Source organism: Balaenoptera ricei, chromosome 21 (genome assembly GCF_028023285.1).
Source record: "Balaenoptera ricei isolate mBalRic1 chromosome 21, mBalRic1.hap2, whole genome shotgun sequence".
Taxonomy (NCBI): domain Eukaryota; kingdom Metazoa; phylum Chordata; class Mammalia; order Artiodactyla; family Balaenopteridae; genus Balaenoptera; species Balaenoptera ricei.
In genome coordinates, this window is record NC_082659.1 from 30,002,251 (window position 1) to 30,072,556 (window position 70,306).

Consider the following 70,306-nt stretch of genomic DNA (forward strand, 5'->3'; position numbering starts at 1 on the left):
ATTTCTATGCAACCTTGAATAAGTCACTTTATCTCTCTGAGTCTCTTTTTTTCCCATTTCTGAAATGAAGTTGTGGCACTTTGTAATTTTTAAGCCCCTTTTTTTTTCACATGAAGCATTTTATTTTATTTTTTTTAATTGAAGTATAGTTGATTTACAATATTATATTAGTTTCTGGTATACAACATAGCAACTCAATATTTTTATAGATTATACTCCATTTAAAGTTATTACAAAATATTGGCTATATTTCCCCATATTGTACAATATATCCTTGTACCTTATCTATTTTATACATAGCAGTTTGTATTTCTTAATCCCCTACCGCTATCTTGGCCCCCTTCCCTCTCCCCACTGGTAATCACTAGTTTGTTCTCTATGTCTATGAGTCTGTTTCTGTTTTGTTATATACATTCATTTTATTTTTTTAGACTCCACATGTAAGTGATAACACAGAGTATTTGTCTTTCTCTGACTTATTTCACTAAGCGTAATACCATCCAGGTCCATCCACATTGTTGCAAGTGACAGAATTTTGTTCTTTTTATGGCTGAGTAGTATTCCATTTTATATATATATATATACCACATCTTCTTTATCCATTTGTCTGTTGATGGACACTTAGGTTGTTTCCATATCTTGACTGTTATAAATAATGCTGCTGCAAACATTGGGATGCATGTATCTTTTTGAATTAGTGTTTTCATTTTCTTTGGATATATGCCCAGGAGTGGAATTGCTGGGTCATATGGTAGTTCTATTTTTAGTTTTATGAGGCTCCTCCATACTGTGTTCCATAGTGGCTGCACCAATTTAATTCCCACTAAAAGTGTACAAGTGTTCCCTTTTCTTCACATCTAAGCCCTTTCTAACTGGAATATTCTATGAGTTTATAAAATGTTTAAAGGGTGAAGCATGGTGGTCAGAGTTGGGCAGGATGCTGTGACACTGGTTCCCAGTCTAATGCAATACTAAAGTTCCCATCAGGACAGTAAAAGTGGAAGACCGAGAAAAAGGAACCTCGTGACTTTACCTCAGTGATGGAGGGTGGGTGGAGGGTCCACAAGAAGAATGTTGTAATGTGGACTTTCCATCCAGGGAACTGGGCCCAAAAGAATGAAGCATTAAAATATTTTTTCATTTGATGAAATGCTGAGAATAGGGTGATGCCGGTATTTCAGCGGCTGCTTGGTAATTAAGTGGGTCAGACATTATTATTTTAAATAATATGAGGTTAAACCAAGGTCTACAAAAAGAATCCATTTTTCACAGCCTCCATCCAATTGCTTTTGGAAAATGGGACTGGCGAGGGAAGAAATGAAAGGCAGATAAAAATCAAACCACAGTGGGGGGACCTTTGCTCTGAGTGGGCAGTGGCGATCTCCATAGCTCTTTGGAACATAAAATAAAATGATCCTCCTGGAGTTTAAATCAGAGCCAGATTTTAGAATGGAAACAGTCATTTGGAAAATGTCACTGCACGTTCCCCACGTCCTATTTGTTTTCCTGGGTATGTGGATGTGTGAATTCTTGTGGAGGGGTGGGGGGCTGGGCGGGGGGTGAGTTATATACAGGTTTGTACCCAGTCCATAAAGGAACTAGCATGACTACGCCGTCATGCTTATCCTTCTTACTTACAGCTTTCAACTTCAAATACTGGCAGCACCAAACGAGTATACAATAAGCCAGGCATACCCTAGAGCATCTCCAGGAGCACAATTTTGTGTGCGCCATGGCACAGTTAAATATAATAATATGTGCTGGGCATTTAATATTTACAACAAACCTCCAGTTCACGCTGATGAGAAAACTGGAATTCGGAGAGGTTAGGGAAATTGCTCACGATTTCACAGTTAAAGAGCTGCGGAACCAGGATTCCAACACAGTCCTGACTATAAAATTCTTTGCACTGAGCCAGTAGCTTTCGACTCTGTATCCAGGTGGGTTTAGATGCTGCAGATGGATAGAATCAGGGGAACTGTCCCATCAGAATGTCTTGGCCGGTGTGCCTACATGTGTTGGGACCTCGCTGGACACCATGCAGTTGAAGGTAACTGGGTCCTTCCTTCCAAGAGCTGAGATGCCACTGAGTGCTGTGGGTTTGACTCATTTGTTAAACATTACAGAATGTCCCCTGCATACCGGGTACAATTGTCTCCTCTGGGCACTAAAAAGGTGAGAGAGACCCTGGCCCTTGCCTCAAGGAGCTTCAGTCTACTAGGAGATAGGTGTATAAGCTAATTAAGATATGATGGACTAAGGGCTTACTAATGCTGTTGCAATGGTCAGTATAGGTTAGATTATGCTACAGTAACAAATTAACCCTGAAATCTCAGAAGCTTAACACAGCAAAAGCTTGTTTTTCACTTACATTACATCTCCATCATGGGTTGACAGGGATCTCTGTATCAATCTGGATTTGACCAGAGAAGCAGAACCAATAATATAGTAAGGCATGTATTGTAAGGTGTTGGCTTACACAATCGTGGTGGCTAGCTAAGCAAGTTGGAAGTCCGTAAGGCAGGCAGGCAAGAAGGGAAGACCACAAGCAGGCTGAAACTCTACTGGCATGAGCCCTTTGGAGTCTCTGAGCTCAGGGAAGCCTCTTTGAAAGGGCTCACCTGATTAGGTCAGGCCCACCCTGGATAATCTCCCTTTTGAGCCACTTAAAGCCAACTGATTAAGGACTTCAATCACAGCCACAAAATTCCTTCCCAGAAGCAGAGTTTGATTAAATAACCTGGACTCTAGTTCAGTCTAACCAAGGTGACACCTCAGAAAGCATCACTGTGTTGCACATAATTAATCAGGACTCCTGACATCCTCAGTGGTCACAGCAGGGGAAGAGCTGGAGGTCTTGCGTGAACAGTCACACAGCTCAGGCCAAAAATGATACATGTCACCTATGCTCATAATCCTCTGGCTGGAACTGGTCACACGGCCCCTCCTAATTGCAAGATGTTGACCCTCTCTTGTGCACACAAGGAGAGGGGAGCTGGAGGGTGGTCCCCCACAGGCATTGTCTGGGAGCTCTGACCGGCTTCCATCTTGCCCTCCCCATGCTCAGGGTGAAACTGAGTTTGTAGCAAGATGAAGGCACGTGGTGACTGCCAAGGGCCACACGGTAGGTCAGAGAGAAGCCAGGACAGAACTCAGCTCTCCTTCACTCCAGCCCACCTCCATCCTGCTTCCTCGGACTTTCCCAAACAGAAGCCCTTCCAAACCCACAGAGCCCTGTTCACCTGGAGGAAGTTTACATTTGAAATCATAGGAAACAGGCGCAGGGATGGAATGCTTTAGCCAGACACGGCTGATCTCACTCCTGTTGGGACAGACATCCCAGGGCTCTGAGACCCTGAAGTTCAAAGAGGTTCATGACCTTCCGCATAGCTTGTAGTCCTGAGGCAGCATATTAACACCTCCTCCTTATAGGAAGGGGAGGGACCTTCTGTGCACTGGACTCTAGCAAAGCTTCCATCTGTGAAACTTACAAAAAGCTATGGATTGATTCAACGTGATAATGATCAATGGTCACCAACAAATAAGTGCCATCAACAGGATGTCCTCTTAAGTTCAAAGGAAAAGGTCTCGGCAACAGGACCAGATATGGCCTTTTTCCTTCTCTAACATTTATTAAGTGCTTGCTGTATTGTAGGCACTGCGCTAAGTACTTCCATACAAGGTTTTATTTAATCCTGGCATCCATTCCCTGCAGTAAGTCTACTCTTGAACACATTTTGCCCGAAGTCACAAAGTCAGTAAGCATTAGAGGCAAGATCCCTACCAAGTCTATCCGATTCCAAAAACCTATATTCCTGCCACCAGAGCCATCCGGCCAAGGGAGCGTGAGGGAGCTCCATGGCCACCCATGACACCTGGCCTGGGCTGCATTAGCTGGGAAGGGGGCGTTTGTCTAAGTCCTCCAAAGGCCCCAGGTGGGTGGGAGCAGGATAGGCAGAGCCTTGCTGATCTCTGACCCTCTCCTCTAAAGACCACGGGTCAGAAAGGGACATTAAATCCCCTGATCCCAGGCTCACTTCCTGAAGTCACAACTGAGCCTTGTGGAATCTCCTGTGGAGATATTTCTGGAGAACCTGCTAAGTTCTCTAAATGCTATCAGAGGACAGAAGATGCGTTAAGACATGAGCCCGCACATCAAACTGTTTGCAATCTAGTAGGAGAACCAGGACAAACGCATGTTAATAACATGAAATAACGTATGACATTAACAAATGAAGGCGAGCTGTGCAGAGTGCCAGACGTTCGGAGCAGCCCAGGGGCCGGGAGGACTCACCTGTCCACTCAGCCCCCGGAGGAAGAAGGAGGCGCCTTCCAGGCCAGTGGGGCGGCCTGAGCAAAGCCAAAGCTGGACTGTGCAAGGTGTATTGAGGACATCGTCCAGCCCACGCCAACCAGCTGCCATCTGCTGGGAACAGGAAGGCACTTACAAATGTAATTTAAGGGAGTCACTGCTTGGGGCCACCAGCGTTAAGTGTGGCCACCCAGCAGCTTACTCCAAGGGGCGATGGCCTCAGTACAGACACAGCCCAGTGAAGGGGCTGCAGCAGAAGGAAAGGAAGGCTCTTTGCAAACTTCAGCTCAGGGCTCAGAGCTGAGACATGCCTCCCACTTGCTGGCCCGGGTCACCTTTGTGACAGCCACCCCCCCCCCCAGGCTCTCCTGCTCCAGGCCCACCTTCCTGGCTCCACTTACAGCCTCGGGGCCCAGAGCACAGAGGGGGGCTGGGGAGCCTCTTGACGATGACCCTGACCGGTGGGGTCACCCGCGCCATCCCCATCCTGAGCCTCACCTGTCTCCCCTGACCCCGCACCCTTCTCTGGGGGCACTGGAGGAGAAACTGTTCTTGGAAGCATCCTTCTTGGCACCCCTTGCCCCCAACCATCACCCTCCCCCCCGTCCCTCCCCCGATGCCATTCCTCCCCCACCACAGACACACACACACACACACACACACACACACACACACACACACGTGCGTGCGCCCCTCCCCCTCCCCTCTCATCCCTCCCCACCCCTCCCCCTCCATTTGTGTCAATGAACAGCCCCTTTTATCTCTTCTGTAGGTACAAATGAAGCTGTCAGATCTGATGAGACGCTTGATATGACAGGCTCTAGGAGTCAGGACCCCTGGAACAGAGCGCGCCTTGTCCGTCACGGCCCGCCCGCCACTTTCCATAATGCCCAGACTGATGAGATTCTGAGTAGAGCCCAGCACATTTTCAACTCTATTTTGGGTGAAAACCCTTCTTGAAAGATCTTGAAAGGAGCTGGCAGTTCAGCCGCCCAGATGATTAATGAGGGTTGGCTCCGCTGGATGGATTTCTCCCGGTGCCAACAGCCGTCCTCCCGACAGGCCAGAGCCTGTGGCCGTCGACTTCCCCCAGCACTGCTCCCTCCCAGCAACACCCCCCAAAAAGCCTTTCCCCGAACCCTCAGACGTCCCCCCACACCACGCCTCACCTCCGCCCACACCCACCTCCGGCCCCACATCTCTCTGGCCGATGCGGAAGCGGCCAGACAGATGGAAAAAAGTTAGACGTCACAGCTCGGTGAGGCCTGGCTGGGCGCGCAGGGCCTGCTGGCGAGCTTTGCAGGCCTGTGGGGCGCAGAGGGGGCACCGAGAGGGGGTGAAGAGGCAGTGACCCAAGTTCTCCTTGAGCGCCGTGTCACACGCCCCCACGGTCAAGTGTGGGCCTGTCTCCTTTTTTCCCATGGATCTCAGGAGCTCTGGGGACAGAAACCATGGGGCATCTTACACCCCAAAGAGTCGAGCATCAAAGGCCTTATTTTTCTCTCATTTCAGTGTTTCGCCGAGGGGACATTTGGAACAAGACAATTCTTTACTGGGCAGGACTCTCCCAACCGGGGCAGAAGGTTTAGCGTCCTTGGTCTCAAGGCACTACTTGCTGGTAGCTCCTCCCCAGTCGTGGAGACGACCCAAAAATATCCTCTACAATCGCAGCGCCCCTGGGGGTGGTACCAGCCCTGGTTGAGGACCACCATTGAGGTCAGGAGCCTCCCCTCCATCCCTCGTGCCTCGAGGGCCTCGTCCACTCCACTGTCTCCTCCAGCTCTCACATCCTCAAGCCCACTCAGCGAGGAGACCCCTTGAAAGTCAGGAAAGAGGAGGTGGGGTGTGCTCTCACTCCCCCATAACACTAATGCCCCCCCTTGGCCGCTCGCCTCAGGCCAGCCCCGCTCTAAACTCTATTTTCTTCCCTCTTCTTCTGCTCTCCTGTCTCCCCAGCAGACTGTGGTTCATCCATGCGTCAGGGAAGAGAAGGGTCCCCGAAACTTCTTTGGGATTTCCAAGCTCAGAATCCTTCAAGAACAGGCTGGTGGTGGGTGGTTGGGATCGGGAATGGGCTGTTTGGTTCTTTCTGGAACATCCATTTATTTCTTTTTCAAACAGGCTCCTAGGTCTGGGGACTCCATCAGAGGAGAAGCTGGTCCCTGGAACCCAGGATCTCTTGTGGGGCAGGCTAAGCACCTTCCACGAGGCCAGAGCATGAGGGAGAGCTCCCAAGAATGCCAGGCCATGCCCACGCTCCTCACTCCCCATTGTTTTAATTGAAATATCGTTGATTTACAATGTTGTGTTAGCTTCAGGTGTACAGCAAAGTGATTCAGAATATACATATTCTTTTTCAGATTCTTTTTCATTACAGGTCATTACAAGATACTGAATATAGTTCCCGGTGCTATACAGTAGGTCCTTGTAGTTTATCTGTTTTATATATAGTAGTTTGTATCTGTTAATCCTGAACTCCTAATTTATCCTTCCCCTCCTTCCCCTTTGGTAACCATAAGTGTGTTTTCTAGGTCTGTGAGTCTGTTTCTGTTTTGTAAATAAGTTGACTTGTATTATTTTTTTATAAATTTATTTATTTATTTTTGGCTGTGTTGGGTCTTCGTTTCTGTGCGAAGGCTTTCTCCAGTTGCGGCGAGCGGGGACCACTCTTCATCGCGGTGCGCGGGCCTCTCACTGTCGCGGCCTCTCCCGTTGTGGAGCCCAGGCTCCAGACGCGCAGGCTCGGTAGTTGTGGCTCACGGGCCCAGTTGCTCCGCGGCATGTGGGATCTTCCCAGACCAGGGCTCGAACCCATGTCCCCTGCATTGGCAGGCAGATTCCCAACCACTGCACCACCAGAAAAGCCCTGTATTATTTTTTTTAGATTCCTCAGATATTTGTCTTTCTCTGTCTGACTTATTTCACTCAGTATGATCATCTCTAGGTCCATCCATGTTGCTGCAAATGGCATTATTTCATTCTTTTTCATGGCTCCTCACTCCCCATTTTCTGCCTTCCCTTTCCTTCTGAAAAAGAGAGAGCGATCCCATAGTTTACCTATCCCCAGGCCACTGGGTAAATGCCCAACCGGCTCTGAGATCATCCAGCCACCAGATGGACACAACTCATTCATTCCATACCATCTCCTGAGCATCTGCTGCACACCAGGCATGGGGCTAGACTCCAGGCATACGATCGTGGGCAAAAAGACACTCAGCGCCTGCCTTCATAAAGCTTACAGACTAATACGGAGGGAAAAACTAAACAAATCAATATATAATTAAAAACTGCGGTAGCAGCAATGACAGAAATTGTTTCACAGTGCGTACAGAGCGGGTAACAAGGAACCATCGTTTAGAACTAAGGTCAGGGAGAGTCTCTGGTTACATGACCTTGCAGCCAAGCCTGAAGGATGAGTGGGATCAGGCAGGTGAGGAGGGGAGAGCGTCTCAGGCTGGGAAATCCATACCCGAACGGCAGCCGGATTCTCCTGTCATGAAGGAACTTTCCCTTGTAGCTGTGCCTCCAGAGAAGGACAAAAATTCAGCCTGAGCCCTGGAAGAACCCGGAGTGGGATGAGTTGGGAGGAGAAGGGATGCCGAGGGTGTGGAGAGAGAGCACCACCATCCAGGGACCACCAGCCGCAGAAGCAAGGCAGGGCTGCAAACCAGCACAAGCCAGAGGGAGATGAAGGCAGATCCGGTGCCGCCGGGACCTCTCCAGGGAGTCACAGGGACACCGTGGGACAGAGCTTGGAGGTTTCTCTAGCTCCCGGAGCTGTGGCATGGACAGCTGCTGATGGAGACAAAAATTAAACTGGTGATCACTCAAATCAACCTATAATTACAGGGTTCTTGCCGGGAGTGTGAAGCTTGAGGGGAACCTCAGCCTTCTCTCTTCCTGAAAGATACATTTTTAATGAAATATGCAAGGGTGTGTTTCTAACTCTTAGAAACTCATAGGCCTTATCTACCCAAGGTCAAACCTGTAACCCCACGTTCAAGTCCATCACTAAGTGGTCCGCACAGACCAGTCCATCACGTTCTTCCTTCTTACCCCTCCTCACAAGTTCACTGGTCTTTTTACCATGACCACTTGTGGTTTTCCCTCGCTCTGAATCCCTTGAGCCCCTTATTTTATCTTCTTTCTAGTCCTTCTCTATGTGAGGACCCCTCGTTGCCCTTCACCGGCCCATAAATTCCTTAAAGGCGAGAAGGATCTTTTGTTCATCTTCGTGTCCCCTGCGTGCCTGGGACAGCGCCAGGTACGTGGTGGACAATCCGTGGAAGTTTGCTGAATTCTACTTAATTGGAAAACAGCGAAAGGGCTAAAATATTTGTCAACATCTTTGAACTGAAGTCCTTAGTTGGGTGAGAGAAGAGACCCGGGGGTGAAACTCAGAGGAGGGACAAAAGACAGAGCCACCAGGGAAGAGAGAAAGAAGGCACGCCCTCCAGCGATGCCCAGTGACCAGCTGTTCCAGAATCCTTTCCTTCTCATCAGCGCAGAGCAGGAGGGGTGGTCCTGGGGGCAAGGCGGTCACCCTAGGGACTCTGGCTGGAGTGGCAAACTCTCGAGGCAGGCAGAGGAGATGCGCTTGGGGACGGAGCTGTCAGTGGCCTGCGTCCTCTACCAACTCACAGGGGTGGCTGAAATCCCCCCACTCAACTCATTCCTTGGAGTTAAAGAACGAAGTCCCGTAAAAACATTATAAAATGTGCGCGTGAAAGGGATGGAGGGAGAAGTCAACCCTCTGGAGACATCAGTGCTCACCTGTTCGGGGACAGCCTCCATCCGGGTAGGCAGAGGGCAGGGTCTGCAGGGCATGAGACATCAGAGGGGTGAAGGAGCCAGGTCAGGAAAGCTTCTGGAAATGACCGTTTTCCCAGATGTTCACGCCCCTTGGAGGAGCTGGCAGCTGGGCACACGTACCAAGGATGCAGAGGAAGAGGACTCCCCTTCAGAGAGCAAGCCTGGGGCCACACAGCTTCTCTCTCTGACCCTCGTCCCACCCACTCAAAGCCACCACCACGAGGGAGGGACCTGGGCCTGTGTCCATCGCTGCAGCCCCAGTGTCCAGTCCGTGCCTGGCACATAACGGGCCCTCAGGAGATATTTCTGGAATAAACGAATGAATTAATACGGCTATAGAGAGGTGCTGAGATTGGACCCCAAGGAGAAACAGTCCTCCCTCTCAGTTTGGCAAAGGGACCCAGAAGACCTGTGGCAGTTCAGACCCACATTCCTGGAAGCGATCCCTGAAATTAGTCAAGTCCCCCAGCTAGCAGACGCAGGTCCACACCTGAGGACGCACTTGACAAACTTACCCCACCAGCTTTTGAAACAGAACCGAGCTCCCTGCTGTCTTTCAGAATTTCTTCAGGGAGAAAAAGAATTTTCCTGGCCATTGGGCCAGAATAGAAAAACAAGGCTACATGAAACGGCCCTAGGAGGGAAAGGGCAGGCCAAAAAAATACGCTCCTCTCTCCCCTATTTTTTTAGACCTGGGCTTCTTTCCGCAGCGCAGGGGGGAGGGACTAAGCACCTAAGGACCCCCGCCCCCTCACCAGGACAGAGGCCCTCACAGGCAGGGAGTCGAAGAAAAGTTTTCCGGGACTGATTACCGAGAGGGTAACTGGACACACGGAGCACATGTGAACAAGTGCCTCGTTTCCAATTCAGGACTGTCAGATGGTGATTAATGGCTAACAGCCGCAGAGCGGTCTTGATTGCCAAGTGCCGTATTGTTAATGCTGACATTTAATGATGCCGGACACGACTCCAGCACAATTCCGCACCATCATCCGCAAATAGCACTCGACGGACTTAATTGGTTAAGTGTTTGTGTGTGTGTGTGTGTGTGTGTGTGTGTGTGTGTGTGTGTGTGAAAGAGAGAGGGAGGTATAAAGGGCAGAAGAAAGAGGTGAGACGTCGATGTGTGAATTCGCCCTACACACACGTCTATATTTTAACATGTGTCACCGTGTTGTCCCAAGAGTTGGGGAGAGAGTCCACGTAACTGTATCTGCAGACCTGCAATATCAGCCCCAACAGAAAGGTCTCGGATACAGTGAAACCCCCCAGCCTGCCCTCCGCACTGGCCGCACCATCTGACCCCTGCTGTGGTCACCACCACCACCGCTGTCTCTCAGGGACAGCTGGGAAACCGGCATGTTTGTGAAGTTAAAGCACATGAGAGCGCGTTGAAAGAAGAAGTTGTCTAGAAGTGGGCCTGGATCCAGGGCTCCTGAGAAGCCACTTTTTCACTGAACTCAGATCAATGGTCCCTTGACCGCCTGACTGGGCCAGCCCTCCGCTGCTGCCAAGAGAGAACTCTTCCCCCCATTCCGGAACTCAACCCTCTCTTAGGAGACGAACAGAATCCAGCCTATTGTTCTAGAAACAGAGTCCTGGGCAACAGGGACAGAAAGACGGTGCCCAGCAAGGATTCTCGGGGCCCACTGAGCAAGGTGTCAGAGGGCACAGGAGAGGAGATCAATTCAAGGAATCCGTATTCACGGAATCCTGGCCTTACCAGGACAGAGGGAGGGAGGCAAAACCCAGGTAGCTGGCAGTCAAGTGGGGAAACAACAAGTGAATAGAGAAGAAAAGCCCGGACAGCAATGCTGAGGCCAGATGAGCAGCACGGATGCTCGGTGCCACCGGCGTTCAGAGCAGAGGTGGGTTCAGAGGAGGGGCTGGAAATGTCTAGAAAAGGCAGGGAATATGCAAAGCGGTCTGAAAGATGGCAGCCCTCAGGTGGAAAGAGCTGGGAAGGCCGTTCTCCAGGTGAGGGCTTTGAAAAGGTGAATTCCCCTTTAAAGCCTCGTTCCTCCAAGCGTGGGTGTAAGACCAGCGGCATCTCCATGGGCTGCAAGCCTGTTAGAAATGCAGAATCTCAGGCCCCAGCCCAGACCTGTGGCTCTAAATCCTCATTTGAACTAGATCCCTAGGGCTCTGCTGCACAGACAAGTTTGAGAAGCACTGCTCTAAATGCCCTGCTCAGGAAGCCACAGGCAGAAGCAGGCTTGACCCAAGGACCTGGTGTCTGCGAATCCCCTGACATTTGCCCAGAGGGCTGCTCACCACAAAGGAGACACGGGTTCCCCACGTAGTCCCCGTCTCACTCCCTGGGGCCCTGTGACCCACGGCCAGAACACTGCAGAGAATCATCAGTGTGGGTCCTGTTGCTTTCTTCCATTTGGAGCACGGACCCAGCTGGACGGCCGGCCCGACTCGGTTTTTAGGCTTTGCTACAACGGGAAGGCCCCGGCCAGGTGGCTTTGCAGGGCTCACTTCCGGCTGATCCCCCCTGGGGACTGAAGGGAGTGGGTCACAGGAGCAGGTGACTCTCTCCTGTGAGTGTCCTGGGTCTGGGGTCTTTGCTCCAGCCCAGGGGTTGGGACAGAAATGCCCCATGCTGAGGAATTCCGTTCATCACTGAGGCCACCCGGCCGGCCTTCACTCCGTCAGGCATTCCTAACCTCCCCCATCGCCCTGCTCCAGCCGCCCTAGCTGTGGGAGGGTCAGCCTCAGAAAATAATAATCAAAAGCTAATGTTTTTTTTTCTTGTGACTCTGGGCCTAGGGGTCCCTCTGCTGTGACCCCACCTTCCAAACCCCTTAGATGAACCAGCACATCTGCCCTGCCTGGGTCCCTCCTCTTTGAAACGACAAAGGGGTATGGACTTTTGCCCCTAGCCGACTTGTTCTTTCTCCTCCTGCCAAATCAAGCTTTCCCCCCAGCTTCACTAAATGCTCCTGTGACCTTGATCCTGGAGGCTGACCCCACCCTGAACTTGTAGGAAAGAACTGGGAGCCCAGAGACCTAGTTCTAGCTCCCCAGCTCCCTGAGTGACCCGGGGTGAAGCACTTCAGATACCTGTGCCTCAATTTCCTGCCCACAGAGGCAGGGGGCTGGATAAAATGGATAATCTCTAGGGTTCTTTTCAGCTGTAACACTGATTTTATTTCGGAGGATTATTACCAATGTTACACTACATTGAGGAGTTTACAATGATACACACGCATTTGGCAACATGGAATCTCCCTTCCTGGAATCGCCCACCAGCCTGTGTCTTTGTAAAATGTCCCATTGTCTTCATGGTTCGTGGTTTCCTGGACAGATTGGGAGCAACATGAGGGCAAAGTTGATGCTTTTTATTTCTTTTGTATCCTTTCTCGGTGACTAACACTCAGAGAAGCCACTCAACGATGTTGCTTACTGGGTGACAGACTGATTACCCTCCTAGCTGCGTGTTCATTTAAATGGACTTGTAAGAAACTGAACAAAAAGTGGTCACCTTTGCTTCTCAGCGGGGGAAGGTAAAGAACCTCTTTTAAATATGCATGTCTCACTTCTCTTAAGGGAAAAAAAATAGTTTGCCCCCTTAAAATTAGCTGGATTTGGAAATTCAAATGGAATTTTTAATACTGCCTTGCAAACGAGCACATACCAGCATGCCCAAGGCTTAACTCCACTCCCCAAGTACTTACTGAGCGTACTGTGTGCTGAGTGCCAAGCCTCTGCTCAGGAGAAGGGGGAAGACGGAAGAAATACTATAAAGTAACAGAATTTTTTAACAGACATAGGACTTAGACATCAAAATAAATACTGTCCCACTCAAAATGGTTACTTTGGAATGACATACATTTATTCTATTCTCTTACCTTGCCCGAAACTCTTTGGAACTCTTTAAAAACCGTCGTCAAAGCCCATCACATACTTTATTGGCAATGACAAAGCTGTGTGTGCTGATTAGGGGACAGAAATGTCTCCTGAAGCCAAGCTGGATGGTCAGGCTTATTCAGTCAGGTCAAGAATCTAAATAATGGGCATCTTATAATGACGCTCTTAATCGCACATAGGAATAATGTGCCCCCTTCCCATGTGAACGCTTTGAAGGTCCTCTTTCACTGACTTGCATGAGCTCAGCTGTGTCTGTAAAACCTGATCTCATGATGGACTTCCTGGCTTCTACCCCCAACCCCCATCGGCTGTTCTCAATCCAGCAGCCCAAGAGGTCTTTTAAAAACGTCACTCAGATCATGTCACTCATCTGCTTGAAACTCTGCGAGGGCTCCCGTCTTACTAAGAGTAGAGGCCAAAGTCCATAGGGTGGCTCTGAGACCCGACGTCGTCCAGCTCCCTGCTCCCTCTCTGGCCTCCTCTTGCACCGCTGTATCCTCCGCCACTGGGCTCCATCCACGTGGCCTCCTTGCCACTCCTCAAAATGCCAGGCATGCTGCAACGTAGCAGCTTTGTTCTAGAAATCTTTTCTCTGTCTAAAGATCTTTTCTCCCAGAGATCCACTTGGGCAAATGCCTCATTTCCTTCAAGTCTTTTTTCAGTTCTCACCTTCTCAATGAGACCTCATCTCGTCTTGTATTTAATACCTCTATTAATAATGCCTTGGGGATTTCCCTGGTGGCACAGTGGTTAAGAATCCGCCTGCCAATTCAGGGGACACGGGTTCGAGCCCTGGTCCTGGAAGATCCCACATGCCGCAGAGCAACTAAGCCTGTGTGCCACAAATACTGAGCCTGCGCTCTAGAGCCCGTGAGCCACAACTACTGAGCCCGTGTGCCACAACTACTGAAGCCTGCGTGCCTAGAGCCCATGCTGCACAACAAGAGAAGCCACCTCAATGACAAGCCCGCGCACCTCAATGAAGAGTAGCCCGCGCTCGCCACAACTAGAGAAAGCCCACGCGCAGCAATGAAGACCCAACACCACCAAAAATAAATAAATAAATAAAATTATTTTTTTTTAAATAATAATAATGCCTTGTATTTAATATCTTCCATTCAATAACTCTATATGCACACACAGACACACATGCACACTCACCTACACACACTCACTCCTGATACCCCTTACCCCGTTCTCCTTTTTCTTTTATCCATGGTACTTCTACTTTTACTAGACTATGTAATTTATCTATATATTATTTATAGTGTTTATTTTTGTCTGTATCCCCTGGCTAGAATCCAGGCTCAGAAGGGCCAGTGTCTTTGTCTGTTTGATTGAATCCCAAAAGCCTAGAACTGACACAGAGCTGGCACTCGGTAAATATATGTTGAATTGAACTGAATGGAATTGAATGATAGGTCCCAACTTATATAAAGTAGAGTCCCTGTTTCCAGTTGCTTACAAATCTGATGGTGAGACCTAGAGACACACACATGAAAGTGACCGAACAGTACAAAACCACTCACAACGATGTGGAATCCACAGTGATGCTGTAGGAAGTGTGGCAGGGACGCGTGCAAGGCTGAAGGAGGGGGAAGGGCTGAGCTTTCTATCTAGTCGAGCAAATCTTCTCCTCGTCCACAGCACATGCCCCAATAATTTCAGCCTCTACTCATATGCTCATGCCATCCCTCTGCCTGAAGTCCTCTATCCTCCCTGCCCCCCTCCCCAAACCCCACCACCCATCAACGCTCAGCCCAGCCCCTTCCTCCACACAGCTTTCCATGATTGCTCCAGCCCTCCCTGACTTCTCGATCCTCTGAGCTCCGATAGCACCTACGTCAGGTATCAGACCATTTAGTCTCTAAATAGAAACACTATGTTCTAAAAATGTCCCCAGCTCAGGACCACATCTTTTGCTTCTTCCCTCTTTTTAATAAGACTGCACTGTGCAGTAGAAGCAATTGATATGAGTGGCACAGCTGGTCCGTCAACAGGCAGACAGAAAAGGGGCGGGGGAGGGGGGGCATTCCAGGCAGAGAAAACTCAAAAGCAAAGATACTGTGGTGGGAATTGACGTGATGAGTGTAAAGATATTACACCCATAGTTCTCAGCCCACCTGAGATTTGAACCACCTGAAGGTATCTCCATGTGGGGACCCCTACCTGAGATCAATGTTATCAATAAGAGTATCAGGGAATGCGGCTTAGGCATCACTATTTTTTTTTAATTTTATTTATTTATTTATTTATTTATGGCTGCATTGGGTCTTTGTTTCTGTGCGAGGGCTTTCTCTAGTTGCGGCAAGTGGGGGCCACTCTTCATCGCGGTGCGCGGGCCTCTCACTATCGGGCATCACTATTTTTTAAAAGTTCCCCAAGTGTTTCTAATGTGTAGGTAGAGGTAAGAACAACCATAGTGTTAGAAAAAAAAACAGAAGGAAGTAAAAGAAAAAGGAATGTAAAGAAAATTACAAAACAGACCTGAAAAGCTGTCCTTTCCCATTTTGTTCCTATGAGTTGGTCATGGGAGTTCATCTTTGTCAGAGTAGTCTGGATGGATCAGCTGGAGACAGACGCTCCTATTCTCTGCCATGCGGAGAACAGACAGCACCAGCTAACGTGGGCCAGGCTACAGTCAATCTGTACCCGCGGGATTCAGAAAAGTTCGGGGAAACTAGAGGATCCGTTTAGACCCCTCGAAATTTTATGTTACAATTTCGCCCCGTGCTAGGTTTTAGCATTCGGTTGACTCTCTCTTATGCCTGCCCATCCAAAGAGCCAAAAGAAGTATGCAAATTACAGTCAGGCTACCATTTCCGAAATTCCTGGCTAATTCTAAGCGCCCCTCTTCCCTCCACATCCTCTGAAATGGAGCAGAAGTTGCACCTTCTCGCTCTAAAAGATCACATGGTTCAAGTGCATTGAAGAGCAGGCCAGGAACTTGAAGAGCCAGGGAGATCTCGCCTGGCCTGGGGCGTCACCTTTCTCCGCTGGTCCCTCCTTGCCTCTCTGCAGACCAGGCGACCCAGCTGCACTTCCCGCGAGCTGCCTTCAGGGGGCGCCGGTGCAGACCGGCCCGTCCTCCCACCCTACCCACTGCCTGCACCTCCCACACGCAAACTATCACTGTCACCCAAAGTCGCCTGCCACCAAATGCTACGGTTAGGGATGAGGCTGACAATACAAGTGCCTGTGGGAAAGGATACGGGGCTTACATTCAGAGCAGGGAGTAAAGGATTGAGATGAAAGCTTTTCCCGAGCTGAGATCTGCTTAGGAGAGACGGGGTTGGGGGGGGGGGGGGGGGCCGGTAGGGGATGGGAAGAGTAGGAGAGGAACAGAGAGGGAAATATGTTGGCACTTGGTGGCTGAAGGAGGGAGAGATGGGTTGCAGGGAGTGAGGGGGAGGGTGTAGAAAGACGAGGCTGGGGCGCTGACAAGTCTCCCCAACCCCACGCTCGCGCTGGCCAAGTCCCAGCCTGGATCCCAGGGGGCCGACCTCGGGGGCGCCTCCCGGCACCTCCTTGCCCCCTGGTCCCTGTGCTGGAATTTGCTCTGGCCAACCTGTGGCCTGTCCACGCTGAACGCGGCCTCTTGAAAAGTGGAGGGGGAAGAGACTAGCCCCCAGCAGCGAACCCCATATATACCAAGAGGTAACTCGAAACCCCAGAGCTGGGCCAGGGGAGGAGGGGGAGGGGAGAGGGGGGGAGAGGTTTTTCCACTTCCATTCGCAACTGTCAGGCGGGTGATTAATGACCAACAGGTTTGGAATCGCCTTTATTGCCAGATCAGTATTGTTGCCCGTGACAGCTAATGAGGTTGGACAGGCTTCTCCTCGCTGAGCTTTATGGGGCCGGCTCCCTCCCCTGCAGAGCTCACAAGCCCTGCCAGCTTTTGTGCGCTGGAATGTTCCAGCCCCACCAGCCCCACTTCATTCTTCCAATACCACCTCCCCCCAAGGCCCTGAAGCACCATCTCACCCAGAACCTGCCCCATCCACAAAGGAAGCTGGTACCAGGGGTTTCCCATCCCCAGCCTGCTCAGAGAGACCCATCTGTGACATCCACGCCCCTAAGAGCCCTCTCCCCACCCCTGCAGGAGCTGGAGCGGTGGGATTGGGGGCACTCGTGGAAAAAAAGGAAGGGAAAGGAACAAAAGCAAACCTTAGGGAGTTTAGGCTGAAGACAAGGGGAAGAGGCTTCTGATGCCTGCTCTAGATAATCTGACCAGCGACCTTCACAAGCCATTCCCCAGACAGCTGTAAAACCCAAGAAGTGTGTTTGTTACACACTTACCACCTGAGTCCAGCAAATGTGTTGAGGGGGTGAGGGTGGAGGAGTGAGGGAATTTAGGAAAGGAGGTTTAATAACAGTTACTAATGATTTTTAACCAACCACCTTAAGCCTAGTTACACAAAGCCAGGTTTCAGTGCAAAAACCAACTTGGTCCAAGGTCTCTGGGTCAGGAAATACCGGCTTTGTTTCCTGCTCTCTTCCAAATAATCTTTACCTTTGTGCTGGTTCATATCTTGATACAGTTTAGCACGTGTTTGCCTGGGGTTTAATATTTGAAGGAGTCGGAGCAATGTAATAAGCAAACAGCTTAAAAGGCCCAGCAAGACCCCCCCTCAGCTTAAAAATCTATTATTTTTCGATGTGATATAAATGTATTTTGCTTCTGCTCAGAGCAATTTGCCAGTTTACTCTTATTAAACCAGGAGATGGCTTAGCAGAGTTCTTGATTTATGAAACACATACTAGATTCATTAAAACCTTAAAAGATTTAATACATTTTATCAGGACATTAAATCTGGGCAGGCTTTTTAAATCAAATACCTGCCATATTTCATCCCCCACACCCTGCACACTTACTCAAGAACACTAAAATGTGAACTGACAAACATTATGGGTGTTTCAGGCCTGATTTCTAAGTGGCATTAAAGTCCTCCCCTCCAGGATTTACAGCCCGGCCTCTCCCCATGTCTGATCTTCTGAAGAACAAGTCATTGGAGGTCATTTCAGGAGGATGAGCTGAGATCTACATTCCAAACATATACACAAATGTTTCTGCCTCTCCTGTCCCACGGCCAGTGGTTTTTATCCGCACAGCTTCTCCAGGACCCACCAGCAATAACCTCCCCCCCATCTTCCATCTTCCTCCAGAACCCCTCCTGGGTTCTGCTTTCATTCATCCACACTCACAGCATCTACCCCATTCTCTACTCCCCTGGTTCTCTCAGCCCGAACAGCACGTCCTGGATACAACATCCATCACACTTTGGGATGCCTGGAAAACTTGCCGTCTCGTTCTCAATCCCCCCCCTTTTTTAAGTCTTGCTATACAACAGTGGTTCTCAGCTGGGGGCAACTTTGTCACCACACACACACACACACACACACACACACACACACCAGGGGACATTTGGCAATGTCTGGAGATATATTTAGTTCTGACAACTGGCAGGGGAGGGGAAAGGATTGCCACTGGCATCGAGGGATAAAGGCCAGAGACGCTGCTAAACATCCTACAAAATGCACAGGACAGCCCGCCCGCAACAGCAGAGCAACAAACAAACGAAAACAAAGAATTATCCAGCCTAAACTGTCATAGTGGAAAGGTTAAGAAACCCAGCTGTGGAACCTTAACAGGTGCAAGTGGTCTCCCCTTTCTTCTTCTGTGCTTTCATCACTTAGGATTGTGATGTACAGCTAGTGGATGGTCAATAAAATGTTTGTTGAATTGAACTAAATTTCTCTCCTGATACACTGACATTTTCCAAATTCACAAATAGAGGGAGGAAGTACGTTGCATTGACCACCAGAGGGATCTGCCCATGACCTTGAGGAAGTGACTTAACCCTCTAACCTGCGTGCCTTCATCTGTAAAATGGGCTGATAGTGAAACTATCCTCATGGATTATTATGAGGCTCAAATGAGCTAATGTAATTTATTATGTTATTCAACAAACACTTATGGAGTGCTGATTATGTGCTAGGAATAATTTAGCACCCCTGGGGGGGGGGGGGCGACACAAAGGTAAATAAAATGAAACCCCTGCCCTCCAGGAGCATACATTCTTAGGAGAAGTACTCACATATAACCAGTTTATTTCAGTATGTTAGAGTGAGTGCCACCCAGGAAGAAGGCTCAGGATACTATGGAAACAGAGAGGAGCAGCACTTAGAAGGGTTTTGAAGGATGAGTAAGAGTTGGTCTATTAAAACCCAAAAAGCAGAATGAAATGTGAAGGGGTAGGTAGGGGATCACATCATTAAGAGATTTGAATTTTTTTTCTCTAGGAAACCTATGACTGGGTTTTTAAGAACACATGGGGCACAGTGTGGAAGGTGCACTGATTTAAGCCACAAGGTGGAGTAAGAAGGTCACGAACATTAGATTCTTACAACAACCCAAGTGAGAAGTGATGAAGCCGGAACGAGGACAATGCACAGAGAAGAGAGTACAGGGTCAAGGAATAACCAGAACTTCATAACTAAATGGATGGGGCAGATTAAGATAGAGGCAGAGCGTCTGGCTTGGATGGTTGAGTGCATGGTGATGCCTTTAATGAAGGAGCGTGTTGGCGGGAAACCTCGAGTTCAGGCTGAGACACAATTGATTTCCCTCCGTCCAACATCTAATGAGATGGTGTGCTAGTCTGTAACTCACGGCTATCAATATGCATTTGGGGGAGTCATTAACAACCCCATAATTAGAAGACTGAGAACACAAGAGACCTTCCAGAAGGAGCAGGGAAGAGCAGGGGTTCAAGGAGAGAGTTCTGGGGAATCGGTGAGGACGCACTCATGATGGAGAGACTACAGAAGGAACATTCTGACATGGAAGAGAAAAACCAGGCGGGTGTGGCAGAAAGGAGTCTATCAATGATACAGAGAGATGTACGGATAAATACACACAGACAAAATGCCATACAATCTTTTTTATAATTCCTAATATTGTTATGGATTCAAGTGAAGGGGCATCCCAGGCAAACCAAACCAAGCCATATCTCACACCACCAGGCCCCCTGGCATAGCTTCCCAGGGTAGCTGGCTGCTTCCTTATCACTCCCCAAATGCACTGTGGACCTTGACCAAGCCCCCTCTCTGAAGACTTCCTCCCCTTTGCCCTCTGTTTTTCCATGAGTGAAATAAAAGGGTTGGATTAAAATCACAGCCAACAGTGTATATGTCCATCAACAGCTGAGTAGGTGAAACAAATTGTTGTACAGCTGTACAATGGAATATGACACAGCAATGAAAAGGCATGAACTCTATTCAACAACATAGATGACTCTCCAAATAATCATTCTGGGTAAAAAAATAAAAGCCAGACAACCCCCTCCCCCAAAAGAGTACATACTGCGTGATTCCATTTATATAAAATTCTACAAATGCAAAGTAAGCTAGAATGACAAGCAGACAAGTTGTTGCTTGGGAATTAGGGAGTGGGGGTCACAGAGAGGACTGGGAGGGAAAGATTACACAGGGGCATGAGGAAGTTTGGGGGCATGACGCATGTGTTCGTTATCTCGACTGTGGTCATGGTTTCACAGATATATATGGATGGCAAAACTTATCAAATTGTGCACTTTATGTGCTTTTTATTGTATGTCAATTATTCCTCAACAAAGCTGTACAAACATATAATCACAAAATGATCTCTAGGGGACTTCCAACTGATTTCCAACTCAATTTTGTTTTCATGATCCCTCTTTGATCCCTTTACAGAACTCTCTTCAAGAAACATCATTAGCCCCAAGTAAATATCCTTGTGTTGTTACAAGGCACCAGTCCTAGGTTTGCCAGCTGGAAAAATTCTGAGTAACCTTCAATAATTAAGGAGACAGTTCTTCACTTCTCTTCCCCCCAAGCTCACCAAAATCTTACTGGGATCAAATGTCCTAAAAGATGACCTCTATTCTCTGTGTAGGGCATTAAGTAAAGAAGAAAAATCAAAATCAAACAAAAACTTTTTCCACCAACTTCCACTCTTGTGATATAAATGAACTGAAGCCAAAGATTTTAAGAGTTGCCTGATTCCTTTGGGGCTAACCTGGTTATTGATGAAAAGGGCTCTAAATGTGAAAGAAGGGGTCTCTTCCAGCGTTGGAGTGACACCCTCGCCAACAATTAGTTTGTTGGAGGACTAAACAGCAATCCAGAGATTGGGAGATGTGGATGGCTGTGGCGGGAATATTTTTTTTAAATCCTGTTTCAACTTCCAACTGCAAAATGAACCAGCCCAATTTAAAGTTTCGCAACTTCTGACCACTGATCTACATTCCTGAAAGGTTACATATGAAATAAATGTGGTAAGTGCGTGTGTATGTGTTTTAAGTTGCATCATTATTCTCTAATTCATTTACTATAATGAAGAAAGAGACTTGGGGTCATTTGAATTCTGCCTTGGCAACTTACAAGCTTTGTGATCTTGGACAATCCCTTGACTTCTGTAAGCTTCAACTTCCTCCCTAAAATAGAGTTGAACTCAAAGAGCTGAGCTGAAAATTCTACAAAACGAGAAAGGCACAGGGCCTGGTACATGGAAAACATTCAGTAATGCTTTATGAAATCTGTATTGTAAATATCTATGGGGGTGTCATTTTGGAGTCCCTCTTCTCTTCCTCTGATAAGCCTTCATCTGGTTACGACTCAAAACCACATAACTTACAGCTCATCGTTCTCTCACCTTCCGTCACATTAATAATTGGAATCCACAAAAGGGCAAGAACACATTAATGGAATTCCCTATTTAAAGCAGCAACAGCTAAAGCTTATTGAACACTTAAAATGTGCCAGACATTGTTGTACATGATTTTCTTGGTTTGTCATTTAATCCTCGCAACAGTCCTATAAAGTTCATACCATGACCCCCATTTTACAGATGAAGAAACTGAGGCACAGATAAAGTCTTTTTCCCAAGGTCACACAGCTAATAAGAGGCTGGGGGAGAGGTGATGGCCCAGGATTTAAATCAATGCAATCTGACCGTGGGGTATCTGCACTTATCCACTACTCTCTACTGCAAGCTTTTTATAAATTTATTTATTTTATTTGTTTTATTTTTGGCTGTGTTGGGTCTTCGTTGCTGCGTGCGGGCTTTCTCTAGTTGCGGTGAGTGGGGGCTACTCTTCATTGCGGTGCACGGGCTTCTCATTGTGGTGACTTCTCTTGTTGCAGAGCACGGGCTCTATGTGCACAGGCTTCAGTAGTTGTGGCGCACGGGCTTAGCTGCTCCGCAGCATGTGGGATCTTCCCAGACCAGGGCTCGAACCCGTGTCGCCTGCATTGGCAGGCGGATTCTTAACCACTGCGCCACCAGGGAAGCCCTGCAAGTTTTTTTAAAAATGGATTTTGAAACACATTTGTTTGACTTTTGTTACACAAATCATCACAGACTTACCTCCTGGGTAATTTTGGATATTGAGTCATAAAAATCACAGGTCTCTTAAGGAAAGAGTTTTCGGAAATGTTAGATTATCATTTAGTTATGGCTGTAGGAAGGGCCATAACTAAACAACAGACACCTGGTTAAAAGCCTCCTGAGAACGAAATCCCACCACTTCCGTTCATAGTTCATTTCAAAGTTTAATAGTGAGGAAATTCTTAAATGACAACTAATTTAATTCCTTTATCTGCACGCTAAGCCCCATTCCTTGGGCTGATAAACCCCAATATTTCCATTTCTCTTATTCATTCACTCAACTATTGAGTAAACATTTACTAAGTGTGAACTATTAAAGAAACCTTTATTAAGTGTGTGGGGCCCAGTTCTATCACTGAACATGCGGAGAAAAAGCTCTCAAGGTCTGATAGGATCAATCAGGAAGTTGGCCAAGTTTGTGTGCACAATGCGTGTGTTGGGGGAGGGGGAGATTTGCAGTGACGGGGCGGGGAGAGGAGAAACCCTCTTTTATGGAGGTGGGCACAGAGCTCCCCGGCAGCGCCCACTTGTGGGCTTAACATATAATGAAACATCTCAACACAAGCTCACGCAGAGCAAACCCCCAGGAGATGGGGAGGGGGTTGGAAATGGGCCAGTTCCATGCCTGGAAAACCTACACTTTCCTTTTCCAGTGTCCTCAGTCTGTCCAGCACCACCAGCTTGCCATCTTCCCTGTGTAAACGCTTTGCAAGTACCGAAGGCTGTAATTAAGTGGACTCTCTTCTGCGAACACAGTAACTTCAGTGGCTGAATTAGAAATGCCCTAGTGTGATGCTGCGGACCAGTGAAGGCTGCGGACTGGGAGACACAAGGTCTGGATGCTGGTTCTCGGCCACCGTGCTGCGGTCTATTTTTATTGGGCACCTAAGGGCCCGGGATGCTGAGGAAGACGCAGTCCCCGCCCTCAGGGAACTTACAGTCTAGCGGGGAGACACTGACAAGCACAAGCCCCTGTGTGGAGCGGCACCAGTTACAAGGCAGCTAAACTCCTGACGTTAAGGAAGAGCAAAGCAGGCTTTCATCCACTGCTACCCTCGCACCTCACTGAACCTAGATTTTGTTCACTAAAATTGAGATAATTCCTTCTTAATCTACTTTACGGTGCTGTAGGGACCTCAAAGGCCAAAGTTCCTAGAAAAGCATAAAGGGCAATTCAAAGTAGAGACTGTTGATTAGCTACGTAACGGTGCTAATCTGCACATTTAAAGGATGTTTCATTCAGCGGTGCTACAGGAGAGCGGAACAGAGGGCTAGAAGGCTTGCAAGTCGCTGGTACCTGCTCCGAAAAAAAGCAAAACAAAACAAATAAACAAAAACACAGGCTTGACCTAACGTGGAGGGGAATCCGGAGCAAACTCCAAAGTCAAATCCTCGGAAAGTGACACGTCGGTCTGAGCACCCGCCGCCACTCGCCTCGTCCCCGGGGTCACTCTCCAGGCGCCCGCACCACCCTCACCCCGGAAATCCCAGACCGCGGTCCTGACCTCCCGGACCGAGTCGCGGGCGCCTCCTGGCGGCCACCCGCGGCCACCGCCCGCTCGGGGCGCGGGAGCGGCACTGGCGAACTAGGGAGAGAGGGGGCGTGGTCTTCTCGCGTGAACTAATGGCGTCATCGAAGCGACGGGCCCGGAAGGAAGTGGCGTGCGGAGAGGTGTGGCGGTTTCTGCGGTTGCACAGGGATTCGGACGAGTACGGAGCGCCTGGAGGGACAGCCTGGTACGCGCCCCCCCCCCCCACCTTAGTGCGCGCGCTTGGGCCTCGGTGAGGCTCCCGGCAGGAGCTGATCGGCGGTTCCCCCCGGCCCCCAGCACAGCATCCTTTCTCCCTCGGGAGCGGGAAAGCAACCCCTTTCTGTCCCGTCCCTTCCCCGCGAGCCTATAGGCGGGATGGAGCGGAGGCTCTTGGAGCCTCCAGCCCCGACCCAGGGCTCCTGGGACTCGCGACCCTCTCTCAGAAGAGGGCAGGGAAGGAGCGCGAGGTGGGGCGGGGGTGACTTCGGGGAGCAAAGGGCTTTTGCAGATAGGACGCAGCTGCAGATCGGTAGCTGGAGGCCGCACGGTAAAATAAGCGCCTCTCAGACGTCTGCGCCCGAGTTAAGTTAGACCCGGGAGGCAGAAATCCACGCGCTGGACGCGTGGGCCCAGGCGCGCCGGATTGGGAACCTCGCTGACAGTTACCGCAGTTTTTCCAGATCATTCAGTGTTCAGGAAATGAGTCTCTGGATGCCAACTCTTTCGCGTCCTGGTGCCTGAATACAGTTGAACCCAGGAGCCCCAGAGTCTACCCAGCCTGGGGAACCGCCTTTCCCCTCTAACCATGGGCTTGGGGAACCTGTCAGGTGCAAAGTGCCGGTCAAGCATATGGGAGGGAGTGTGGCTTCAGTACTGCTCAGAGCCCTGTATTGTTTAGGGCCAAAGGAATAACTGGGAAGGTGGATGAAGGGCCAGAGAATCCCGCCATGGAACTCGGCTCGCATGCTGTCTCTGTCGCTCCAGCCTCTGAAAGGAGTAAATAATGGTTTCCTTTGAAGTGGCAGGCAATTAGGGCTGGGAGGCTCTGACCAGAATTACACGGCCACAACTGCCTGTCATCTGACATCCTCTGTAATTTGGGCCAACGTACTGCAGCTGCCTCGCTTCCCTTTTCCTAATATGAGTGGCTCCGGTGACAGCCCATTCGTGTTCACAGGAAGGGAAGGCTGTGTCCTGAAGCTGCCCAGTTGGCACTGGTTCTCCCTTGGACCACGGCTGTATCTGGAGCCACTGCCTCTTCGGGGAGGTGGAGAGTATAATTCCATAGTTAAGGAATGGTGGTGCCAAGTGAGAGCAAGGAGGAAGAGAGCTGTAGATCCAGCCTTGTGTTCGTACTACTACAGGCTGGACGTGAGCCACTTTCCAGAGCTCAGCTTGGGGAGGTGCTCTTGCTGTGAGAGCTTTTCTCCCGCAAGTCAGAGCGCACACGTCTTGCTGTATCTTTTCCCCCAGGGTGAACGCTCACTGATGGCTCAGTTGGGAGCAGTTTTGGCTGTGGCTGCCAGTTTCTTGTGTGCATCTCTCTTCTCAGCTGTGCACAAGATAGAAGAGGGACATATTGGGGTGTATTACAGGTAAGGCAGCGACAGGGAGTTGCTTGCAACTTCCTGTTCAATGACTGGCTTTCCTAGTCAATGTTTAACAGATTCTGCTGGCCAATTGTGTTTCTATTTTGTTGATTAGGGGAGTCTTTTAGATTGAACTTTTGTGTCAGTGACCATTGAGAGGGGAATACACACACACGCGTAAATACATATATAAATGTAAATATAAAACCTAGTAGTCTGATGCCATGGATGATAATCGATAAACGTGTAGAGAGATTTAGAGAGAAAACCTAAAGGCAACCATGCTCCTTGAAGATCATCTCTGAAACATTGTTTTCTCCTACTTCCCTCTGGGCGTCTTGGTGCCACAAGTTTACCTCTGACGAGTACCGGTTCTTGATGGCAACCTGAGGAGATGTAATGGGGACCTACTCTTTAAAATTAACATTTCAGGAAAAATGAAAGAGCCTGCAGGTTGATTTGTATCCATCAAGGCAAGCTCTAGGATAGTGGTTCTTGCAATAACCCATTATGTCACTTTATTTTTATTGCTCTTTTTTTAAAAAGTGTATCTGTGACTTAAATAATATAAAGCAAAAAAGCATTTAATATAAATCTTGGGTTGCTTTCCTTTGAGTAACCTCCGTAACCAAGTTATTTGCTTTAAGTCTTTATGAACGCCTTCTTATATGTACCCCATAATGCTTTTTCTCTGGATGCCAATAGCGAGTTCTAGAAATCTGATTGGGTTCCCCTCTCCCTTTAATTATTTCTTCCCACCATCTGTTTCTATGTCCCCCAAAATGGCTTTTAATTTTATTACCATTTACATATAACTTGATTCGAAAAGTAACTGTACTGCCAAAAAAATATTTAGATGGTTTATCAAGTGTACTTAAAATTATTCTTTTGGTTCTTTGTGTCACTGGACTCCCAACACTAGTACCATTAATTGGTCACTGTATTACCGGGTTTAACTGCCCTTGTGGATCGCCACAAGCCCAACAGATACGACAAAACAGCTCTCCTCTCTTACCTCAAGTATAGCCAGGGCTTCTGCTGTCTTTATTCCACTTTGTCTGTGTGCCCATTTTTCTCACTGCAAAAGCATGAATAGCGGTTTTAGGTTTTAGCATCAGGCTTCCTAGAATATTAGGGTCAAGCTGAGAGGAAGAAAGGGATCTGTGGGCATGGCTCTGGCACACGTCACTCTATATTAAATGTTTATGGGGCTGCAGAGAAAGTGGGCCCAAACAGTATTGATGTAACAGACACCCCTTTGCTAAACCAAGCCTGCCTCTCTCTCCCTCCTCTGCAGAGGCGGTGCCCTGCTGACTTCCACCAGCGGCCCTGGCTTCCATCTCATGCTCCCATTCATCACATCCTATAAGTCTGTGCAGGTATACTCGGCTTGTGGGGCAGGGTTGGACGACTGCAGACTTGGGTGGTGATTAGTGCATGATTTGGAATGATTTAGCCATTGGATGAGTGGATGAGTATAATGCCTTTTCAAGGAATCACTTAAGAATAAGTCATATAAGTCATATATATAATATAAAGTATGAGGCTCCGTGAGCCATTCACTTCTGGGGTTTTACTTGATCGTTGAAATAGCTGAACGGGGTCATTGCCTTGGCCCGTCATTCCCAGCTGGGAACTATGGCTTCACTTCAAGACAAAACCAGAGAAGAATCTGTTCTGAATACGCAGAAGGAAAAATAGGATGTTTGTGCATCTGTATGTTTTAAAACCACAGGCTACCAAGATAGATGGAAATAAAACATGGTAATTTTGCTGGTTCTTTTTTGAACTTCAGAGATGTGAACATAATTGGGGGGGGGGGGTGAACTTGGAGAAGGGAAATGACATCTAAAATAGGTGTAGGATTAGTTATGACAGACCCAAAGCCAGGCTAAGTTAGACTAGTCATCTTTGAAGTATATCCAGCTAAGAGGAATAAGAAGATTCAGAGAATGACTTTTAAACTAACCCAGAAAAATATCCTGGGATACCTCATCAGCATTTGCCCTGTAGGTTTCTTCTGCCATTTACTGTGCTTGATGGTTTTCAAAGTGCATTCATGCACATTATCTCATCTGAGTCTCACAATAATCCTGAGAATGGGCCGAGCAGGTTTTAGAGGCTATGAGGTTAAATGAAGAATCTGCTGTTTCAAGACTAGTAAATGGAAGAAATGGAAGTAAACACGGGTCTTAGGACTCCTAATCCAGGGTCTTTTTCACTAAACCATCATTGCTCAGCTTGTTCATGTGGTGGTTCATTTACAGGGAAGCAGGGTGGGTACCTTTGCTTGGTTTAGTCTCACACTCTGTAAGTGAGGAGGATTCAGTGGGGGTATTCACGTTTCACAGAGGCAAAGTTTAACCCAAATAAGTATTCAAGGGCAAGGCTATTTGGGTTTCCCAAAAGAACTCACTTTGTTTGTCACTGCTCACCTTACAGCATCTTATGTCTCCCCTAATTCCAGACCACACTCCAGACAGATGAGGTGAAGAATGTACCTTGTGGGACAAGGTAAGGTGCCCAGAATAAAGCTGTGAAGCCCACATAAGAGGCAAGGCCATCTGGCTGGCTACAGTAAGAGACAGTGAAAAGGGACGTACCCCTTGGTGGTTTCACCAAGTTCTTTGTCCCCAAGCTCCCTATGTTCTGAGTTGAGTAGGTGGTGGAATGCAGTAGAGAAAATCACAGAAGGGAGACAAGTTTGGAAGGGCCTTGAATGCCATGATAAATGCTTTTAGCACATAAATAACTTGCTAGAGGAAGATAACTTTAGCAGAACTAGCTATGGAGAATGTTGGAAAGGTGGTAGCGGGGAGAACTCAGGGGCAGGAAATTCAAAGAGAAAACCAATACGGTGGTCTGGTTGAAAAGTCAGGAAGGTCTGAACAGGGACAGAGTAACAAAGTAAACCACACCACAAGAAAACACTCGGACAAATACAGAATCAGAACATCCCACAGAATGACTGGCCCAATTTCATCACAAAGTCATTGTATCTGGAGGGGCCTTGGGTCAAAAAGGAGACGTAAAGATATAAGCAAATGTAACGTGGTGAACCTTGCTTAGAACATGGTTCCAAAATAACAGCTATTAAAGACATTACAGAAACTGCGTTAGTCATTTTGGGCTGCCATAACAGAATACCACAGACTGGGTGGCTTAAACAACAGACATTTATTTTCTCACGGTTCTAGAAGCTCAAAGTCCAAGGTCAAGGTGGCAGCAAGGTTGGTTCCTGGCCTGCAAGTGGCTACTTTGCTGTGTCCTCACATGGCCTTTCCTCTATGCACGTGTGGAGAGAGAGAAAGATCTCTGGTGTCTTTTTCTTCTTTCCTTTACCAGTCCAGTCAGATCAGGGCCCCACCATTATAACCTCATTTACCCTTAATTACCCCTGTAAAGGCCCTGCTTCCAAATGCAGTCACATTGGGGATTAGAGTTTCAGCATACGGATTTTGGAGAGCACACAATTCAGTCCATGACAGGAGCTTCTGGGGAAATTTGGAGAAAGACTGGGTATTAGATGGTAAGGAATTATTGCTAATTTCCTTAGGTTTGGGAATGGTATTGTGACTCTGTAGGAGACTGTCATTATTCTTAGGATGCTTGACAGGTGTTAAGGGCTAAGGTATCCTGACCGCAGCTTGCTTTGAAATGTTCAGCAAAAAAAAAAAAAAGTAGATCAATCAATAGGTAAAATGTTAACAATTGTTAAATTTAGGTGTTGATATATGAGTGTTAGTTGTACTATTCTTTCAGCTTTTCTGTATGTTTGAAATTGTTTTCTAATGAATGTCAGGGGCGGGGAGGGCTGAACTGAAGTGATGGTGAAAACAAAGTGAGAAACAGTGACCATAAAACCCCACATTTTTAAGTTCTGAGAACTCCATTACCTTCTTTAGTCTCTTCCTTTCGATTGATTGCTTTAATCAAAAGGCACTGCAGATTCAAAGGAGATGAACTACTCTTGTCTTACCGCCAAAGTTTCGTTTTTCTCTTCGCGGAGGTATTTTTAGGAGGTGTGATTTCTCGCGAGGTTGTGTTCTCACTAGCGGCTCGGGAGGACTCCTGCCTGGAGAGCCTCCTGCCTCTGACCTCTCACCGCCCCCCACCCCACCGCCCCCGTGAACTCTCCTCCTTTCCCGTCGAGTCACACACTTGCCGCTGCCCCCTAGGAGGGGCACCATATTCCAGAGCTTAGCCCTGACTGCTGTGTCCATGCCTCTTCCGACAGCGGTGGTGTGATGATCTACTTCGACAGAATCGAGGTGGTGAACTTCCTGGTCCCACACGCAGGTGTGTGCTTGCCGTGCCCCTCCCCCAGCCCAGCCCCTCCCCCGCGGCCCACTCCCCCCGCCCCGCCACCGGCCCCGTGTCTGCTGCAGCGCCCCGGGAAGGGACCGCCGCTGTGTCCGGGGATGTGGCGAGTCCCGCCCGTCCTCATGCTGAATCTCTCCTTCCTCCCAGTGTATGACATAGTGAAGAACTACACTGCCGACTACGACAAGGCGCTCATCTTCAACAAGATCCACCACGAGCTGAACCAGTTCTGCAGTGTCCACACGCTTCAGGAGGTCTACATCGAGCTCTTCGGTAAGAAAGCCTCTTGTGATGATCACCTGCTCGAGCAGCCCTGCTTCCCCCGCTGCCTACTTCTGAGCTGCCCACAGGGCGGCATGGGTACCAAAGGTCCGGAAGTGTTGAAGATCTAGTGCCCGGGAAGCGGGCGGTCACACAGGGCACTCCTGGGAAATGCTGATGCCGGTGGAAGAAGCTCGTGAGAGTGGTTGAGTGTTGGGCACAGGAGTAATAGTGGATGAGAGGACTCGCTCCTGCCCTGAATCAGAGGCCTGGGATGGAAATGTGTTCCCACTGTCCCTAAACATCGTTCTGTAATGAAGAGGGATCAGTTCTAGAAGGACCTTAGAGATTACCCAGCATCCTCCTTTCAAGATAAGGGTACTAAGGCCCAAAGGGAGAAAGTTCCAGAGCTGGCTGGTAGCAGAGCTGAAGCTCAGACCTCCCTCCCCTGGCTTCTGGCTTCTGGCTTCATCCATGCCACCCTGGATGAAGGGCACCAGGACCGGCTGATGAGAACAGCAAGGGTCACGTTTAATTCTAGAAGTGGGACAAGGACCATAGCTACTTAAAGTTCCTAAAACCTCTGTGGGTTTTGGTTGTTGTTGTTTTTACCCTATACCTGTAGAGAGGAATAGGGAAACGCTTAGAACAGAAAGGACCCACGTGGGACTTCCCTGGTGGCACAGTGGTTAAGAATCCGCCTGCCAATGCAAGGGACACGGGTTCGAGCCCTGGTCCGGGAAGATCCCACATGCTGCAGAGCAACTAAGCCTGTGCGCCACAACTACTGAGCCTGCGCTCTAGAGCCTGCGAGCCACAACTCCTGAGCCCACGTGCCACAGCTGCTGGGCGCACACGTCGCAACTACTGAAGCCCGCGCGCCTAGAGCCCGTGCTCTGCAACAAGAGAAGCCACCGCAATGAGAAGCCCGCGCACCACAACAAAGAGTAGCCCCCGCTTGCCGCAACTAGAGAAAGCCCGCGCGCAGCAACGAAGACCCAATGCAGCCAAAAATAAAATAAATAAATTTATTTAAAAAATAAAAGCAAATGAACTTTGCCATCAGTGGTAACAGCTATTCTTGACATCAGGACTGGACAGTGATTTTTCCCAGGAATCTTCATTAAAAGGACCCTGAGTGAGAACATTCTGTAGAGTAGACAGAGGCGGAATCATTGGCGACACCAGTGGTCTTAATTAAGCAAACAGCCTTTTGCACTGTGTTTCAGATTTGGGAAATCATCAGAAGCACTTTTGACTTTTCTGCAGAAGAAAATGAATCTAAATTCACTTTATAGGCTTTGGATTCTCTTGTGGGGTTTGGATTCAGTGTGCTGTTAAGAACAATTCAGTAAATCTGCTGTTGATTTTTTTTTTTAACCTCAAACTGATAGAATTTCATAAAATATCTTAGTTTTCTCTCTAGGCATTGTTTTAGAACTTGTGCCATTAAATGAACGTTTCAAAGCATTTGAAACAACAAAAGACAGAAGAGCTCTAATTTCCATGTAGAGAGAATTAAAATGTGAAATTGTTCTGCATTAGAGAACTTCTCACTATCTTGCAGATGAACTTGGCGGCCTAGTAAAGTAAAACTTCTTGTACAGAGGAGCTAGGGAAGTATGTTTGCTTTGAAATATCTTTCTTTTTAACATCATTCTTGCCAGCAAGCACTGTTTTGTTTAAAATCCATTTGCATCTGCAAAGGAGAAACTCGAGTCTCTAATCCTGTTCCTTGAAGTTGGAAAGTTTTTCTCTGGTCCCCTCCTCTCAGGACTCATAGCCCTGACTTTCAGCTTGACTGCAGTTTTTATCACTGCTTGCTCTGATGCATCCTCTTTGCCTGTTCTATTAAAATATTATCCAGTACTTGTTAAGAAGTTTGTCTGAAGACCCTCTTTGTGTTCACTTAGTAACATAACTTAATCCGCATCTGTCAGCATAACCATCACCTATAAACAACTTAGTACTGGTGTTACTTTGGTAGTAAACCACCTTGCAAAATATTTCTTCCAGATTTTCCTAGAAAGTTACTAGCCCAGGGTCACAGTTTTCTGCCTTGACTCAGATAGAATTTAATCTGATAAACAGCTGTGTTATTAACTTATGGAGGGTACAGGCCATCTCCCTTAAAATTTGGTTGGTCTCCTATTTAAAATAGAAAATATGGAATGGAATGTTTATCTCTAGCCGTCAAATTGTTAGACCCGTGTCAGGTGTGAGGTGCTGCCCTTATGGGCATTTCTCCCTCAGTGCTGAGAGGCTGGTGGGAACGTATCTGATATGTAGAAGTATTAAAACCCCTTGCTTAGCGATATGACAGTTGAAGCAAGTACTGTTCTCAACTCTAACAACCAAAGCATAATAATTGAACAAGTTCCTCATTTGGGGTCCTGACTAGCTAGAGCACATCACTGAACCTCTGTGGGCCTCAGTTTGAGCATCTATGACAGGCAAGGAGTTAGACTTACTGTTCCTCAAAGGCTCCTGGATCACAAATGGCCACTTAAAGCAGATGGCAGCTGACAGTAAGGGAGATGGTTCCGTGTAGATGTCCCAGCCTGGTTTCATGGGTCCTTTTCTCGGTGATCTTCCAGGATCTTACTGAGGATCTCATGGGCGGGGGGCAGGGAAGGGAAGGCCCAGGCCAGAGCAGGCAGCCTGGGTGCCGCTGTTCCTAGGGTCACAGCTAGAGGGACAATCGGTTACAGCTCTTCCAACCCTTGTCCGTGAAATGACTCACGTGTCATGTTTCAGACAGAGAATCAGGACCAAAGCAAACAACACATCAAACCACTTGGGCTCGTTTCCAGAACTGTAAATTGTCATTTTTCTCCTTGTGTTATTTGATGGAGTTCCTAATGGAATTAGTCTTCCTTGGGGCTTTCCTTGACATCAGAGTCTGTTTATCTTTTAGAAACCTCTAAAATTACTAGATTTAATGTGCTTGGCTTTTTCAAAATACCTAACTTGGCCATTCCACCTTCCTTCTTCGTGAAAGCCAGGCGGCCACCTTCTGTTGCTGCTGTTTCTAGGGAAGGGCTGCTGCCTGACTCCAAAAATGTGCTAGAGTTGTTTGTCCTTGTAAAGCTTAGTTCCCTTCTGGGCGAGGCTGATGTCTTCTTGAGGCCCCAGGGAAAGGACACGCTCACGTCTGGCTCACGTAGCGGACCGAGTGGGCGTCCCGCTGTGAGAGTCTTGCAGGGCGTCTTTAGACATCCGGGCTCTGATGAGCAGTCTGCCTTGGGAAGACCTTTTGCCTGTGCATTCTTGAGCCGGTGTCTTGCCTTGCACTCTACCACCATACTTCCCTCCTCCCCGCCTGAAAAGTGTAACAGCTCCTTTTTCTATCTGTCTTGATTCCAGATCAGATTGATGAAAATCTCAAACTGGCTTTGCAACAGGACCTGACCTCCATGGCCCCCGGGCTCGTCATCCAAGTAAGCACCGCCCTGGTGGGAGCCCTGCCACCGCCCCCGACCCCCGAGGAAGGTGCATCCCCTCTTCCAGAGGATGTCCTGTCTGTGCAGGAAGATCAAGGACCGGTGGGAGCTGGTCCCTCAGCCCCTCACCTCCCCATCGGGTGCTGTTTTTATCCCTCTCCAGGCTGTGCGGGTGACAAAGCCCAACATACCCGAAGCCATCCGCAGGAACTACGAGCTGATGTGAGTGTGCCCGGTGCCCCAGCTGTATCCACCGCTCTCCCCCGCCTCCCGTTCATCCCATCCCGGGGTTGATCGACGCCGGGCCAGACATCCCCTCTTGAGTATTTGTTACAGCACACCACCCTGGAAGATGGGGCAGGCATGTCAGGACGCTCACCTGGGCTCCGGGACGACAGAGCAGGGATGCTCTTCAGGGGGTCGGGGAGGGGGCGGGGGGGAGGCGTGTGGAATTTCACGGCTCGTGCCAAAGAAGACGGGGAGCGGCGATTGAGTGGGCAGGCAGGTGCCTTTTACTGAAGTCAGTTATGCTTTATTTCCTACCAATGAGTTTCGGAGGAGAAGGCAAGCCATGTTACTGCCTGCAGCAGAGCCGCTTTCACCTGGGATGTTAAAGAGCCTGCCAGGAGAGAGGAAGGAATGACAGCTTGCGTCCCCCTGGGCGGGGGCAGCTTGTCTTCTCCAGGGCACAGTGAAGCTCCGCAGAAGCTGGTCCCCAGCGGCCTCACAGCTGTGAATTTTTCTCCCCTTCAGGGAAAGCGAGAAGACGAAGCTTCTGATTGCAGCCCAGAAGCAGAAGGTGGTGGAGAAGGAAGCCGAGACAGAGCGGAAGAAGGCCCTCATTGGTCTGACTGTGCTTCTGGGGTCCCCTTTCGGGGCAGAGGGGCTGGGGAGGGTGGAGAGATTCAGGAAGCCTGGGGCACGGTCCTCCGAAGCCCTGCCACACGCAGGGGCGGCCTTCATCCCCCGGAAGCAGAGCTGAAATTGTCAGATTGCAGCCAGGGATCATGAGTTTTGAGTTTCCACAAATCTCTTAAAGGAGCCCTTCCAGTTAATTCTTCATTCACAATAATAATAACACCGATTGGGCCCTTACTATGAGCCGTGGGCTTTTCTAAAGGCTTGCGGGTGAATCATCTCGCTCCTCACACACCCAGCCCCGCCGGGTGAGGAAGGCACCATCCTTAACCTCCTTTCACTGAGCTGAAGCACACAGAGGCTAGATTACTGCCCAAGGTCACATGGCAGAGAGGTGATGGAAACGGGGTTCAAATCCAGGGACTCTGCCCCCGAACCCGGGTTCTTCACCACTGCCCCAGACGACCAGCCACAGCCCTGGCCACTTCCTAAAGTGCAGTGGCAGGAGGAAACCTGTACCTTAACCCTGAAAGCATTCCTGTGGAAGAAATGTCCTGTGACTTAGGAGAGGGGCCCTGCCATGGCTGCCTCTGGGCCAGTGGCCCTTCCCCCGAGCTCGCCCACTGCCCTGCATCAGGGCCTCAGATCAGGTGAAAGGTGCAATGCAGTCAAACTCTGGGAATATCAGAGCTCTAAGCCTTTTCTCAACTTCATTAATATAGAGGCAGAGAAAGTGGCTCAGGTGGCAGAAATCACCTATGGGCAGAAGGTGATGGAGAAGGAGACAGAGAAGAGAATTTCGGAAATCGAAGGTGAGCAAGAGTGAAATTCCCGCCTGCCTTTTCCTCAGACCCCTCTCTGTGGCCAGGGGGTGGGAGAGTCATTTCCTTTGCTCTGTAACCTCTGTTCTCAGATGTTATGATTTCTTTGGAACATCCCTTGTTCTCTGTGCTCTGTCTCGAGTTTTGGGGAGATTCGGTCCAGGCTGGCATTAACTTTCCACTTGAGAGATTCAGTCATTCATCAGATTTTAGTTGGGTGCCATCAGAACTCTTCTGCCAGGCTTAAGAAAAAGGGAAATCACGTGGTCCCTGCTGTCTTGCGCTCACAGTCTGGCATTGGAAGTAAACCAAGAAGCTAGGTCCAGACAGCAGCTCACTCCCTCCTGCCTTACCCGCCCCCCTCCTCGGAAGCCCGTGAACACCATAGTTTTGGCCTCTTAGGGTCCCTGTGGATGTTAAGCTGGGTGTGAAGAAGACACCTTGCAATACCGACACCACAAGCTGGAGAGAGGTGTTGTCTTCGCCAGCTTCTCTGAATCTCACCTACCTTCAGTCCCCTGCCCCTCAGCTCTCACCTCATTCCCACCACTCACCTCCTCCTCCGTGTGGTGCCTTTATATCAAGCAAATTCTAGGCCAAAAACAAGACCTCAGGGCCCAGCTTCAGGCTACACAGTGCTGTGTCCAGTTTTACTCACGATGGGGCCTCTCGGGCTTTGCAGGTGCCCGTGGAGGAGCCAGTTAGGCTTTTACGGGTCAGCGGCTCCTCACTGGGGAGCTCTTAGCTGAACAGCACATTTTTATTTCTTACAAACGCAGGTCACCAGGCGCTAAGGCCAGTCGAGTTGGCCGCATGCACCCCAGCCGGCCTGCAGGCTTCCACCGCCCAGGGCCCTGCTGAGGCCGTGCAGTGAGAACCCACCCCCAGTCCCCCCTTGCTTCCCAGGCTTTTGCTACAGATGTTGCCCATGCAAGGCTGGCCTCATTCCCAAGGCCAGGGAGTAAACATCAAAAATTTTGCGTCAGCTTGACCGAAAGCTGGTCTGAGCAGATTAAGGAAGCAGATTGCAAAGTAGAAGTTTAAATGGGTCTTAGTCCAAACAGGTGTTAGCCTGGACCACGGCACGGCATGCCCTTCAAGTTGTGCCAGCTTAAGCGCTGCTAATTAGAGCCTTTCTGAAATGATTGATGGAAATAGGAGCTGAAGTTGGAGAGGGGCTGAACTGTTTTGCTTATGGTAGTCGGTTTCAGGGCAGATCCACCTCGGGCCTTATCCAGAGCCTTCTTCGGGCTTCCCTTGCTCTTGCTGTGTAATAGGAGGGGAGGGGGCCGGGGTGGAGAGCTCAGAGACTGGAGGTTGAGGCGGGTCCCGCCCGTCTCCTCACAGGCCACAGCAGGAGTAAGCGGCTCGAAAGAGGACGTGTCTCCGGGCCGCAGTGCCTTTCTCCACGATGCTGTCAAAAAACACACTGTCGGGCACAGCAGCAGACTTGCTCAGTGTTGGCTAGTCCCCAGCACCGGGAGATGCTGTCAGAGCACTCTTTCATCTTGGTCGATTTTCACAACCACTTGTGAAACAGGAAAAAAATGCCTTTTCCCCAGTTTCATAAATGAGGAAATCAGAGCACAGAGAAGCCAGAGCAGTGTGCCCAGGGTCACGGAGGCGGTCGGGGAACGTTGCGGGGACTTGCCTTCTGATAGCCGCTGCGCTTCACTTCACTGCGTTCTTCCCTTAAGATGCTGCGTTTCTGGCCCGGGAGAAGGCCAAGGCGGACGCTGAGTGCTACACTGCCCTGAAAATAGCCGAAGCAAACAAGGTAAAGGCCCAGCGCCGCCTGGCCGCCAGAGGGCGTGTGCCCGGCTTGAGAGTTGCCGGGTGGTTGTAAGAACACTGCACCTGCCCCAGCCCCTCGTGGTCGGGAGTGAGGACTCCTGTGCCGTGTGGGCCAGCGCCTTCCCTTTTCCCTTAGCTGGACCCTGAGAGAAGTTTAATTTTGCTGGTAAACAGAGAAACTCCTGAAACTCTCGCAGTTCTCACCTTGAGGACCTGAGATTACTCTCTCCCAGAGAAGGGGTTTCACAGTTACTAATGTAGCAGTGAGACCAGGAAGAGGAGCAGGGGGGCGTGGTTCTCACGGAGACCCTCTCCTCGCGAAAGTAAAGGGATGCCGCCCAGACTTTTCCCTAATCTGGCCCCACCAGAGTCTTCCTTCCTCATTTTTCTTCCAGCTGAAGCTGACCCCTGAGTATTTGCAGCTGATGAAGTACAAGGCCATCGCTTCCAACAGCAAGATTTACTTTGGCAAAGACATCCCTGACATGTTCGTGGACTCTCCGGGCAGCCTGGGCAAGCACTTGGAGGCGCTAGTTGACAAGCCGAGCTTTGGCTTAGAAGAGGAGCCCTCGGAGGCGGACGCGGAGGAGAACTGAATGTCTGTCCACAGCCGCACATGACACTCAAAGAGATCTTTATTTTTTAATGATGAACCAGGATGCCGCTCCCTTCCACACTACCTTCTTTGACTCTCTTCCACGTACTGTGGTGAAAAAAGAAGAAACGGACTTAAATCTATTCCCCTTCCTGGGAAGCGGGGGCAGGGACTGATGAATTGGGGTTTTCTTCAGGTAAGTAGGTATGTGACTTCTGTTAAGATTTGGAAACCATGGGTTAGACCTTTGACCTCCAGGCACTGATTTTCGCCCTTCTGAAGCTGGCTTAATTAGGGATGCTATTAATAAGAAGTGGGAGAAATGCAGGGTGTCGCCTCCGATCAGACTGCCCTTATTTGGGGAAAGGCAGTCCAGTGTTCTCATCGTGCCTCCGAGGTGGGAGATGCCCGTGGGTGAGGCCCAGCTACCGAGCAAATACGCGCTTGCAAGTTTGCCAGCAGAGCTGTGGAGAAACGGCTGCGGTGGATGTTGGCTTTCCCGGCGCTCCTGGCCGTGAGCCCGTGAGTTACTGCCGAGGCCCGCTCTCTAGAGCCCTGGTAAGGAAGAGCTGGTGCTAGGTTTTGCAAGCTTTTCTACACACCACCCTCCTTGCCCCAGGGCTGAAAGCGTGGTGGCTTCTGACTACATTTCCAGGGTCAGGGTTTGGCCACCACCACACGATTCTTTTTAAAACTTTTCACCTATTCTGTGATTTGGTTTTTTTCTCCTCTTAACTTGTTCGTTGGTTCCACTCAGCATCAAGAAGACAGGAATGAAGAACTCAGTTGTCTTCAAAGCTGCTGAAGTGGGACTGTGCTATCTGTTAGCCACTGTGGTACCTGCTTGGCAAATTGTGTGCGTTCCTTGAGATCAAGTGTCTTTTCATTGCTGTGGGGATCCTACGGTTGAAGACCTCCTCTTGGGGAGGAAGAAGGGCTCGTCCAAAAGATTCCCCACTCTCAGCGCCTGTGACTTGTGCTGGGGTCTGTCTGATGTAGTGATAAGGGGGAGCCCATTCGCTAAACGGCCGATGTCTTTAAATCCAGGGCTCCAGGGGTCACACCGAGTGTTAAATCTCCAGAGACAGCTGTGTGGGTACGAGTTCATGCCCTAGTCCCTGGGTCAGAAGGGCTGCATCAGAATCCACTCAAATGTTTTTTCGTTACTAATTGGGAGATTTGGATGGGGGGAACACAAACATGAAAAAAAGGTTTTCTTGTGTCCTGAAGTTGGAGTTGGGGGCAGGAGTGGGTACCAGGTCGCTAAGTGCAGGGCAGCTGTCTGGAGTGAACTTGCAAGCCTGTTGGTATCGTCCACCACAAGCCCTGGCTGAGGATTTGTTATTAGCTGCCCCCCTCCAAGAAGAACTCCCACTGTACCCCTCTTTTCTCGGTGAAACTACAAATGATACTTTCTGGCACAGATTTCCATCTCATTTTTGATCCCACGCCCAGACTTCTGATTAATCGAATGGCCCCAAAAGTCGGGCTACCTTGCTTCTAAGTAGCACCAGGCTTGTCGGGAGTTGGGGGAGCATTCAGCCGGCCTAGGAATACACAAAGGGTTAACCCCTCTTAATTTAAATGTTGCCCTTCTCTGTTCTAATCTGTGGGACTTAGAATTCTCAAACCACCATTCCTGGTCACACTTTGTGCAGGCAGCCAAATGTTCCTGGGAGTGATGGATTTTAATGTGCTCAGAAGGCCTTGCAGAAGGCAGTTAGTCTAAGACCAACATAAGGTATCCGTCATTAAGATACACTCACCCTCCTCCCATTTCAGTGCCATTAATCACTTGTTAGGAGTACCATGTCACATCCAGCATCCCTGATTTACATGTCTGTCGGCTCCTCTGCTCTGAGACCGGCTGCCTAAGCCTCAGAAAACACTACTCCTCTCCAGTGGAATACGCAGCAAGGACATCTCAGCCTCTCTGAATAGCAAGCTTGCTCAGATTCTTAACCGGAACTTCTAATACTAGCATCCTGTGATGGCTTGTCCCTTGCACTAGATCACAAAGGAGCCTCGGTGAAGTCCTGCTACACCTACCCCCCTTCAATGTCAATGTCACTTCTTCTTTAAGCAAAAAATATAACTGTTGTAGTACCCATTCGTTTAACTCCAATGTTGTCTGTACCTGCCTGAATAGGAATATCATGGAAATGGGCTGTTTCCTTAGCTTGGGACAACTAACCAATCTGTCTGTGTGACTTCGTTTCTGTAACACTTACTAGAAAACCTGATGTGAAAACATTTGAATTCTAAACATGTAAACTGTGACAGCCTGCAATTTTGTAGGCAGTAAAGTCATGGCTGCTATTGATAAATGGAACCTCTATCAGAATAAGGAACTGTTTATAAAAGTCAGTTTTTGTAGGACTTCCCAAGGAAAAATCACCTTGGTTGAATGTTTCTCACTCATTAAACTTTGCAGAAGTGATCTATATTCAGTACTGTTTTTAATCACTTTTTTAATATCAGGACAGAATATTTGAAAGGAAGCCACAGTTTGTTAATTTTTATATGACTAAAATAAATTTGGAGGGATCTGCGATCATATTAAGTTGAGAGAGGAAAAAAAATCACTGAAAGAATTTTAGCAATATAGTCATCCCTCGGCATCCGCGGTGGACTGGTTCCAGGACACTCCTCCCCCCCCCATACCAAAAGCCGTGGATGCTCAAGTCCCTTATATAAAATGGCCCAGTACAGCTGCCTCTGTATCCGCGGGTTCCACATCCACAGATACAAAGGGCCGACTGTATTGATCCGAAAAAAGTAGATGTTTTATAAATGATCTGTTGCAGTCTCTATGGGTCTCTATCTTTCAACACAGATAACTTCACCATTTATAAACAGTGAAAGTAAGATCTTCCTATTTACTGACTTACCTATTTAAGTTTGATCGAGGATAAGTTGTATCCTGACTAGTGGTCACTCTGCATCTATGGACTTAACCACTGCTTCTTTAGTTCTATTCAGTAGGGTTCTAGCCACTATTTCTGGTGTTTCCTTTTAAAAGAGGTAATAGCCAATCATTTTGTGTTTCTATTTCCGTTCCTCTCTATTTCTGCTTTTGTGCAAGCTGGTGATTGAATAGTCAAAACTAATTCTACTTGCAAAGAGCCCCGAGGACTGAATGACCCCCTTTGTAACTGAGAAATGATTGTTGTTATATTAATCACTCTACAAATGATATGCTGGATTAATTGCCTTGGACTGATAGATGGAAGAACTGTTTTGGACAACTCTAAAGGTGTGATTTGATGTCTTAGTTTTATTTTCAATCTTGCTAAATAAAATGAGTCTTTGTATTTTTTTTTTAATTACAGTGAAATTTAGCAATAGCTAAAATTAGGTTAGGTGATAAAAAGAGATAAAAACATTTCTGCCTAGTAAGTTAAGTCGAGCCCCAAACATATATTCAGATGAATATCTATTCCCATTATCAATGTAGAAATAATAAACAGCTTATTTGTGAAAATGGCATAATTCTTGGTAGGTGCTACGGAGATTTATCGTAAAATACTCCATACACTGCTGCAATTCTGCTCCAAAAGAGCAGAGGTACTTTCAATTGACCCAAAATTCATTTTGATATCAATTCGGTAAGAAAGTCGCAGTCTCTGTCTGGGAAATCTGCCCAGCCTAGAGTTGCCGAATAAAATACAGGATGCCCAGTTAAATGTGATTTTCATATAAACAACGAATAATTTTTAGTATAAGTATGTCCCAAATATTGCATGAGACATACTAAAAAAGTATTCGTTGTTTATATGAAATTCACATTTAATTGAGCATCCTGAACAGTTGACCCTTGAACAACACGGGTCCACTTTTACACGGATTTTTTTCAATAAACACATACTACAGGACTATTCAATCTGCGGTTGGTTGGCTTCACAGATGCAGAACCACAGATACGAGGGCCTGCTATAAAGTTACAGGCAGATTTTCGTCGATGCCAGCCGGGGTCAGTGCCTCTAACACCTGCATTGTTCAAGGATCAACTGTATTTTTATTTGCTAAATCTGGCAACCCTAGCCCATGCTTTCTCAGGTTTTTCAATGGTGCTCCCAAACTTTCTCTGTTGGTTGGAGAGCCCAACACAAATACTATGAATTTACAATTGAATAGGTAAATTAAGAATGTAGTTTCTAGAGTTAGACTGCCAAGATTCAAATCCCTTCTCTACCACTTCTTAGATGTATGGTCTTAAATAAATTCTTCAACCTGTCTGAGCCTCAGTTTCTTCATCTATAAAATGGGTTGAGTGGATGAAATGAAAACGCATGTGAAGGGGTTAGCACAGTGCATAAGTGTTCAAAAATAACTTATTTTCAGTCATCTGGAAAAACAGGCTAGAAAACACACAGGTAACTAAGTGGGAAATCAAACAGATGTGATAACATGGAATAAGATTACAGGTAGGATAGCACATAGAGGAAGAAGGGAACAACACTGCAATTCAGCAAACGCAGTATTGAGAATTCGTACTTCCAGCAATGCAGTAGATAGGTAGAAAATTAGCCAGTTTGGCCCTGTTGAAATGAATTGCCCAGTTCTGGGCTCCAATTTAAAAAAAAAAAAAAGACTTGTAGAGGCTAGAAAGAAAACAAAATGTTAAAACCAAAAGAAAAAAAGTAGTTAAAAACTAAATCTCATGGGTTGACCCCAGAAAAGGCAGAAGGGGAGTTTAGCAACTTCACATTTATAAAACTTGCATCATTGTACAGCACAGGGAATATAGCCAATATTTTAAAATAGCCATAAATGGAGCATAACCTTTAAAAACTGAATCACTATATTGTGCACCTGTAACGTATAATATTGTCCATCAACTATACTTCAATTTTTTTTAGAAAGTTGCGGGATTTCCCTGGTTGTCCAGTGGTTAAGACTCCACACTTCCACTGCAGGGGGCACGGGTTCGATCCCTGGTCAGGGAACTAAGATCCCGCCCGCCTCACGGCGCAGCCAAAAAAAAAAGAGGTTGCATCATGGTCAGCTAGATATTCTAGCTCCTCAGAGACCAAAGAAGAGGAAATGGGCTCGCAGAATAGAGCATTTTGAAAGATTTTACTTTAAGACTGGCTAAAATTTGAAATAGGGAGAAGTGGTTATCTGCAAATAGAAAATAAATCCAGGGATTATCACAGATAACATTTTCTTCTCTGATGGTCTTGGGGAGATTCTGTGCTGTTTGGGATGCTTTAAATGTCATCCTCTCTATATGAAGGATCAAATGATCTCTAAAGGTCCTCCCCAGGTCTAGGGTTCTAGAATCTATATTGACATTTCAAAAGCCAAATGTGACAGCATGTTTGCTAAGGGATTGCTGTCATGGCTTCTCTACCTGAATTCATTTAAACCGGAACATGGGCATTATATTTCCATTTCTCTTCAGAGCCAAGTAACCAGGCAACAGTATTTTTTATTATTTTATCTTTTTTTTTTAACCCCCCTGAAAGAATCACAGTAAACTCAAAAGGAAACTTTTGTTTTGTTTTGTTTTTTTGGCCACACTGCGCAGCTTGTGGGATCTTAATTCCCTGACAGGGATGAAACCCAGGCCCTCAGCAGTGAAAGTGCAGAGTCCTAACCACTGGACCGCCAGGGGATTCCCTAAAGGAAATAATTTTAAAATCCATAAATGTTTTTCTCATAATTCAGGGCCTTAGACTACAGAGGTGAATATTTTAAAAGTTTGATGGCATTTATGGTGAGTAAGTATACTAGATTTTTATTAAATTGTTTATGAAACCGGTTCCTCTGGGTATTTGGCTTTCTAATCTCTTTTTTTCTTTGTCCTTGCAAACTGTTGAAGCAATTTAAAGACAATTACTAGTGATGAGGTGATTTCAGACTTGCATTTTTCAAGGATTAAGTAGTATGGAAGGAAGAAAGGTTAAATTAGATGGTTGATGTCCCAGGAAGAGGAAGAAACTAAAAAAGAAAATAAGGAGGAAAAAGTGGAATAAAATTCATTCAAAAGCACAGCTAAGACGTTAAAAGAAAAAATTGGAAAATGGGAAATGATAATGAGACTGGGGTCCCCATGATCTTTTTGCCTTTATTTCCATTTTTATAAGGTCATAGAATGTTAGAGATGAATAGTATCTTAGAAGTGAATCCACAATAAATCCTGTCCTACTCATCTTGGTCTCCCCTGGTTCCTTTACAGAGAAAACATCTCAATAAATGTTGACTATTGGAGGGACTAGTGTTCATTGAACACTTGCTTTGGGGAGCATTCTGCTAAGTGTTTGTCACATGTTACCTTGATTGATCCTTACTGCAAGTCTGAAGGAGATATTGACTGACTCCATTTTATAAATGAAAAACTGAGAAGTTCAGTTACTTGTCCAAGATCACAGTTTAGTGATGAAACCAAGATTCAACTTGTGTCAGCCCTATGCCCACCACCACCCAATCTTGCCACCACTATCCTTATTAACCCGAAAGCTTAAATCACTCTTCTGATACTTTTTGGGGAGCCACTCTCACATACACCATTGGGGTGGGGAGGTTGACCTTGTAATTCAAAGAAATGACCTGACCTATTAAATGAAGGTACTTCTACTTATTGTCATAGCTATCACCTGGATTATACATCCCTTAGTTAAGTATTTATGGTTTTTAAAATGTTTTCTAAATAGCATATCCGTTTAAGTATGTCATGCTCACCCAATCCCTCCGCTATACAGCCCTTCACCATGACCCCCATCACTGTAATCCTTTTGTTCCTTCCACCACTGACTGCTGGCTGGCACCTTCCACCCTTGCACCTCTACCACAAGCATCTATTAGTATATTCACACCATGAAGGGCTAGTCTAAGTCAGTTTTTAATCTTTATCACTTTGGCAGGAGTAGAAATTATCAAGTCCAGAGACATTTTACTTGAACACAATTATTGCAACCCTAGTTTACAGATAACCCAGTTTTGTGTTCCTGGTAGATGGAAACTTCCCCAAAAGAAGTGCTTGATGACAAAGACCCTAGGTTCTGCTCAAAGTGATTTTCCCAGAGCAGACATGTGAAATTCTATCTCAGTTCCCAGGGTCTGGGAAGACGGTGAGAGAACAAAGTACGAACGTTGCCCTTTCTCTCCAGAAGGCTCGAAGTAAGCCCAGTCACCTCAAGACAACACGGAGAGCAAACTTTAGCCCTTTCTCCAACGTAATAGCATCTCATTCATGAAGCTGAATTAATGCTTGAGAGTCTTTTAACAGTACAGCAGTACAGCCAAGAATGTTTTCCGCAACAAAATCCATCTCTACTTGCCTCAGCACCTACCGTTTCACCATCCGACTATTAAACTTAGTATTTTACTGCGCTAATCTTTGTATCGTTTGGCTCCTCATCCTGTTTGTGATCTTCACATGGCCCAGAGCTGCACACATAGGAGACTCAAGAACTGGGCTGAATGTGTGCGGAGCCCAGGCTGGACTGTCTAAAGCTGCCTGTGCTCTCCTCCCAGAAGGCGGCACCTGCCACCGGGGGGACTGCGGTGTGGACAGTCCGAGTTGAGGCTTGTCGTCCAAACTACACACCGGGTTTTGTAAATTAAGTATCAATACAGTAAGAATTCAAAGATCTCATTAAGTTTTTCTATTGGTTACATATTGAAACCTTACTCTGGATATATTGGGCTATATAAAATGTATTTTTTTTAATGTGCCTATTAGAAAACTTTAAATTACATATGTGTCTTACACTGGGCAGTACTGGGCTAAAGGATGACCAGAGGAAAATAACGGTACATTTGAATCCTGCCACGTTCTTTGCAGTTTTCTTTTTTATCTCTTAACGGTTCCTCCCGAGAATCATCTGAGATAAAAGACATGTCTCCAGCCCCAGCAGCTTCTCCTGCTGATCCGCGAGCAAAGGACCCCGGGAAGAGGACCTCGGGAACAGGCCACGTCTTCTGCGTCCCTTCGGTTCCACGGGGGCGGCAGAGACGGCGGACGCGGAAGGCCCGCCCCGCGGCCCGGGAACGACGCCAGCAGCGCCTCCGCACCCAGGAGCCCCGCCGGGCTTCCGCGGCGACCTCCTCAAGATGGCGCCGCTGAGGGGTCGGGGCCGGGGCCGCCGGCCGCACCGTCCCCGTCCCGCCCCGTGCTGACGATTGGCTGAGAAGACTCGGTGGTGAGCGGTGATTGGGCACACGGAGACGTGAGCTGGGCGGGACCGGAAGGGGTCTCAGCCCGGGGAGCTCGGGGTCCGGGCTCGACGTTAGTCCCTGGGGGATGTGGAGAGCTGTCAGCATGTCGGCGGAGATGGGGGTCGGCTTCGCCCTGAGGGCGGTGAACGAGCGCGTGCAGCAAGCGGTGACGCGGCGGCCGCGGGTGAGGAAGGGGACCGCGTGGTGACGGTGGGCGGCCGCTTTGAGGCGGGGTGGGGGGGGGGGGAACACCTGCGCGTGAATGGGTCGTCACAGTGACGCAGAGGGGTCTCCCGGAGGGGCGGGACCTGCCCGCCGCCTTGGCGTAGGCGCGGGTTGCAGAGCCCCCAGAAGGCTAGCGAAGGGGTTCCTCAGCTTCCGTCAGGTTTTCTGGAGGTTGGCTTGGTCGGAGCAGAAGGGGTCGGTATCCCGGGAAAAGGACCAGTCTCCAGGCAGCGCGATCGTTGTCCATCCCGCTTCGTGTTAGGGGTCAGCAGCCTTGGCGGATGGGAGAGGGGCCAGGCCTGAGCCCACAGGCTGCAGGAGAAGACGTCCACGACCAGAGCAGCCAAAGGAGGCCAGGTCTGCCGTAGGTCACGTGTGTGGCAGCGTCTCAGCTAGTAGATGCTCAGTAAATGTCAGTCCCCCCACCCCCCTCGCTGGCGCAGGGCAGGGTGGATTGGCGCGACTTGGGAGGGAGGCACCAGAGCTGCACTTGCGCGTTTGGGGCAGGAGGGAACTGACCTCCAATCCCAAGCAGTTTACGGGGAGATTTTTTTTTTTTTTCGTTATCTATATTTCCTCTCTTGTTGGAAGTTCACTAAACCAAAGGTCAATATCTTCCCCCTCAGTGCAAGTTTAAGCTGAATGGTGTGGAGTGAGACAGGCTTGAATAGAGAGGTCAGAGTTTTCTCTGATCAAGCATTTATGGTGTTAGAGCTCAGAATGGTGGCCTGGAGACAGAAGACCTGTATTAGTGTAGCCTTTACTTGGCTGTTACTTAGACGTTACCTTGAACAAGTCACTTAACTAACTCCTCGGGCTGTCAGTTTCCTCATATGTACAGGCAATGGAAAGCTCTAAGCTCCCTTCCAGCATTAATTTTTTGTGATTCTCCAAGAAAAAGCTAGAGATTCCCCTAAGAAATAATCACACTAGGGGATGCTCCCAGCATAACTCTCAGGCAGATGGGCTGCCTATTCCACTTTTTTCTCTAGAAACTGTCAATTCATCAACATAATCCTAGCAGTTATGACATGGTCTCATAAAAGGTTGGCAGTGCAGCCCCCAGAAGGAAGGGGAAACTCTGTGCTAATCAGTGTAACTTTTTAGGCCCTTTGAGAACTCTGTGATTCTGTAAAAATTCCAGAGGGTGATGGGGTACATGAAAACTGAGCCATATGGGGATAGGTGAATCTCTTCCCTGTGTGGATTTGGTTGCAGCAGAGTCCAGGGAAGCCGTGTTCTTTATGTAACGGCCATGACGGGGTCAGATAGGTCTAATCCTGAGTCCAGAGCCTTCTGTGCCCTTGCCTCAGTTCTGCCGCCGGTTCTTGATTAGATTGTACAATAAGTTACAGAGTTGCCCTAAGCAGGCAGCTTTTGAGAGTGCCTGTGGGCAATATGGATAATTACACCAGGACCCAGATGAGTTTCCAAAACTGTTGACCTCGGGGTTTCAGAAGCCACAAGTGGCCTCCCTTCTAGTCAGAGAGCAATGCCTTCTCTTGACAAAGTGATTCTTAAACCTCCAACCTTGGCATGCAAGAGGCTCATCCGGAGAGCTTGATTTAAAGGAGATTCTCAGACTCCAGACTGAGATTCAGATCCAGTGGGTCTGGAGCAGGACCCAGGTGATGCTGATGCTTTCGGTCCAAGACCAGGCTTTACGGAAATCCTGCTCTTTCTTACCTGCCCAGCTCTCCTGAGAGAGAAAGGTCTCCTGCTAGGTGTTAAGGTAGCTAGCGTATTAGAGTCAGATGCCACGCGTACAAAAGACATTTGATCAGCATCATTTGATACTGATCTCCCTGCAGTATTGGAATAATGGATCCTACAGAATGCCAAGTTACAAGATCTCTGCCAGTCTCTTCTACAGGGTGTCCTACAGGGCTTATTGGGATAATATTCCCAACCATTGATTCATCTGGATCTTTTCCTCTTGGCAGGAACTCCCAGCCATCCAGCCCCGGCTAGTAGCGGTCAGCAAAACCAAACCTGCAGACATGGTGATCGAGGCCTACAGTCACGGGCAGCGCACTTTCGGGGAGAACTATGTAAGAGCCCTTTTCCACACTGCCCTCGGAAGAGTCACGTATGCCAGGCTTCTGACTTGTTCTGTTTTTACCCTCTAGGTTCAGGAACTGCTTGAAAAAGCATCAAATCCTAAAGTAAGTGGAATCTGAATTCTTTAGTTTGTATCTCAATCTTGGCTGCTCAGTTGAAAATTAGACCCACTTCGGTGGTTGAGTTTTAGAGCAGGAGGTCGGGCTGGCGGTAGAAATGTCTGTGTTCACCCTGAGCCCTAAACATTTCTCATCTAGATTTTCTTTCTTTCTTAAGACCATAGTTTTCTCCTTTTTTAATTAATTTATTTATTTATTTATTTATGGCGGTGTTGGGTCTTCGTTTCTGCGCGAGGGCTTTCCCTACATAGTTTTCTCCTTTGCGGCTTTTTGAAAATGGTGATTTTTAGGAGCTTGCTGTGATCTTGGATCCTTTTGAGATTTGAAAGCTTTAATCAGTTCATTCTTAATGGGCAGTATCTGAAAGAAGGAGAGAGTTGATAGGAACAAGGAAGAGAAACGGAACAGAAGCCTTCAGTTTTTCTCTAAGTATCCTTAGGAGCCTGACCAAAGATGACAGTAGTGGTTTATTGCATAGACGGGAAAGGTCAGAAGGCAGCGTGCAAGGTATGTGAGCGGGCAAGGCCTCCACACAGTCTAAGTCAAACATGGTCACTTCTTTCTCTTCAGATTCTGTCTTCGTGTCCTGAGATCAAATGGCACTTCATTGGCCATCTACAGAAACAAAATGTCAACAAATTGATGGGTAAGATAAAACTCTAAATATGAAGACACAATTTTTTCATCGTTGTATCACTTACAGTACCTTCTGTGGAACAGAGAAGATTTTAGAGTATTTCTGATTCACCATTTGTGCTTTGGAGTTTCTTTTGGGAAAGAAATCTTAGTTCTTTTTCAATTTTTTTTTTAATTGAAGTATAGTTGATTTACAGTGTTGTGCCCATCTCTGCTGTACAACAAAGTGACTCAGTTATACACATATATGCATTCTCTTTTTATATTCTTTTCCATTACGGTTTATTACAGGATACTGAATATAGTTCCCTGTGCTGTACAGTAGGACCTTGTTGTTTATCCATTCTACACGTAATAGTTTGCATCTACTAACCCCAGACTCCCAGTCCGTCCCTTTCCCTCCCCGTCTCCCCCTTGGCAACCACAAGTCTGTTCTCTATGTCTGTGAGTCTGTTTCTGTTTTGTAGATAGGTTCATTTGTGCCATATTTTAGATTCCACATATAAGTGATATCATATGGTATTTGTCTTTCTCTTTCTGACTTACTCCACTTAGTATGATCATCTCTAGTTGCATCCATCTTGCCACAAATGGCATTAGGAAATCTTAGTTTTTTGTTTTTTTTTTTTAATTTTTATTTATTTATGGCTGTGTTGGGTCTTCGTTTCTGTGCGAGGGCTTTCTCCAGTTGTGGCAAGCGGGGGCCACTCTTCATCGCGGTGCGCGGGCCTCTCACTATCATGGCCTCTCTTCCTGCGGAGCACAGGCTCCAGACGCGCAGGCTCAGTAATTGTGGTTCATGGGCCCAGTTGCTCTGCGGCATGTGGGATCTTCCCAGACCAGGGCTTGAACCCGTGTCCCCTGCATTGGCAGGCAGATTCTCAACCACTGCGCCACCAGGGAAGCCCCTTAGTTCTTGATATAAGGGAAAACATCATGTAAGAAAAGAATGAACTCACAATTGACTGGATAATATATACTTGGAAACCTACCCTACCTCACATTAGGTATTTTTTGGTGGTCTTTGAAATAAATTATAAGCAATTGAAGCCCATAAAATTTTTCAGCTGGCAAAGGAGACACTTTTGTCCTTTTCCCTTTAAATAAAAGGCTACAGTAAATAAAATGCAATAATATACAATAATACAAGTACAACATACTATAAGTAAAGTATATAATAATAAAATACAATATACAGTAACATACAGTAAATAAAGTAAAATTAAGAATTAACTATAGAAAGACTTAACTGCGTGAAAATGACAGGTGGAGATCTTCCTGGATAACTGAATACTTACTTCTCTCAAGGTGTCAAAATTAAAGTAACCTGTATGTATTTATTTTTTAAAACAGCCTTATTGAAGTATAATTGACATACACAGCCTTATTGAAGTATAATTGACATGCACATATTTAATTTGATAAGTTTTGACATATGTTTGCACTTATGAAACCATCACAACAATCATGGTCTTAAACATATTCAGAATGGCCATCATCAAAAAGTATACAAATAGGGCTTCCCTGGTGGCGCAGTGGTTGAGAATCTGCCTGCCAATGCAGGGGACACGGGTTCGAGCCCTGGTCTGGGAAGATCCCACATGCCGCGGAGCAACTGGGCCCGTGAGCCACAGCTACTGAGCCTGCGCGTCTGGAGCTTGTGCACCGCAACAAGAGAGGCCGCGATAGTGAGAGGCCCGCGCACCGCGATGAAGAGTGGCCCCCGCTCTCTGCAACTGGAGAAAGCCCTCGCACAGAAACGAAGACCCAACACAGCCAAAAATAAATAAATAAATTAAAAAAAAAAAAAAAAAAAAGTATACAAATAATAAATACTGAAGAGGGTGTGGAGAAAAGGGAACCCTCCTACACTGTTGATGGGAATGTAAATTGATACAGCCACTATGGAGAACAGGATGGAGGTTCCTTAAACTAAAAATAGAACTGACATATGATCCAGCAGTCCCACTCCTGCGCATATATCCAGAAAAGACAAAAACCCTAATTCGAAAAGATACAAGCACCTCAGTATTCATAGCAGCACTGTTTACGATAGCCAAAACATGGAAGCAGCCTGAGTGTCCATCAGCAGATGAATGGATAAAGTTGTGGTACCTATATACAATGGAATATTACTCAGCCATAAAAATGAATGAAATTCTGCCATTTGCAGCAACATAGATGGACCTAGAGATTATCATACTAAGTGAAGTAAGGCTGAGAAAGACAAATATATGCTATCACTCATATTTCGAATCTAAAAAAAAAAAAAGGTACAAAATGAACTTATTTACAAAACAGCATCAGACTCACAGACAGGAAACAAACTTATGGTTACCAAAGGGGAAAGGGGTGGGGGAAGGGATAAATCAGGAGTGTGGGATTAAGAGATACACCACCACTATGTATAAAATAGATAAACAACAAGGTCCTACTGCATAGCACAGGGAACTATATTCAGTATCTTGTAATAACTTTTATGGGAAAAGAATCAGAATATATATAACTGAATCACTTTGCTCTTTACCTGAAACTAACACAATATTGTAAATCAACTATACTTCAATTTAAAAAAAAGAATGCAAATAAAGTGATTAGCATATTACCTGGAGGATTTCAGTGTTTAATAAAAGTAAGCTGCTGATGTTGCTTCTGTCTTGTTTTTTTTTAAGAATTTCACTTTTTAAAAATTTATTTATTTATTTTGGCTGTGTTGGGTCTTCGTTTACTGTGTGAGGGCTTTCTCTAGTTGCGGCAAGCGGAGGCCACTCTTCTTTTCATCGCGGTGCACGGGCCTCTCACCATCGCAGCCCCTCTTGTTGCGGAGCACAGGCTCCAGACGCGCAGGCTCAGTAATTGTGGCTCACGGGCCTAGTTGCTCCACGGCATGTGGGATCCTCCCACACCAGGGCTTGAACCCATGTCCCCTGCATTGGCAGGCAGATTCTCAACCACTGCGCCACCAGGGAAGTCCCTGTCTTGTTTTTTATCTGAGGCAAGACTAAATGCATCTTTGGGAAAGAAGTTGGTTTTGATGACAGCTAAGTGTCTCCCTTAGCTGTCAGTGGTCATTCTGATGTCCTTGTTGAATAAGAGCATCCCCATCCCAGGAAGTTTAAAGACATGGAGATACCAGGTCCGGGGAGCACTTTAGCTTTCACTGTTTAACCATTCCTTATTGTCACCTTGGCCTGTTTCTTTCAGTTTTAACTGAGATTTAATCAGATCAAGCCTGCCATTCAGAATCTCTACAATTATCAGCTTCTTTTTTTTTCCACTGTTTATTGTTTTTTAATTTTTATTTTTTTTATTGAAGTATAGTTGATTTTCTTTTTTTAATATATCTATTTATTTATTTTTGGCTGCGTTGGGTCTTAGTTGCAGTGCGTGGGCTTCTCTCTAGTTGTGGCATGCAGGCTCTCTAGTTGTGGCACGTGGGCTCTGTAGTTGCAGCACGTGGGCTCTCTAGTTGTGGCGCACGGGCTCAGTAGTTGCGGCGTGTGGGCTTAGTTGCCCCACGGCGTGTGGTATCTTAGTTCCCTAACCAGGGATCGAACTCGCGTCCCCTGCATTGGAAGGTGGATTCTTAACCACTGGACCACCAGGGAAGTCCCTAAGTATAGTTGATTTTCAATGTTGTGTTAGTTTCAGGTGTAAAGCAAAGTGATTCAGATAGATAGATAGATAGATTCTTTTTCAGATTCTTTTCCCATATAGGTTATTGCAAAATATTGAGTATAGTTCTCTGTGCTATACAGTAGGTCCTTGTTGGTTATCTGTTTTATATATAGTAGTGTGTATATGTTACTCCCACACTCCTAATTTATAAACTATTGGCTTCTTGAAGGTTATGGATGGATACGTGTGCTGCCTGATTCTAGCACGTCATCCCCTCCCTTTCCTTATTCGTCTTTTCCGATTAGACAGCAATGGGCTGACATTCGAACTTAATATCTAGTAAACTGTCGCGTAAGTCTTAGCAGAACTGAGACTTAACTGTCCTTTTCTTTTCCTGGGAAATTATTTTCCTGTGTACCAAGAAAAGCTTTGTGGTGTGTTGCTTGCTGCGGTCAGGTGAGTGAAGAATGACCTGGCCTCTTTCTCGTTACAGCTGTCCCCAATCTCTTCATGCTGGAAACAGTGGATTCTGTGAAGCTGGCAGACAAAGTGAACAGTGCGTGGCAGAAAAAAGGTTCTCCTGAAAGGTTAAAGGTTATGGTCCAGATTAACACCAGCGGAGAGGAGAGTAAGTGACCAGACCTGGACTGCAGACTTTTCTCCCCTTAGAATGGTTGGAGCTCAGGAAGAATGGCAGCCCTAAGCATCTGATACATAAGGTTACAGAAAGAAATCACAGGCCTTTAAGGAATCTGTTGTATGTAGGGTCTCGGCACAGTGACATCCAAACTCGTCCACATGTAATTCTTTGATACATCATGGTTTGTTATTTCTTAACTTTTGAGGAGGTGGGCAAGGGGAATCGAGAAGGGCATTGTGACTTTGGTCCTGAAAATTCTCAGAGGTCACCATCCCTCCTGAAAGAGACTGCAGTTTTACATGTATAATACTTCTCAGGACCTAACAAAACTATTTAATGTTACATTAGGAGAAAATCGAAGAACTATCACTGTGAGTACCAGTCAGTGAATATGTTTATGGGGCTTGGGTTAACAATGTAAAATAGTAAACAGAGCCTGGGCTCTGAAATCAGACAGACCTGGGGTCTGAGCTCCACCACTTCGCAGCGTTGTAACCTTGAGTAACGTACCTAACCTCCTGCACTTCACTGCCTTATCTGGCACTGCTAGCAGGGCAGTACTCCCAAGGGTGTTGTGAGGCTTGAATGTGGAAATGGAGGTAAAGCTGTTGCTATAGAGCCCTGAGCATCTTACCTGTTAGATGTTTGTTGAGAGTAAGTGTTTACAGACCAGTCATCTGCCTCCAAAGCTTAGGCTGAAGGAACAAGCATGGGGCCTGGAGTCAGGCTACCTGGATCCACATCCCAGTTCCACACTTCCTGGTTGTGTGACCTTGGGAAAGGTACTTGGTCTCCCAGTGCCTCAGTCTCCCCCTCTTTAGAATGGAGAAAGTAAGAGTACTTACTTCATCCAGTTACTGCATTAAATGAAAAGCTCTAAGGACTTGGCACATGTGCCTGGCACAGAAGTGTTCAGTAAATTTTAACAATTATTGTTATATGTACATGCACCTAGATTCTTCATTACATTGTCAATATAGGTAAATCTGAAATTGACTCCAGATCAAGTCTGTTACATCATTTCTCGATCAGTGGCTATCATTTGCCCTAATTAAAGATCGGTGGAGTGTTAGCATCTCCATTTGTTAAATTAGAGAAGGACAGTATCCACCCTTACAACTGTATAACAAATAATCATTTGCTGCAGATTCCTCCTCTGGTTGTTAATTAGCAAGTTCAGTTAAATTTTACAAGTTGTAGTCAAAACTATGTAATATATACTTCATTTTTTTTTTTTTTTTTACAATTCTACTAATAAATTAATAAAACGGTAGAAATACCAGATTTGGAAAAATAATTCTCAGGTTAATCTGGCATTTTGGCGATGTGAATCTTCTTGGTGTCTCAAGAAAAGCAGTGTTCTTTCTTTTCCTCCTACTCTAGCTGTTCTCAGATGCTGAGATAGAATAAAGAGAATCCAGTTTAGAGCTCTTCCCTTGAGAAACTCAGAGCCAGGTCAGAAGGGGAGTAACACACACGGAGACCTCAATGTAAAGTCACTCTTTTGGTCTTGAGGGCAAGTTCTTCCAAGAAGTCCTCTTGTCTGAGAGCCACCTCCTCTGTCATAATGAAGGGATGAGACGGGGGCTCTCCTCTGGCTTCTTGGAACATCTTGGTATGTTCTACGTGTCTTCTGTTTCTTTTTGTGAAGGCAAACATGGCCTGCCGCCTGCAGAGATGGTGGCCATGGTGGAACACATAAACGCCAAGTGCCCCAGCCTGGAGTTCGTGGGGCTGATGACCATCGGGAGCTTGGGGCACGATCTTAGTCAAGGACCAAACCCAGATTTCCAGGTACTCGGGGCCCGGGACGGGGCGCTGCTCACGTGCTTGAGCAAGCATCCGGTGAGGTGCTGTTGCAGGGCTGGCTGCTGCCGTCAACTCCACAGACATCCTGGACGTTGCCTGTCGTGTTATATTATTACCCTCTTCTGGAACTCTCCTCATACGGGGCACAGAACAGGTCCCCAAACCTCCACAGACCCTTCTCGGCTCAGCTTGAACCTGCCTGACACAGTCTTTAGAGAAAATGAGCTCTGACTTCCTCCCCAACGACTGACGGCTTTCTTGAAAAGGAGGAGAATTTGCTAAAGAAAAAAAAAAAAAAACCCTTTCAGTAACTTCTGGCAATTTTTTTTAAAACATTTTTTTTCTATCTTTTTAAAAATATTTATCTTATTTATTTATTTTTGGCTGCGTTGGGCTTTCTCTAGTTGTGGCGAGCCGGGGCTACTGTTCGTTGCGGTGCGCGGGCTTCTCATTGCGGTGGCTTCTCTTGTTGCGGAGCACGGGCTCTAGGCGCGCGGGCTTCAGTAGTTGTGGCTCGCGGGCTCTAGAGCGCAGGCTCAGTAGTTGTGGCGCACGGGCTTAGCTGCTCCGCGGCACGTGGGATCCTCCCGGACCAGGGCTCGAACCCGTGTCCCCTGCATTGGCAGGCGGATTCTTAACCACTGCGCCACCAGGGAAGTCCACTTCCGGCAATGTTAACAGGCCTTGAAACCATGAGGAAGAAAGAATCTGTGTCAGAGATGGTGAGACTCGGCCGCTTTCGCGCGTCCTCGGAGAAGGCAGCGTAAGTGGATGTCACGCCCGTCTCTCTGGCAGGTGTTACTGGCCCTCCGGGAGGAGCTGCGCGGGCAGCTGAGCATTCCCGCCGAGCAGGTGGAGCTGAGCATGGGCATGTCCGTGGACTTCCAGCACGCGGTGAGTGTCCTCCTCGGCGCCCGCGGGCGCCTCAGGTTCGGGTCCGAAGGGCCCCAGCAAGAATGTGTTTTTGCTACAGAAAATACCTCATCGCAGCGTTAGGGCGCCCAGGAGTGCTGGTTCTCACCTACACTAACATCCCCAGCCCCTTCTGTTTTGAAATGAAGTGTGTAGAAATTATAGCCCCACACATAATTTTTTAAATGAATTCCCTAAGTGGAATCTAAAGGAAAATAAGAAGAAATTAAGCTACAACTTCTTAAAAAGGCATTTCACTGTGTTCAGGCTTGGGCGTGGTTACATGACAGTAAGTCATGACGAAGTAGTCGGACGGCTCATCGTGCGTGTAGAGTCACCATGATGGCAGCAGCTCTAAGTATGTTCTGACAGGTGTGCTGTATTAACAACTCACAGACGTGATCTTCTGGGGCAGTGAATAACTTGATAAAGTGTTCCGGAAATCACACTGTAAACTTCCCTCCAGGTATACAGTAGTAGCTCTTGTGGAAAACAGAATATACTAAAACAATGCAAAAATACTTTGTGTTTATAAGTAAAATGGAATTAGATCCTGTGCTCAGGAGGATCTAAGCCGCGCCACATAGCTTGCGACATCTTAGTCCCCTGAGCAGGGATCGAACCCGCGCCCCCTGCAGTGGACGTGCGGAGTCCTAACCGCTGCACCACCAGGGAAGTCCCCTCACTTATTTCTTAGACACCCGCTCCTGGTGAACCACTGCCCCACAGTCCTCTGCAGGTGCGTCATCGTTGTCCTTCCGAGAAGCCCCTCAAATGAGGCGCAGCTTCAGCGTCTGCTGCGTTTCATTATTTTAAACTCAGCCCTCGGTACTCCTTTCCCACAGATTGAAGTGGGATCTACGAATGTCCGAATAGGAAGCACCATTTTTGGAGAGCGAGATTACTCCAAGAAAGCTGCCCCGGACAAGCCTGCAGCAGAGCTGAAGGCCCCGGCGGCGGAGGTGGCCCGGGCACATTGAGCAGCGGCCCAGCCCAAGGGCCGGGTCCAGGAAGACTAACTATGCACTACTCTGGGCTTTCGCTTCCACGTGCCCCACGTCACAGCACGACCACACCCTCCTCGGGACCTGGAGAGAGCATGCCAACGATTACGTGCGTCGATGGAAACCATCTGACTTAGTGTCTGACACAGGAAGCTCACTTCAGGCAGTGACTTTGGATTGGATTTGAGGAATCCAGACTTTTCTGCAGAACAGGTACCTGGGCACTAGCTGGGAGTTGAGTTCAGGCTTGAACATTGCCCAGGAGCACCAACCAACCCATGAATGCCTTTCCCAGGTTAAAACTTGGTGACTAATGCCTATAATCACCAAAGTCACAGGGATTCCCACTTGTCATCCACTTCAGTAGAAAGTTCCCCGTTACCAACTTCATACAAACCCCACTGACTAGTCATCTCTGCTGCTCTGGAGCAGCGTGGGTTCTGCCCCCAGTCTCCACCCACCCAGTAAACGTTGGTCTCCACTCTGCAATGGCAGTACAGGTAACTTCGGGACCTGCCTTGAGTTAGTCCTCCAGATCCACATTGTGGCTGATGAGAGCTGTGTCCTCGGCCACCGTGTGGTGCTGACCCTGAAAATTACAGGGCAACTAACGTAAGCGGTCCCTGGCCCTTTCTAACATCCTCCTCCAGAGACAGGACTTTGAGCTTTTGCCCTGGGCCCTACGGTGATGACCATCAAATGATACGATCTTTCCGCCACCATAGTCCCCGTTATGATTATTTATTATCTCATAGCTCCCCAGATATGAAAGATTCCCTCAAAGCCAGTTCAGGCTCACGGCTTCAACAAAGCCTGGCTTTGAGGTTCCTGTTCCTGGGAGCACTTGTTAGGCATATTTATAGCCTCCCCTCCCAACCATGTTTATAAGGCAGAATTTTGCAAGTCTTGACGTCAATAGAGTAGCTAGCTCTTCAAAACCCAGAAAGCACAATTCTCGGATAGTCACAACAGACAACTGTAGTCTGGGTCGTTGTTTGTTTTCTAGGTGGGTTTTTCTTACTTATTCAAGCCCCAGTCTTTTTTTTTTTTTTCCTGGGTAACCAACTTTATTTTTTTTTTTTTTCAAGCCCCAGTCTTTAATTTTATGAAACAACTTCCATTAAGCTCCTGCCGAAATGAAATTTTGTAAAACTTAAACCATTACGATTCCTGTACTGTTTCAATCAAAGCTATAGTGTGATATTTCAGTCTATTAAATAAAAATGTGAGTTTGAATTATGCCATCTATGCCAATTACAAAGCGATTAAAAGATTTATTTTCTACATCTGGTGTAGTGAGTGAGTATAACAGGAGGGGGGCATTGGACCCGATAGGAAGCCACTGTGCCCGTCACTGGCATCGTACAGCTTTGGAGAAGGGCTTCCCGTGGGTCACAGATAACAGCCAAAGCCAGACTGCGGATGAAAGAGGGATTCTGAACTTCTAAGAGCAAGAAAGTGAAATGTTGGCATTTCAGGAACTGCAAGAATAAAGAGGTTGCCTCTTGCTGTAAGAAACTCTTAAAACTGCCTCTAGGTGGCGACATTGGCTAACCTGAGGGGCAAGCTTTGGCGCGCCACTGTCCCCAGACTACTCTGGAAGAGGCTCTCACCCAAAGTCTCACCCCTTATTTTTTTTTCAAATTTGCCTGGGAGTGGGTACAGGGTAGGGGGCCCCGGAGCCCAGGAGTGTGCCCCGCCCACTGCTCACAGCATCCGTCACCTCCTCCAGGCTTCCCTCCCGGTTCTCCAGTCGGACGCTGCCACCCGTCACCCCTTCTTTTAAGGCAGAAACAGAAGGCAGGGAGGACACGATTCTCCCAAGTGATATGGCCGACTCTTGCAGAGTCACAAGGTTCTTCCAGATACCGCATTTCTTTTCGAACTCAGCCAAGGGTCCTGAGGGTGACTGTGGAACCTTTGGGTGAGAAACGGGTCTGAGCAAGAGAGCCCTCTGGCTTGTGCCTGGAAATGAAGAACAACGAAGGAGGGGAGCCCGGAGAGACGGACTCAAACCCAGATCAGGAAAGGAAGCCAAAGTATGTCTGTCCGGTGTGCCCACCACAGGCCGGGACCTTTTGCGGAGAGAAAACAGAGCAAAGTTGTGACTTTGTCTTTTGTTACACGGGCCGGGCATGAGTACTCACAGATTTGCATCAAAGCCGTGACAGTACCCACAGCAGGTTTCCTGGGTGACAACAGCACGCTGTCCTGGGTCGGACCCACCCAGGCAGCCTGTCTCTGTGACAATACTGTCAACCTCCTGGGCCCTGCTCTGCCGAGTGCCAGACGCTCAGAGGCTCCCAATAATCCATCAAGGCTCTGTCCTCTGGAAGTTCCTCACAGATTCATTGCATCTCTTAACAAAGCAACCTCTTAATAGTCAAACTGTACTCCTCTCTCCCCTTTTTTAATCATTCATGGCACATAAAGCACCATCCCCTACATCCGCTCGTTTTGCCCTCACGGCAGCTGGTAGGGTGATTTAGGCTGTTGGGCGGCGTCCCTTCGCAGACGGCACGGAGGCCCAGAGAAGGTTCAGTGTGCTCCTTGCCTGAGGTCAGAGTGGGTTGGTGGCAGGACAAGAAATAAACTCAAGACCTTTGATTCCTGTTCCAGAGCTTGGTCACCACACCACACCACATTGGTCTCTTCTGTTGTCTCAGGCTTTAATAGTTAGTAAGCGGCACATTCTTAGATTTATAAGCTTCATTTAGTTTAGGGTTTTTTTGGGTTTGGGTTTTGGTTTTGGTTTTTTTTTTTTGCTTTTTTTTCGGCAGTGCCACACAGCTTGCGGGATCTTAGTTCCCTGACCAGGGATCGAATCCGGGCCACCACTGGACCGCCAGGGAACTCCCTATAAGCTTCATTTAAGAGAACCTTCTTACCATGATAGAAATGTATGTTTTCCAGCCTGCAGTCATTGTTGAGAACTGACACATCTTGATGCAGAACAAACTTTGAAACCACAAGTAGAGGGAATAAGAAGGAAGGAGAGAATTAAATGCAGCCTGAGTGGAATCAGCCTTACCCTTCTTTTACCCTATTTCCCCCCCAACAGATTCAAACTGTGCCACAGGCTGCAGGGCTCAGGGTGTGCCGGACTGTGTCCTCCTGCCCCCAGAGCTAGATGGGTGGTGAATTCTGTTCCCCAAGGCCGGGCCGGGCGTAAGGAGGTCAAATGGGACATTCTGAAAATCCAAGACATCCTAGTTCTTCAGACAAGAAACGGCCCTGGGCTTCCCACCAAAGCACTGGAGGAGGAAGGCCTCGCCCCCAGTCCCTGGAGGGCTTCTATGAGGATGGATGTGCAGTGGTGCAATTGAACTGATTTGCTCCGGGAACTGCGGCTGTCTTTACCATGAAATCAGTTGAATGCTATTACATCAGCCTCGTGACTAAGGGCGAAAGAATCCAGCCGTCCACGAGACGTTTTACTAATCTGCTCCCCCCTCAAGAAGCTTGTTTGAGGTAAAGAGAGGGTTCTTCTTTCCCACCCGCGTTGCTCCCACCACACCCAGCGGCACCCAACTTGCACCCAGTTAGTAGATACTCGGGCTGCGTGTGGCTGAGCAGCTATTCACGAGGTAGAGTTCTCCTAGAAGCACTTCAAGGTCCCAGGGGACCTCAGAACTAACACTCTCTTTTTCTATCAACTGCAGCACAGTGAGCTGACATGGCACGCAGTGGGGACAGAGGTGAGGGGTGTTTTCGGCAACACTCTTGTATTTAAAATGTGAACACAAGCTCCGGCTCCTGATTTGAGACCACAAAGGAGCAAGAAGGCATCCTTGGAGTGCCGACAGCCTTCTCGAAGGTTCTTTCCGTGAGCTGGCTTCCTGCGCTCCTGCTGGTGCTCCCCTACCCCTGCGCCAGCAGAGGCACGCCGCTCCCCAGCTTCAGAGCGAAGCTTGACCCAGCTGCCAATCTCCAAAATAAAATCAATGTGTGACCTTATTCACCAGCTGTACCGAAGAAACTAACTCAAACTAGGGCCAACTTTGAAGCCAAAAAGGGAAGATGAGAAGTTGGGAGAGAGACAGAGAAAGGGGGGTGGCGGGGAGAGAAAACTTGGCTGGACATGAAAGGTGTCTTGTCTGTCTGTTCCCCATTAGGCGCAATTCTCTTGCAATCTGCAGCCTCGACATAATTCTCTTGACCAGAAACTCTCCGGAGAGATAGTGTCAGAAGGAAAAACAAACAGAATAGCATCTCTGACAGCAAAGTCACTTAAAAACCTATTTGGGGGTGGGCATAGGGGGAGAGATGTCAGCTCTTAGGAGAGGGCGCTCCTCACAGCAGGCCACATGCGGAGGACCACTCACCCTGGGACAGACGGGCAGGAGGGAGCGCCCAGGAGAGAGCTGGTGGGGAAGCAAAACCCCAAGTCCTCTGCCCTCCCAGCCCCTCTGATGCGACACGACCCACCTTGCGTGGATTTCTCAACTGTGCACTCAACACAAAACCCCACGGTGCTGGGCTTTGCACAGCCTGCGTTGCATTGAGGGGACTTCAGAAGGATTACCTTAGGAAAAAGTGGTCCCAATTTGTCCTAACTCCACTTCTTGTTTCTGACTGCCACTAGCAACCAAAGGCCGAGAACCCTGCTATTCCTATAAGCTGGCAGCCAGCTCCCCAGGCTGCAAGGCCTGTCCCCCCAACCCCCTTTGACCTGCCTTTGAGCAAAGCCTTCAACTGTTCAAAGCCCTACCCTTGCCTGCAGGAGCCTGGGGGTTAGGATTCTGGAGTTGGGGTGCAGAGCGGGAGAGGGCACAGTTCTGCACTCAAGTTTCTGGGGCAGGCATCCTGTTATAGGAGAGGGCTTTTTTTTTTTTTTTTTTTTTTGGTAAGGAAGAAAAACTAATCAGAAGAAAAAAATAAGAGCTTTCCCCTGCCTTTCGGACTTGTTTATTGCTGGGATATCTGATTTCAGCAGAGGAAGCCGGCACTGAAGCAAGGTTTTTATTGGCCGTGAGCAAGAGGCATTCAGGGTTTGCCTTTGATTTGGCTTCTCCTGAACTGGAGGTACAGAAGAGCCCTTGCTGCTTTGATGGAGCAGCTCCGTACTTCGGGGTCCCCCGAACTCCCTATTTCTGCAGTAGCAACAAAAATGCCCTTTGGAGGACGAGGGTGGAGCGAGGGCGGCCCAGAGTGGAAGGTGGCCTCGTGGACATTTGAGAAGAGAGAGCAAAATAGGGGACAAAGGTTTAAAAAGTTCTGAAACTGGCTCCAGGGCTGTGCTCTCTGCCCCCCTTCCCCCAAGTGGGGACCTGGAGGAGGGAAGGTCTGGTTTGGATGAAAGCTCAGTGTCTCTAGCTGACGGGGCTAGGCAGGCTGCTCGGAGGGCCAGGCCTGATGGTTTCAATGTGTGGGGAAGATACAGGCAGATCTGCAGAGGGGGCCCTGCCAACGGCACTCCTCAGCTGGGCTGGCAGGCTCTGGGGAGAGGCTGGCCAGCTGGGCCACAGGCCCTCGGGGCTGCTGTCGATCCCCCAGGGCTCTCCACTGACACCTTTGTGCCCAGACAGCAGCCGTTTGGTGTCTGGAGCTCCAGCCACATTGATCTACCCTCCGGCGCTGGCTTCCTGCCTCCTGCTGGCTTCCAAAGGGGACATCTCCTCCCTCGGAGAAAGAGGGGGTGTTCCTCCATTGGGGGGCCTCTGGGTGAGCCCAGCCAGCTCACTCTCTCCCTTTTTTCCTCCCTGCATCCTACATCTATCTTTCCCTCGGATCCCCCTGCCCACCTTTCCCCCACAAACCACTGGTGATGGCAAGGACCTCGAAACTGAGGACTCTTGAGCATCTTCGCTTTACTGCTTTAGCCATCCATGGGCAGGAGCTTGCTGCTGCGGGTGCCGGGACTTTGGGGCCCGCGCGGATGGTGGAGGGCAGCCCCTCTGGCGGGAAGAGGCTTCTGCCCGGGTATGGCCCGCTTCCCGTTCCAGATGAGCGACCAGAAGGTCCACAGGAGAGCCACGTTCTTCCCCTGCCCGGGCCTCACAGCATCTGTGTGTGCCTGTGTGACGGGTCGAGGGCCTGTCTCCATCACGGAGCACGCTGTCCGGCCGAGGTGGGCGCCGTCCCCGGCGTGCTCCGCTCACCTGTGAGGTCCAGGCCCGCTTTGGCAGCCACTGTGCCGTTTGGCGCCCTGAACTGAGGCCCAGAGCCTCCCTCTGGCGGGGTGGGGAAGCGGGAACAGGGCTCTCACTGTGTCCGCTGCAAGGAACCCGGGCATCAAAAGGATTTTATGCAGTAAGTTTGGGAACACACTCCCAGGGAGAGGAGCTGCGGGAAGATGGGCAGAGGAACCACGCTGGGGCCGCGGAGCTGTGGGCGCACACACATGCGCGTGCGCGCAAGCACGCATACGCACGCACACATGCACACGCACGCATGCACACGCATGGCCACGAGGCTTGCTCCAAGACTGACACCCGTCTATCTGGGTCTGAATCCCAAATCTGGTCCTCGCCAGCCAAATTCCCGTGGGCCAAAGACTAACCCCCTTGGTGCCTTGGTTCCCTCATCTGTAAATAGGGCCTCATGGTGTCCTTGTGACCGAACCTGGCACATCGTAGGCGCTCAGGAAGCATCAGGGACCAGCACTGGACCCAGCCGGCTGGACTTTGCAATCTCCACGGAGCATCGGGGCAGAGCGCTGATGGACGGAGCAGATAAGGACTGTCGGGAAAACTGCCGCCTTCCTTCAGAAATGAAACACGAGCCTCTGAGGCCGAGGAGGAAGGGGACCCTCCGAGAGGCAATCAAAGCTCGGAGTGCCCGGCAAGCTTCCCTCGTGGGTCTCTCACCAAGTCCTGCTGACATAAAGGGGCTGGATGGGAGCAGTGGAAGGGCCAGCTTCCCCTTCACAGGCTGGCCGAGCACGGACACCCAAGCCTCCCTTCCAGTCCCCCTAGCTCGAAAGGAAAGGCCCAGCTGGAGACTGGGGCACAAAAACAGCAAAATCAGTCCAGAGTGAAACCAAAACTAGACACTGGCTCACACACCCTGGGCGTCGAGGCTCTAGCCACACACCCTGGCTCTCTGAGTGCAGCCCCTGGACAGGAGGCCCGGAGCGAGGGTCCCGCTACTGCATTTCTCCCCTCCACCCCCATGGGCCTTGCAGGGCCCCAAGGCAGCCTGACAGGTCTTAGGGAATAAAGCCCACCTCCCGCAAAGAAGCCTGACCTTGGCCTTCCAGAGAGAAAGAGAGAGAGATTGGATGTACTCTACAAAGAGGACAGGAGAGGAAAGGAGAAAGAAAAACACAGAGAGGGGGAAAGAAGCAGAGGGAGGTGACAAGACAAACGGCAAAGGGCCAGCTCCAGAACCCCCAGCCCCTGCCCCACCACGGGCCAGCCAGGCACCAAGAGGACAGCTGCCGCAGGGAACTGGGGTTCCACGCAAAGACTGACTTTTCCAGCAAACTGGAAATCCACTCTGCCAGGCTGTATGTGAGTAACGTTTCTCTGAGGCTCCCCTGTGACTGGAGGGGCTTCCCACGTGCTGCAAGCGGCGGGGAGTGACCCATGGGAAGGTGGCAGTAGTTTTGGGAGAGGGCAACAGTGGCCCAGAGCATCAGACGTGGGAATCTAAGGACAGCTCCTGAAAGCTGGATTTGCAAACCCACGGTCACGCAGGGATGCTCTCCCAGGTCCGAGGCCTCCTGCCCCAGCTGCTCTTACAAAGAGCAGAGAACTAAAAGCAGGACCGGGTAACAGCTGCCTCTGGCAGCAGGACTGGAAAGAGGCCCTTGCTTTCCATTATAAGCTCTTCCGTGCCATTTCATTTTTTCACCATATGCGTGTATCCCTTTGATAAAAATAATTTTTGTGAATAGTGGTGAGGGCTGGAAGCAGGCTCAGCTCTAGACAAATGCTTGAGGTTTGCCTTGACCTCAGGCTCCCTGCCTCACGCTTTGCAGAGGGAGAGGCTCCACCTGGTCTAGCACCCCAGAGTGACCCCAAACACTCCAGGCTAGTCTGGGTCGCCCTCCACCTCTCCAGCCACCCAGAATAATGCCCGCGACCTCCTCCAGCAGCTTTTTGCTCCTCTTCTGTTTTCTTCAGCGCTGCTTCAGGCCTCCCTGGGGTGTGATGGGCACAGATGTGTGAACCTCGGTGCTGGGGCGGGGAGACCAGAGACTGACACCCATGCAACTCATCCAACACAGCGCACGGGGGCAGGTGCAGCAGGTGCAGTGAGTGAGAGGGTCGTCCGGAGAGCTGGGGCCCAGCCAGGCTGCTCCAGTGAGTGCCCCTGTTACAGCACAGAAAGGAAGAAGACCAGCGAGCCCCCCCGCCACACACACACACTCTTGGCCAGAGCTGCTTCTCCTCCCTCCAGGGCCTGAATACTCTGACCCCAGTGGGGCTCAGGGAGAGGGGTGCTGGCCTGCAACTGGGCCCCATCCTCTTGGCTGCCTCTGGAAACAAAAGGCTATGGATGGAGCAGAGCAGAAGCAAGAAAAACTACAATTCTGCAGCCTATGAAAGGAAAACCACATTCACAGAAAGATGGACAAAATGAAAAGGCAGAGGACTATGTACCAGATGAAGGAACAAGATAAAACCCCAGAAAAACAACTAAATGAAGTGGAGATAGGAAATCTTCCAGAAAAAGAATTCAGAATAATGATAATGAAGATGATCCAGGACCTCAGAAAAAGAATGGAGGCAAAGATCGAGAAGATGCAAGAAATGTTTAACAAAGACCTAGAAGAATTAAAGAACAAACACCTAGAAGAATTAAAGAACAAACAAACAGATGAGCAATACAATAACTGAAATGAAAAATACACTAGAAGGAATCAATAGCAGAATAACTGAGGCAGAAGAACGGATAAGTGACCTGGAAGACAGAATGGTGGAATTCACTGCTGCGGAACAGACTAAAGAAAAAAGAATGAAAAGAAATGAAGACAGCCTAAGAGACCTCTGGGACAACATTAAATGCAACAACATTTGCATTATAGGGGTCCCAGAAGGAGAAGAGAGAGAGAAAGGACCCAAGAAAATATTTGAAGAGATTATAATTGAAAACTTCCCTAACATGGGAAAGGAAATAGCCACCCAAGTCCAGGAATTGCAGAGTCCCAGGCATGATAAACCCAAGGAGATACACACCGAGACACATAGTAATCAAATTGACAACAATTAAAGACAAAGAAAAATTATTGAAAGCCACAAGGGAAAAACAACAAATAACATACAAGAGAACTCCCATAAGGTTAACAGCTGATTTCTCAGCAGAAACTCTACAAGCCAGAAGGGAGTGGCATGATATACTTAAAGTGATGAAAGGGAAGAACCTACAACCAAGATTACTCTACCCGACAAGGATCTCATTCAGATTTGATGGACAAATCAAAAGCTTTACAGACAAGCAAAAGCTAAGAGAATTCAGCACCACCAAACCAGCTCTACAACAAATGCTAAAGGAACTTCTCTAAGTGGGAAACACAAGAGAAGAAAAGGACCTACAAAAACAAACCCATAACAATTAAGAAAATGGTAATAGGAACACACATATTGATAATTACCTTAAACGTGAATGGATTAAATGCTCCAACCAAAAGACACAGGCTCGCTGAATGGATACAAAAACAAGACCCATATATATTCTGTCTACAAGAGACCCACTTCAGACCTAGGGGCACATGCAGACTGAAAGTGAGGGGATGGAAAAAGATATCCCATGCAAATGGAAATCAAAAGAAAGCTGGACTAGCAATACTCATATCAGATAAAATAGATTTTAAAATAAAGACTGTTACAAGAGATAAGGAAGGACACTACATAATGATCAAGGGATCAATCCAAGAAGAAGATAAAACAATTATAAATATATATGCACCCAACATAGGAGCACCTGAGTACATAAGGCAACTGCTAACAGCTATAAAAAAGGAAATCCACAGTAACACAATAATAGTGGGGGACTTTAACACCTCACTTACACCAAAGGACAGATCATCCAAACAGAAAATTAATAGGAAACACAAGCTTTAAATGACACAATAGACCAGATAGATTTAATTGATATTTATGGGACATTCCATCCAAAAACAACAGATTACACTTTCTTCTCAAGTGCACATGGAACATTCTCCAGGATAGATCACATCTTGGGTCACAAATCAAGCCTCAGTAAATTTAAGAAAATTGAAATCATATCAAGCATCTTTTCCGACCATGACGCTATGAGATAAGAAATCAATTACAGGGGCTTCCCTGGTGGCACAGTGGTTGGGAGTCTGCCTGCCGATGCAGGGGACATGGGTTCGAGCCCTGGTCTGGGAGGATCCCACATACCGCGGAGTGACTGGGCCCGTGAGCCACAATTGCTGAGCCTGCGCGTCTGGAGCCTGTGCTCCGCAACAAGGGAGGCCGCGATAGTGAGAGGCTCGCACACCACGATGAAGAGTGGCCCCCACTTGCCGCAACTAGAGAAAGCCCTCGCACAGAAATGAAAACCCAACACAGCCATAAATGAATAAATAAGTAAATAACTTTTTTAAAAAATCAATTACAGGGAAAAAAATGTAAAAAATACAAACACGTGGAGGCTAGACAATACATTACTAAATAACCAAGAGATCACTGAAGAAATCAAAGAGGAAATCAAAAAATACCTAGAGACAAATGACAACAAAAACACGACGATCCAAAACCTATGGGATGCAGCAGAAGCAGTTCTAAGAGGGAAGTGTATATCAATACAAGCCTACCTCAAGAAACAAGAAAAATCTCAAGTAAACAATCTAACCTTACACCTAAAGGAACTAGAGAAAGAAGAAGAAACAAAACCCAAAGTTAGTAGAAGGAAAGAAATCATAAAGATCAGAGCAGAAATAAATGAAATAGAAACAAAGAAAGCAATAGCAAAGATCAATAAAACTAAAAGCTGCTTCTTTTTTTTTTTTTTTAAACATCTTTATTGAAGTATAATTGCCTTACAATAGTGTGTTAGCTTCTGCTTTATAACAAAGTGAATCAGTTATACATATACAATATGTTCCCATTTCTCTTCCCTCTTGCATCTCCCTCCCTCCCACCCTCCCCATCCCACCCCTCTAGGTGGTCACAAAGCACCGAGCTGATCTCCCTGTGCTATGCGGCTGCTTCCCACTAGCTGTCTATTTTACATTTGGTAGTGTATATATGTCCATGACACTCTCTTACCCTGTCACATCTCACCCCACCCCCTCCCCATATCCTCAAGTCTATTCTCTAGTAGGTCTGTGTCTTTATTCCCGTCTTGCCACTAGGTTCTTCATGGCCTTTTTTTTTTTTTTTCCTTAGATTCCGTATATATGTGTTAGCATACTGTATTTGTTTTTCTCTTTCTGACTTACTTCACTCTGTATGACAGACTCTAACTCCATCCACCTCATTACTTCTTTGAGAAGATAAACAAAATTGATAAACCTTTAGCCAGGCTCATCAGGAAAAAGAGGGAGAGGACTCAAATCAATAAAATTAGAAATGAAAAAGGAGAAGTTACAACAGACACCGCAAAAATACAAAGCATCCTAAGAGACTACTACAAGCAACTCTATGCCAATAAAATGGACAACCTGGAAGAAATGGACAAATTCTAAAAAAGGTATAACCTTCCAAGACTGAACCAGGAAGAAACAGAAAATATGAACAGAGCAATCACAAGTAATGAAATTGAAACTGTAATTAAAAATCTTCCAACAAACAAAAGTCCAGGACCAGATGGCTTCAGAGGTGAATTCTATCAAACATTTAGAGAAGAGCTAACATCCATCCTTCTCAAACTCTTCCCAAAAATTGCAGAGGAAGGAACACTCCCAAACTCACTCTATGAGGCCACCATCACCCTGATACCAAAACCAGACAAAGATACTATGAAAAAAGAAAATTACAGACCAATATCACTGATGAATATAGATGCAAAAATCCTCAACAAAATGCTAGCAAACAGAATCCAACAACACATTAAAAGGATCATACACCATGATCAAGTGAGATTTACCCCAGGGATGCAAGGATTCTTCAATATATGCAAATCAAGCAATGTGATACACCATATTAACAACCTGAAAAATAAAAATCTTATGATCATCTCAATAGATGCAGAAAAAGCTTCTGACAAAATTTAACACCCATTTATGATAAAAACTCTATAGAAAGTGGGCATAGAGGGAACCTACCTCAACATAATAAAGGCCATATACGACAAACCCACAGCAAACATCATTCTCAATGGTGAAAAACTGAAAGCATTTCCTCTAAGATCAGGAGCAAGACAAGGGTGTCCACTCTCGTCACTCTTATTCAACATAATTTTGGAAGTCCTAGCCACAGCAATCAGAGAAGAAAAAGAAATAAAAGGAATACAAATTGGAAAAGAAGAAGTAAAACTTTCACTGTTTGCAGATAACATGATACTATACATAGAGAATCCTAAAGATGCCACCAGAAAACTACTAGAGCTAATCAATGAATTTGGTAAAGTTGCAGGATACAAAATTAATGAACAGAAATCTCTTGCATTCCTATACACTAACACCAAAAGTCAGAAAGAGAAATTAAGGAAACAATCCCATTCACCGTTGCAACAAAAAGAATAAAATACCTAGGAATAAACTTACCTAGGGAGACAAAAGACCTGTACTCAGAAAACTATGACACTGATGAAAGAAATCAAAGATGACACAAACAGATGGAGAGATATACCATGTTCTTCGATTGGAAGAATCAGTATTGTGAAAATAACTATACTACCCAAAGCAATCTACAGATTCAGTGCATCCCTATCAAATTACCAGTGGCATCTTTTACAGAACTAGAACAAAAAATCTTAAAATTTGTATGGAGACACAAAAGACCCCGAATAGCCAAAGCAGTCTTGAGGGGAAAAAACGGAGCTGGAGGAATAAGACCCGCTAACTTCAGACTATACTACAAAGCTACATTAATCAAGACAATATGGTACTGGCACAAAAACAGAAATATAGATCAATGGAACAGGATAGAAACCCCAGAGATAAACCCATGCCCCTATGGTCAACTAATCTATGACAAAGGAGGCAAGGATGTACAATGCAGAAAAGACAGCCTCTTCAATAAGTGGTGCTGGGAAAACTGGACAGCTACATGTAAAAGAATGAAATTAGAACACTCCCTAAATTGGGCAATTGGGATTGACATGTATACACTGATGTGTATAAAATTGATGACTAATAAGAACCTGCTGCATAAAAAAATTAATAAAATAAAATTTAAAAAAAAACATTCCCTAATACCATACACAAAAATAAACTCAAAATGGATTAGAGACCTAAATGTAAGATCAGACACTGTAAAACTCTTAGAGGAAAACATAGGAAGAACACTCTTTGACATAAATCACAGCAAGATCTTTTTTGATCCACCTCCTAGAGTAATGGAAATAAAAACAAAAATTAAAAAATGGGACCTAATGAAACTTAAAAGCTTT

General features: G+C 47.6%; 2 protein-coding genes and 1 long non-coding RNA gene across 7 annotated transcripts; 2 read left to right on the top strand and 1 right to left on the bottom strand.

Moving 5' to 3' along the window:
* Positions 1-6,923: 6,923 nt before the first annotated feature.
* Positions 6,924-9,918, bottom strand: LOC132356527 (uncharacterized). 2 transcript variants are annotated; one of them, XR_009499903.1, is made up of 3 exons: positions 9,640-9,918; positions 9,086-9,430; positions 6,924-8,104 (listed from the first exon to the last, which is right to left on the bottom strand). It is a non-coding gene; the product is annotated as an uncharacterized LOC132356527 (long non-coding RNA). The 2 variants fall into 2 exon arrangements; XR_009499902.1 differs by having other exon boundaries at positions 6,924-8,107.
* Positions 9,919-24,082: 14,164 nt separating this feature from the next.
* ERLIN2 (ER lipid raft associated 2) lies at positions 24,083-40,972 on the top strand. 2 transcript variants are annotated; one of them, XR_009499887.1, is made up of 13 exons: positions 24,089-24,167; positions 25,436-25,557; positions 26,849-26,930; positions 28,019-28,065; positions 29,789-29,850; positions 30,022-30,147; positions 33,502-33,575; positions 33,742-33,800; positions 34,332-34,423; positions 35,159-35,248; positions 36,955-37,034; positions 37,447-37,842; positions 38,404-40,972. XR_009499887.1 is itself a non-coding variant. In XM_059909334.1 (12 exons), the coding sequence occupies exons 2-12, from the start codon at positions 25,451-25,453 to the stop codon at positions 37,645-37,647; spliced, it is 1,020 nt and encodes a 339-aa protein (XP_059765317.1). In that variant the 5' UTR covers positions 24,083-24,167; positions 25,436-25,450; the 3' UTR covers positions 37,648-40,972. The 2 variants fall into 2 exon arrangements, 1 of the variants encoding a protein (XP_059765317.1); XM_059909334.1 differs by having other exon boundaries at positions 24,083-24,167; positions 37,447-40,972.
* Positions 40,973-45,832: 4,860 nt separating this feature from the next.
* Positions 45,833-58,120, top strand: PLPBP (pyridoxal phosphate binding protein). Of its 3 annotated transcripts, XM_059909517.1 has the most exons (9): positions 45,846-45,996; positions 46,300-46,449; positions 47,981-48,088; positions 48,167-48,202; positions 48,788-48,863; positions 52,965-53,099; positions 54,763-54,905; positions 55,716-55,814; positions 56,678-58,120. In XM_059909517.1, exons 1-9 carry the CDS (start codon positions 45,898-45,900, stop codon positions 56,810-56,812), a joined length of 981 nt encoding a protein of 326 aa, XP_059765500.1. In that variant the 5' UTR covers positions 45,846-45,897; the 3' UTR covers positions 56,813-58,120. The 3 variants fall into 3 exon arrangements, with proteins under 3 accessions (XP_059765499.1, XP_059765500.1, XP_059765498.1); XM_059909516.1 differs by lacking the exon at positions 46,300-46,449 and having other exon boundaries at positions 45,833-45,996; XM_059909515.1 differs by lacking the exon at positions 45,846-45,996 and having other exon boundaries at positions 46,172-46,394.
* Positions 58,121-70,306: the final 12,186 nt, after the last annotated feature.

Excerpts from the sequence above, each read along its gene's own strand:
- ERLIN2 (XM_059909334.1), top strand. The coding sequence starts at position 25,451 with ATGGCTCAGTTGGGAGCAGTTTTGGCTGTGGCTGCCAGTTTCTTGTGT. Across the intron at positions 28,066-29,788 it reads AATGTACCTTGTGGGACAAG|CGGTGGTGTGATGATCTACT; the intron begins GTAAGGTGCCCA and ends CTCTTCCGACAG. Across the intron at positions 35,249-36,954 it reads GAGAATTTCGGAAATCGAAG|ATGCTGCGTTTCTGGCCCGG; the intron begins GTGAGCAAGAGT and ends TCTTCCCTTAAG.
- PLPBP (XM_059909517.1), top strand. The coding sequence starts at position 45,898 with ATGTGGAGAGCTGTCAGCATGTCGGCGGAGATGGGGGTCGGCTTCGCC. Across the intron at positions 53,100-54,762 it reads TAACACCAGCGGAGAGGAGA|GCAAACATGGCCTGCCGCCT; the intron begins GTAAGTGACCAG and ends CTTTTTGTGAAG. Across the intron at positions 55,815-56,677 it reads CCGTGGACTTCCAGCACGCG|ATTGAAGTGGGATCTACGAA; the intron begins GTGAGTGTCCTC and ends CCTTTCCCACAG.